This window comes from Stegostoma tigrinum, unplaced genomic scaffold (genome assembly GCF_030684315.1).
Source record: "Stegostoma tigrinum isolate sSteTig4 unplaced genomic scaffold, sSteTig4.hap1 scaffold_291, whole genome shotgun sequence".
Lineage (NCBI taxonomy): Eukaryota > Metazoa > Chordata > Chondrichthyes > Orectolobiformes > Stegostomatidae > Stegostoma > Stegostoma tigrinum.
This window is the reverse complement of record NW_026728219.1, coordinates 148,096-217,106: the sequence shown is the minus strand read 5'-3', so window position 1 is coordinate 217,106 and position 69,011 is coordinate 148,096. Positions and strand designations below refer to the sequence as shown.

General features: G+C 52.0%; 3 protein-coding genes across 8 annotated transcripts; all 3 read left to right on the top strand.

Annotated features, from left to right (window-relative positions):
* The first annotated feature begins 34,025 nt into the window (after positions 1-34,025).
* LOC125448051 (dual specificity protein phosphatase 1-B-like) lies at positions 34,026-38,138 on the top strand. Its single transcript, XM_048523000.2, has 5 exons — positions 34,026-34,030; positions 34,586-35,006; positions 36,101-36,219; positions 36,900-37,119; positions 37,268-38,138. The coding sequence occupies exons 2-5, from the start codon at positions 34,631-34,633 to the stop codon at positions 37,480-37,482; spliced, it is 930 nt and encodes a 309-aa protein (XP_048378957.1). The 5' UTR covers positions 34,026-34,030; positions 34,586-34,630; the 3' UTR covers positions 37,483-38,138.
* Positions 38,139-41,910: 3,772 nt separating this feature from the next.
* Positions 41,911-56,542, top strand: LOC125448132 (BTB/POZ domain-containing protein KCTD9). 3 transcript variants are annotated; one of them, XM_048523190.2, is made up of 12 exons: positions 41,911-42,031; positions 44,127-44,248; positions 44,868-44,911; positions 46,002-46,098; positions 47,007-47,065; positions 47,271-47,399; positions 48,073-48,140; positions 48,505-48,600; positions 49,745-49,894; positions 52,750-52,855; positions 53,521-53,654; positions 54,963-56,542. In XM_048523190.2, exons 1-12 carry the CDS (start codon positions 41,984-41,986, stop codon positions 55,077-55,079), a joined length of 1,170 nt encoding a protein of 389 aa, XP_048379147.1. In that variant the 5' UTR covers positions 41,911-41,983; the 3' UTR covers positions 55,080-56,542. The 3 variants fall into 3 exon arrangements, with proteins under 3 accessions (XP_048379147.1, XP_048379148.1, XP_048379149.1); XM_048523191.2 differs by lacking the exon at positions 44,868-44,911 and having other exon boundaries at positions 41,930-42,031; XM_048523192.2 differs by lacking the exons at positions 41,911-42,031; positions 44,868-44,911 and adding an exon at positions 43,605-44,026.
* A 2,028-nt stretch (positions 56,543-58,570) lies between these two features.
* On the top strand, positions 58,571-63,455 carry LOC125448141 (progonadoliberin-1-like). Of its 4 annotated transcripts, none has more exons than XM_059643844.1 (4): positions 58,571-58,852; positions 61,445-61,610; positions 62,294-62,359; positions 63,289-63,455. In XM_059643844.1, exons 1-4 carry the CDS (start codon positions 58,680-58,682, stop codon positions 63,319-63,321), a joined length of 438 nt encoding a protein of 145 aa, XP_059499827.1. In that variant the 5' UTR covers positions 58,571-58,679; the 3' UTR covers positions 63,322-63,455. The 4 variants fall into 4 exon arrangements, with proteins under 4 accessions (XP_059499827.1, XP_059499826.1, XP_059499828.1 ...); XM_059643843.1 differs by having other exon boundaries at positions 58,578-58,852; positions 61,433-61,610; XM_059643845.1 differs by lacking the exon at positions 58,571-58,852 and adding an exon at positions 60,779-60,899 and having other exon boundaries at positions 61,433-61,610.
* The last annotated feature ends 5,556 nt before the right edge of the window (positions 63,456-69,011 follow it).

Sequence of the window (69,011 nt, the reverse complement as noted above, 5' to 3'; positions counted from 1 at the left end):
AGGAGGGAGGGAGGAATGGGTGGGAGGGATACAGGAGGAGGAGGGCTCGGGAGACATAATGGGAGAGATCGGGTGAGAGGAAAGGGGGAGGTAGATTAGGGATGAGAGGAGAAGGGGTTGTGAGAGATAGAGGGGAGAGAGGAAGTGGGAAAATGCAGGGAGAGAGGGAGAGGAAGGGATGGGCAAGTTGAGGAGGGCACATGGGGGAGGAGGAAGGGAGAGTGCTGGGAGAGAGGGCAAGTTGAAGAAGGGAGAGGAGGGGTAAGTGTGGAGAGAGAGGGAGAGGGGACAGGAGGGGTGGGGAAAGGAGGATGTTCATTGTGGTGGTGTGAATGTTATTGCCACTCATCGGCCTGAGTCTGGATGTTGCCCGGATCATGTGGCATTTGGACATGGGATGCTTCAGTATCTGAGGAGTTGCGAATGGTGCTGAACATTGTGCAAACATCCCCCACTTCTGACCTTATGATGGAGGGAAGGTCATCGATGAAGCAGCTGAAGATGGTTGGGCCTAGGACACCACCCTGAGGAACTCCTGCAGAGATGTCCTGGAGCTGAAATAACTGAGCCCCAACAACCATGACCATCTTCCAGCATGTCCGGTATGACTCCAACCAGTGAAGAGTTTCCCCCTGATGCCCATTGATAACTCCTTGTGAGACTGACTGGATTACAGAGATAACAAGGTGTGAAGCTGGATGAATGCAGCAGGCCGGGCAGCATCAGAGGAGCGGGAAAGTTGACGTTTCGGGTCGAGACCCTATCTCAGATTCTCCAGCATCGGAAGTTACAGTCTGCTTTCTGGGCTCATTCCTGTGCTGTGTTTTGAAGTTTATAATTTCCCAGTCCTTTGGCACCACCTCTACATCAGAGGACGGGAAATGTCTGGCCAGTAGTTTTGCAGTTTCTAACTTGACTTCCTTTAGGATCTCACCCAGTCCTTCAATTATCGGCAGCCCATCTAATCCCTCCTTTCTATCAGACATTCTCCAGTCCAGCCTAATTCCTTTTTTGCTGCTGGCACGATTCCTGTTTCTCTCTCTCTTTCTCCGCCAGACCCCAGTTCTGCCAGAGGAGGGAACTCTTTGCTCGGAAAGTGGCGAATCTTTGGAATTTTCAATCTCAAGGGAGCCGCGCCATAACATTCCACAAAGAATGCTCGAGGCAGAGCTTGTCTAATGCTGGATTGGTGGGGAATGGAAAGCCTTGGGGAGCGGGGAGTGGGCAAAGGATTGAGGTTCCGATGATCTTATTAAGGAAATGCTCCCGTTTCTCCACCCTCCGATCTCCCTCACACTCAAACTGGGCTGTGCTTCTCCAGCCGTTCTCTTGGCTTTTCCTGTTCCTACCCACCGAGCTGGCCCCTTCTGATGGGAAACAGATCAGCCATGAATCCCAAGTAATCCTGTTCCATTTTTATTTGCAATTCCTGGGAGATGGATTATAAGGAGTCAATAGAATAGTGTCTCTCTCTCTCTCTCTCTCTCTCTCTCTCTCCCTCTCTCAAACGTGTCATATGCCTATAACTTAGAACTTCTGACCATATCTTTAGGCTCTTGTGATAAGACCATAAGATATCCAGGGAAAATTGAGGCTTCTTCTGGAGCACTGTGCCCAGTTCTGGTCACCCTGTCATCAGAAGGATATTATTAAACTGGAGAGGGCTCAGAAGATATTTACCAGGATATTGTCAGGAATGGAGGGCTTGAGGTAGAAGGAGAGTTGTAGAGTAATACAGCAAGGAAACAGGCCCTTCAATCCAGCCTGTCCAAGCTGACCGGATATCCTAAACTGATCCCGTCCCATTTACCAGCCTTTGGCCCATATCCCTCTAAACCCTTCCTATCCATGTCCCCATCCAGATGCCTTTTAAATGCTGTCTCTGTACCAGCCCCCACCCCTTCCTCTGGCAGCTCATTCCATACACGCACCACCCTCTGTGTGAAAATGTTGCCCCTCAGGTCTCTTTTCCCCCTCTCACCTTAAACCTATGCCCCTCTAGTTTTTGAGTACCCCACCCTGGGGAAAAGACCTTATCTATTTATGTCTATCCATGCCCCTCAATGATGTTAAAAACCTCTATAAGATCACCCCCTCAGCCTCTGACCCTTCAGGGAAAATAGCCCCAGCCTCTCCCTGTAACTCAAACCCTGGCAACGTCCTTATTAATCTTTTCTAAACCCTTTCCAGTTTCACAACATCCTTCCTGTAGCAGAGAGACCAGAATTGAACGCAGTATTCTGAAAGCAGTCTAATCAATGTCCCGTACAGCCACAACATGACCCTCCCAGCTCCCTATACTCGACTCACTGACCAATAAAGGCGAGTGTACCGAGCACCTTCTTCGCCGCCCTGTCTACCTGCGACTCCACTTTTAAGGAGCTATGACCCCTGCACCCAAGGTCTCTTTGTTGAGCAACACTCCCCACCTTACCATTCAGTGTATAAGTCCTGCCCGGCTTTCCCATTCTCAAAATGCTGCACCTCACGTTCATCTAAATCAAACCCCTCAGCCCATCTGATCGAGGTCCCATTGTACTCTGAGGTAACCTTCTTCGCTGTCCTCCACAACCTCCAATTTCAGCGACATTTGCAAACTCACTAACCGCACCTCCTCTGTTCACATCCACATCGCTCATATAAATGACGAAAGGCAGCAGGCCCAGCACCGATCCTTGTGGCACACCGCTGGTCACAGGCCTCCAGTCAGAAAAGCAACCCTCCACCATCACCCTCCATCTCCTACCTTTGAGCCAGTTCTGAATCCAACTAGTATGCTAACTAGTCTACCATGAGGAACCTTGTCGAACATCTTACTGAAGTCCATAGGGATCACGTCCACTGCTCTGGTCTCAACACTCTCCATTACTTCTTCAAAAAAATGCTGAGACACAACTTCCCATGCATGAAGTCATGTCGACTGTCCCTAATCAGCCCTTGGCTTCCCAAATACATGGATATCCTGCCCCTTGGGATTCCACCCAACAACTTACCCTTCACCGATGTTAGGCTAACCAGTCTATAGTTCCCTGGCTTTTCCTTACCACAGGCGCACTGGGAGGGCTGAGACCTCTTCCACTGGAGCACAGGAAGTTGAGGGGGTGACCTTATAGAGGTTTATAAAACCATGAGAGGTACAGATAAGGTGGATGGCAGGTGTGCTTTCCCTTGGGGGTGCTGGGGGAATTCAAGACAAGGGGGCATATTTTTAAAGTGAGGGGACAGAGATTTGAAGAAGATAATTATTATTTTTACACAGACAGCGGTCCGTGTGTGGAATGAGCTTCCAGAGAAGCGGTGGACGGGGGTACAGTTACAACATACAAAAGACATTTGGATAAATACATGAATAGGAAAGGTTTGCGGGGATATGGGCCGGGAGCTGGCAGGTGGGGGCTAGTTTAGTTTGGGATTATGGTTGGGCCGAAGGGCTAGTTTCTGTGCCATGTGACTCTCTGAGCAGGTTTGGTGAGATTTTGTTTGAACGGGGCTATGGAAGCTTGATCTAAAGAGGGATGTGGGTCTTTGAAAAGATCGCTCGAGTTCTTGATGGGCATCCAATGTGATTGAGAGGCCGCGCCTCTGACTCTGAGTGTCTGGCACTCTGCCAACGCCCTCATTGTGGTATGAGGCCGCAATATGAAATGGGAGCCCTGGAGGCGGATGGGGTTTCCGAAGCAGGGAAAATCCGACAGATTTCCCATTCATCTCCATGCTGCCACTCCGGCCGAGATCAGGGCACCACGCCGGTGTTAAATTTGGGCCCGGAATCTCAAACCGTCATGGGAAGAAGCCTGTACTCCTAGGCCTCTCCTCTGCATGCTACGCTACGATGCGGGTGGCTAAGGAGGGCCTGTACGGGGCAGGCACGGTGGCCCAGTGTTTAGCACAGGTGCCTCACAGTTCCAGGGGCCCGGGTTCAATCCCACCTTCGGGTGACTGTTCATGGAGAAATTGAATATTCTCCCTGTGTCTGTGTGGGTTTCCTCCTGCAGCCCAAAGATGTGCAGGTTAGGGTGGATTGGCCATGCTAAATTACCCATAGTGCCCAGGGATGTGTAGGTTAGGTGGATTGGCCATGCTAAATTACCCATAGTGCCCAGGGATGTGCAGGTTAGGGTGGATTGTCCGTGCTAAATTACCCATAGTGCCCAGGGATGTGTAGGTTATGGTGGATTGGCCATGCTAAATTACCCATAGTGCCCAGGGATGTGCAGGTTGGGGTGGATTGTCATGGGGAATGCAGGGTTACTGTGATAGGATAGAGTATGGTAGGGGGATTGAGATGCTCTTTGGAGGGTGGTTGTGAACTTGATGGGCTGAATGGCCCCCTTCCGCGCTGTAGCTCTGGAGAGAAGGGTTGAGAGCGCACGTGCCCTGGCACGATTGCTATGTGGTGCCACTGCCTGACCTTCCCCCGAGTGTGAGGCAACAGGAGTGCCCCCCACCCCCGCCACGGTCATGGTGGGTTCAGATCGCCAAGCCTGTGCCCATGCAGCTCTGTGGTATCGCCCTCATTTTGAGACAGTAGGAACTGCAGATGCTAGAGCCTGAGATAACAAAGTGTGAAGCTGGATGAACACAGCAGGCCAAGCAGCATCTCAGGAGCACAAAAGCTGACGTTTCAGGCCTGGACCCTTCATCAGAGAAAACATTTGGTTTTGCTGCTCTAATACTGAAGGGGGCCAGGGGGGGGAGCTCTTAGCCCATAGCATGCGTTGAGTTGAACGTCAAGTTGGTGTCAGGGTCAGACTGGGTCCTGGCTCACGCCCCACTCCTGGTCATTGGACAGAGCAGAGTGCACACAACGATTCCTGTTTCAAGGGACACAGGTTTTAAGGCAATTGGCGCCAGAAGCAGTGGTACCAATGAAAGGGGGAGCCTCTGTCCGAATGTTTCAGCAGAGGCTTCCAACAGGCCTTCCAAAGGAGGCCGCGTCTCCTTCCAGCCCGTGCTCGCACTCGCCACCCACCGCAAACAGATGTTCACCATCTCTCTTCCTCCTCTCGCCGAGCGCTCGGATGTGCGGGGGCGCAGGATGTTGAGGGGCAGACGCCAGAGGACGCTTCCTTTCCGTTACCTCGCGGAAGCTGGCCAGCAGTGGACCCCGCGTTCAGTCGGCCTCCCCCTCCCTCCCTCCCACACACACACACACACCCTGCGCTTCCAGTTTCTCAGAGCCTTTCTGCCTGTGTATCAAGCCGCCACCACAAAACCCACGGAGCCTGCATCCTCTTTACCATTCCCTCTGCTGACAGCACTGAGTCGCTTCAAAGGCGAAGCTGTGCATTTCCATAGCACCTGCTGTGGCCAGAAGCCCCACCCAACAGTGTCACAGTCATGCAGCGGGGCAAACAGGCCCTTCGGCCCGACTCATCCATTCCCAAGCTAAACTAAGCCCGTGTGCCTGAGTTTGGCTCGTTTCCCATCAAACCTCTCCTATTCATGTACCTCTAAAGTGTCTTTTAAAAATGTCGTAATTTTAACCCGCATTTACCACATCCTGTGGTAGCTTGCTCCATACACTCCCACCCTCTGTGTGAAAATATTGCCCTTCAGGCCCCTTTTAAATCTTTCTCCTTAAAAGTAAACTCAGTCGCTTTGAACATCCCCACCCTAGGGAGAAGACCTTATCTGTGCCCCTCATGATTTTATAAACCTCAACAAGATCACCCCTCACCCTCCTACATTCCAGCGAAAAGAGTCCCAGCTGACCCTTACAACTCACCCTCCAGCACTGGTAACGTCCTGGTATATCTTTTCTATACCCAACAATTTAATTATAACGGGACGACCAGAACTGGACACAGTGCTCCAGAAGAGGCCTCACCGATGTCCTGTACAGACTCAACAAGACGACCCAACTCCTGTACTCAAAGGCCTGAGCAATGAAGACAAGCGTGCTAAAGGCCTTCTTAAACCCCCCGTCTCCACGTGATGCAAACTTCAAAGAATTATGCACTTGAACCCCTGGGTCCCTCTGTTCTACAGCACTACCCAGGGCCCCAACATTAATTGTATAAATCCTGCCCGTGTTTGCTTTACTAAAATGCAATACCTCGCATTTATCCAAATTAAACTCTCTCTGCCATTTCTCAGCCTGTTGAACCAATGGATTTGGATCTCCTTGTAATCAAAGGTAACCTTCTTCATTATCGACGATATCACCAATGTTGGTGCCATCCACAAACTTACTAACCATCCCTCCTACATTCTCACCCAAACTGTTTATATAAATAACAAAGAAATGTGGACCCAGCGCTGATCCCTGTGGAACACTGCTGGTCACAGGTCTCCAGTCTGAGAAACAGCCCTCCACCGCCACCCTGTATCTCCTACTGACAAACCCAATCTCGCATCCAGTTAGCAAGCTCTCTCTGAATCTCATGTGATCTAACTTCATTAATCGGTCTACAGTGCAAATCTTGTCAAAGATCCATGGAGAGACAACATCTACCACCCTGCTCTCATCGATCTTTTTGGTCACGTCCTCAAGATACTCAGTCAAGGTTGTGAGACATGATACCCCAGCACAAAGCCATGCTGACCGTTCCTAATCAGCACTTGCCTTTCCAAATGCATATAAATCCTATCTCTCAGGATCCCCTCCAATAACAAAACCACTGATGCCGCACTTACAGGTCTACACTTGTCAGGCTTCTCCTTACAGCTTTTCTTAATGAAAGCACAACATTAGCCATCCTCCAGGACCTCACCCACAGCTGTGTTTGATACAACTATCTTTGCTCGGGGGCCTCACGATTCCTTCCCTAGCATCCCACACCGTCCCGGGCTACACCTGATCAGGTCCCTGAGCTTTATCCACCTTTGTATGTTTTAAGACCTCTAGCACCTTCAGTCATGTGGACTGTTTTTAAGACATCAATATTCATTTGTCTGAGTTCCCCAGCCTCTGTATCTTTCTCCATGGTAAATACTGATGCGAAATATTTGTTTGGTATCTCGCCCATCTCCTGGTTCAACACTTCGATGCCCTCGATCTTTCAAAGGACTCTGTTCTCTCCCTCGTTGCTCTTCTGCTCTTAATTTATTTGTTGAATCTCTTTGGATTATCCTTTACTTTATCTGCCACGCTATCTCAATTTTCCTTTTTGCTCCCCTGATTTCACTCTTAAGAATCCCTTGTACTCGTCAAGAGATTCACCTGATCCCAGTTCATAGCGAAGATGCGACTCCTTCTTATTCTTGACCAGAGCCTGAATACCTTCGTCCATCCACTGCCCTGGACTGTTACCCTTCACTCTCACAGGAACATAATGCCCCAGAACTCTCATTATCTCATGTTCGAAAGCCTCCCACTTGCCAGTGGTCCCCTTCCCCGTGAACAGTCTACCCCAAACAACTCTTGAAAGCTCCTGTCTCATGCCGTCAAAATTTGCCTTATTCCAAGTGAGATCTTCGATTTTTATACAGGGCCTACCCTTTCCCATAACAGATTTAAAGGTGGCAGAATTATGATCACTGATCCCAAAGTGCTCTCCCACCAGCCCTTCACTCCCTTGCCCTGCCTAATTTCCAACCAGAGGTCAAGTTTTGCTCCTTCCTTAGTAGCCACATCTACATATCGATAAAGAAAATTTTCTTGGACAAATTTAACAAATTCCTCAGCATCCCAGCCCTTGACAGACCTATTCCATGTTTGGAAAGTTAAAATTTCTGACTCTACAGTTAGAACATAGAACATTACAGCACAGTACAGGCCCTTCGGCCCTCGATGTTGTGCTGACCTGTCATACCAATCTCAAGCCCATCTAACCTACACTATTCCATGTACGTCCATATGCTTGTCCAATGACGACTTAAATGTACCTAAAGTTGGCGAATCTACTACCACTGCAGGCAAAGCATTCCATTCCCTTACTACTCTCTGAGTAAAGAAACTACCTCTGACATCTGTCCTATATCTTTCACCCCTCAATTTAAAGCTATGCCCCCTCGTGCTCGCCGTCACCATCCTAGGAAAAAGGCTCTCCCTATCCACCCTATCTAACCCTCTGATTCCATTATTCTTATTTATATCAGAGATCTCTCAACACAATTGCTCCTCAATTTCCCACTGACTATTGGGCGGTCTATAGTGCAATTCCATCAAAGTGTTAATGCCTTTCTAATTTTCTCAGTTCCACCCCACATAGATGACCTGCTGAGGCGGAGGTAAGGTATCGAAGCCACGTTACATGCAGTGGGTTCCCTGAAAGAGCGCGACAATAATACAAACAGCTTCACATCCTGCAGTGCCTCGAATGCAACGAAAGATCCCAAGCTGTTTCACACACGAGCTTGCCAAAACAAAATCAAAGCCAAGAGGAGCCCGGTACTTTGAATATTCTGAGCAGCCTGCAGACTTAGCGTAGTGCTGAGGGAATGGTAGCGTTCCTGTTCTGTGGGCAACTGAAAATGCCAGGACTCAATTGGCCCACTTGAGCTGACTGTACACACATATACCAGCAGGGGCAGTGTGCTCGCAAGAAATAAAGAAGGCTCACTGGCTGGACAGGTATTCGCCGTCCATCCCTAATTGCCCCCCTTGAGAAAGTGGGGGTGAGCTGCCTTCTTGAGCCGCTGCAGTCCGCGTGGTGGAGGAACGGCCGATATATTTCCCAAGTCGGGGACGGTGAGGGGCTCGGAGGGTGAGCTTGCGGGGGGGGTGGGGGGGGGTGTTCCCATGTACCTGCTGCCCCTTGTCCTTCTGGATGGAAGTGGGTGGTGGGTTTGGAAGGTGCTGCCTGAGGGGCCTCGGTGAGTCGCTGCAGGGCATCTTGTAGACGGTACACACTGCTGTGACTCTGTGTGCTGGGGGTGGGGGGAGTGGGATGTTTGTGGGTGTGGGGCCAATCGAGCGGGGGGAGGGGGCTGCTCTGCCTCTGGATGGTGTCGAGCTTCTCGAGTGTTGTTGGAGCTGCCCCCATCCGGGGCAAGTGGAGACAATTGCATCGCCCTCCTGACTTGTCGATGGTGGGACAGGCTTTGGCGGGAGGGGGGTGGAGTCAGGAGGGGAGTTACTCGCCGCAGGATTCCCAGCCCCTGACTCGCTCCTGTAGCCGCTGCAACCAGGGTGTTCCCAGCAAAGACATGCTCCGAAACAAGACAAGGATACTCACTTTCCAGACTCCCAGAGGTAGTTCTCTTCCTTCTGGTGGAGGATAACCTATGTAAAGGTGCTGCACATCTTATTTGCATTCGCTGCCCCTTCTCTCAAAACCGGGGCACGTACAGCCGCGTGGAATCCAACAGGGGCCACGCGTGGCCCTTTCTCTTGGCAACTTTGCGCCCGGGCTGCCAGTGGGAGCTTGCTGTGCGCCGCTGTCGGCTGCCATGATTCCTGTCCTTGCCCCCTTCAGGAAGCGCGTTGGGAGCCGAAAGGGAGTGGCAGCTAGTGGCTCAGACCACACATACACACCTTCCTCTTCCAGCTACTTTTATGTGGGCAGGGGGTGCCTTGAAGCCGGGCAGTGGTGTTGGCAGTGAGATTTGGCTACTTCTCACCACATGGCTTTCTCAGACTGGCTGTAGAGGGGAAACGGAGCTCCCCCCTCCCCCGGTACCTCCCAGATCCAGTCACATCTTAATTCACAGTGACTGCATTCATAAAGCCAAAGGTGGGAGACCAAGGTCAGACTGCGTCTGCATAAAGGAGCAAATGTGGTGGCCAGCCTAGTCATTCAGAAATATACCACAGTGATGACCAAATCGCATTAATAGATATTAAAACGGCCAGGGACTTTCCCGTCGGCCCTCCTCCTCCTCCTCCTGTCCAGAAACATACAAGGGGTGGGGGTTGCTAGAAAAGCTTCACAGGTCAGCCCCCACCTCACCAGGTGTCAGATATCCCATGCTTGGTGGAACATTGCAGTCAGAACCGTCCCCCCCTCCTTTCCTCCTCCTCCAGTGGACCAGGCATGAAATCCCCCTTCAACAGCGATACACCACACTTTCAGTCTCGGTGGCTGCTGGGTTCAATCATGGCCCTTCAGGGCTGGGGAATACTGCCAACATTACCCCCAGGCCCAGGCCTGCGAGTGACTCCAAACCTCCCCCCAACCCCAACGATGCCGTTGACTCTTGGCTACCCTCCGAAACGGTCTTTTTCATTTCCAGATGAGCCTCACCACCCTCCCCTTACTCTTTCGCCAGGCCCCGAGAGCGGGCAAGTCAATTTTAGACCCCCCCCCCGCCAACACATGCCAATGAACCGATCACTTGGCACAGGTCAGCTGTCTCAGGACAAGAGACCAGGGACCAAGCTTGCTGCATTTTTGGTCCATTCCAACTGTAAACCTGTTACGACCATTAGTGGCAGAGATTAATAGAGGAAACATTAGAATATCAGGTCTAACAATGGAGAAAGAGATAAAGATCGCAGCAACATCTTGCACGACACGAGTTAAGTTCTGATCACTTGCTGTTTTAATCATCTCATCTACTTTTCTTAAACCAATGTGAATATCACTGGAATTGTGTCATTTACTTGCTCTGGTGAAGGTTATAGTTGAATTGCTTTCTTCATTCCATAGCTATGCAATCAGAGCTTTTCTCACTGGAGTGCTCCGATACTATGGTGAGCTAGGGTGTTCTTTGAGGGCTCTCAATGGTCAACCACATTGTATGGGCCTGGAGCCCCAGATCCTTGATCCCCTCACTGTTTTGAAAACAAAACACCACACAGCACACCGTGACAGATGCAACCCCCAGGACATCCGCCAGGCACAGATTGGCAAATTAATGTGGGCCATGCCACACAGGAACCTAGGAGGGGCAGAGGGCTGCGATACTGTCATTAGTGGGAGAAACAGCGAGTGAGAGGGATCACATACATTGTCTCTGTCTGTTAGTGTCTGGTGATGGCCCAATGGTATTATCCCTGGGCTGTGAGCGCAGAAGTCCAGGTAACGTCTTGGGGGATCTGGGTTCAAACCCTGCCACAGCAGAGGGCGGAATTTAAGCGTCTCTTATCAAGTCTAGCTTGTCGATGCTGACCAGACATCCTAAATTAATCTAGCCTAATTTGGCCCCTATCCCTCTAAACCCTTCCTATCCATGTCCCCATCCAGATGCCTTTTAAATGTGTTCACTGTACCAGCCCCCACCCCTTCCTCTGGCAGCTCATTCCGTACACGCACCACTCTCTGTGTGAAAAAGTTACCCCTCAGGTCCCTTTTCAATCTTTCCCCCTCTCACCTTAAACCTATGCCCCTCTAGTTTTGGACTCCCCTACTCTGGGGAACAAAAACACCTCGGCTGTTCACCCCTATCCATGCCCCTCATGCTTTTATAAATCTCTGTAAGGTCACCCCCTCAGCCTCCGACACTCCGTGGAAAAATCTCCCAGTCCATTCAGCCTCTCTCTATACCTCCCTGACAACATCCTTGTAAATCTTTTCCACACCCTTTCAAGCTCAACAACATCCTTTCTCCAGCAGAATTTGAACACAAGATTCCAAAAGTGACTTGACGGATGTCCAGTTCAGCCACAGCATGACCCTCCCAACTTCCACACTCCTTCAGCTGTGAGAGAATTTAGAGAGACAGTGAGGCAAATTTCTGTGTTTATTGCGGGAAGTGAGTCACCCTCAGGAGATGCAGACTGAATCGAGCAGGCAGACCTCCTGCTACACTGTCAGGAGCAGATGGGTCTCTGATACAAAAAAATACACTCGACGTAAGATAGTGACGCATCTGCCAAACACAGCATTATGCTTCCTTCTGGTGGACTATCGTTTCCAAGCACAACAGGTGACTGTCTGTGCGCACACGTTCAAATCTACATGAAGTATAAATTCATTCAGTAAAGCAATCTCACACATGGGAATGAGGGAGCTGTGCGCTCTTGCTCCTTGCACAATTGCAGGCCGTGTGGGACTCAGGATCCCAGTTGCAGCATTCCTTGGTAATTCTTCACTGAGTTGTAGGTATCAGGGGCTGGGGCCCAGCATTTACTGCCTGTCCCTAATTGCCCCTTGGGAAGGCGGTAAGGAACCGCTGCAGTCAGAGATTTGTAGATGGCGTTGGAGTCTGTGGAGACGAGGAGATGGTGACTGGTCTTGACAGAGGATAGTGGCAGGGCCTGGATGGAGAGCCAGCTCTTACATTCAGGGAGATATGGGGAGAATTCTGGATGGACAGAGTTGTCTGTGTTACGCCTTCAGGCATCAATGGTTCCCCAGCTGTTGAACAGCATCGATGCAGCAAGACACGGACTGCAAGATGCTACAGCAACTCAAATTATTGTCACTCCATTCACAAAAATGCCACAACTTCCACTGGGCTGCTGTTTCATTGTGTTTTCATACAACCCCTACAGTGAGGTGACAGGCCCTTCCGCCCAACACGTCCATACCGACCCTTGGAGCATCCCACTCTATAACCCACCTAATCTACAGACCCCTGAACACTACGGGCAATTTAGCATGGCCGGTCCACCGTAACCTGCTCACCTCCGGGCTGCGGGAGGAAACCGGAGCACCCGGAGGAAACCCACGCAGACGCGAGGAGAATGTACAAACTCTGCACAGGCAGCCACCCCGAGGGTGGGATCGAACCTGGGTCATAACTTCCGCTGGGCTGCACTTTATTCGCATGTTTTGTTATGTTTTCTGGATCAATTTCCCTTGTTACGCTTCACAAAGCCACATGGTGAAAGATACAACTGGACACAATCTTTCGACTAATTATAAGCACATTACAAATATGCATTTCCTCTATTAATGTTCCCCAGCCCGCCCCCATCTCTGTTCCCTTCCCTCTCTCAATCTCTTTTGCTGTCTAACCCTCTCCCTTCATCTGTGCCCCCCCCATGTCTGCCTCCCCAGTCCTCTCTCTGACCCTTTCCTATCTCCGTTTCTGTCTCCATCCTTCCCCCAGACCCTTCCCTTTGCCTCTGTCCTCTCTCTCTCTTCCCCCTTTCTCTCTCTCTCTTTCTGTCTACCTCCTTTCTCTCTTCCCCTGCTCTCTCTGCACCGCTTCTTTCTCTCTCTGTACTGCCCCCAGATGCCTGTCTCTCACACACAATAAAAGCACATGGTGTAAGAGGTTACATATTGGCAGGCTGTGCCTGTTTCTCAGGAATGGGGGCCCAGCATTGCCCAGGCTTTTACCAGCTGAAATTTTCATCCTCCCGCGGTTACGCCCATTTTCTGTATAGGCACGGGTTTGTTCTGATCAAACTCTCCACCATTAACAGCTCCTCCTCACCTCAATCGCTCCTTTATGGCCATTAGCGCTCTCTTTGACTTTAAGCCTGAGCATCTTCACTGTCTACTCCTCCCCACTGCTCGGCCTTCAGCGCAAATGTGTAAAACTTGGAAATCTGTGTCTCTCCACAGATGTTACCCTAAGCACATGTTCTGTCTGCGAAGGTGATTTTCTGTATCTAACAGAAAAAGAAACAGTAAGATTTAAAGTCATAAAGTTTTACAGCATGGAAATAGACCCTTTGGTACCATAAATCCTAAATTATTTCGGTCCCATTTGCCAGCATTTGGCCCCTTTCCCTCCAAACCCTTCCTATTCATGTCCCCATCCAGATGCCTTTTAAATGTTGTCACTGTACCAGCCCCCACCCCTTCCTCTGGCAGCTCATTCCGTACACGCACCACTCTCTGTGTGAAAATGTTGGCCCTCAGGTCCTTTTTAAATCTTTCCCCTCTCTCCTTAAACCTATGCCAGGGTTAGTGCTCACTCAGAGCTGGTAAGAACTACCAATGCTGGAGTCAGTGAAAACAGTGTGGAGCTGGAGGAACACAGAAGGCCAGGCAGCATCAGAGGAGCAGGAAAGCTGACGTTTCGGGTCTGGACCCTTCTTCACAGACCTATTCTAAAGCGCCAGCTTCCCTGCTCTTCTGATGCTGCCTGGCCTGCTGTGTTCCTCCAGCTCCACACTGTGTTATCTTAAGCCTACTTCCCTCTAGTTTTGGATTCCCCCTCCCCGGGGAAAACACCTTGCCTAGTCATGCCCCTCACGGTTTTATAAATCACGATGAGGTCACCCCCTCAGGTTCGGACACTCCAGGGAAAATAGCCCCAGCCTCTCCCTGTAGCTCAAACCTTCCAACATCCCTGTAAATCTTTTCTGTGCCCATTCAAGTTTAATGACGGCTTTCCTACTGCAGAATTGCCCGCAGAATTCCAAAAGTGGTAAACCCCCAATGTCCTGTACAGCCACAATGAGGTCCCAATACACTGGCCAATGGAAGCAAGCATACCGAACACCTTCTTCATCGCCCTGTCTACCTGAGACTCAACTTGGGGAATGGCAATGTCATGGAATGCCACATAACACGGTGTAGAGCTGGATGAACACAGCAGGCCAAGCGGCATCGTAGGAGCAGGAAGGCTGGCATTCGGGGCCTAGAGCCTCCATCAGGAAGTTGTCCCAGCTCTTAGGATGTGCATTTGCCTGTCTCAAATCCTCTTTGTCAGTGCAATGAGCACTATCTCTGAATGAAACACACCCACAGAGGCCACTGCGAATGCGGCTCTCCAGCACACACTGGAGCCAGCCTGAGAGCGCAGCTCCTAACAGCTGTCCCAAAAAACCTGGCTCCTCCAAGAGCAAAACGCAGGAGCGCAGCTATGAGTCGAGGACTGGTTAAGATTCACAGCACATCCCCAGTAGCAACACCTCAGCGACGCAGGCAGGAAGCCGAAAAGAAGGAAGAAACAGAGCTCTGATGCAGAACGCAACTTGCTGGTCGCTTTCCTTTTGAAACACTGGCTGACTCCCAACTCTGGCTGGCTGCCCAGCAACCAGGAAATTTTAACCCGATACTGGCCCGGCAGCTGGTCTGTGGCTGGAGTTTCTCAGGGTTGCTTTTATTGCTGAACTGAGAGAAAGAAGACAGGGAGAGGTCATGGTGAAGGGGGTGCGGTACGGTCCCTGGCTTGGGGACCCGGGATTTGAACCCCACTATTGTAGATAGTCAAATTTTGTAAGAATTGGTTTTTGTGGGCGTCTGTTACTTGCTCACTGAAACAGAAGATTTGTGCATGAGATACCATGAAATCCATCCTTCCCTAAGTTACCTTCCAGTAATGTATTTTGCTACAACAAGGGGCAGGATTTCTACAATTAATGGTAGGGGCTTGGGGAAGTGCTGTAGAGCAGAGAGACCCAGGGGTTCAGGTACATAATTCTTTAAAGTTTGCAACAGGTGTAGACAGGGGGGTTAAGAAGGTGTTTAGCCTTCATCGCTCAGCCCTTTGAGTAGAGGAGTTGGGGACGTCATGTTGAGGTTGTACAGGGATGTTGGTGAGGCCTCTTCTGGAGCGCTGTGTCCAGTTCTTGTCGCCCAGTTACAGAATTGAATTGTAGAATCCCCTACGGTGTGGAAGCAAGCCATTCAGCCCATCGAGACCACATCCACTCCCTGAACAGCATGCCTACCCAGACACACACACCGACCCTATCCCTATAACCCTCCGTTTTCCACGGCTAATCCCACTCCCCCCCCAACCCGTGCATTTCTTTGGACTGTGGGAGGGAACCCATGCAGTCGTGGGGGAAGAATGTGCAAACTCCATACGGATGGTTGGCCAGGGGTGGAGTCAAGCCCTGGCACTGTGGGGCCACTGATTCACCGCGCTGCCCCAATTATAGGAAGGATATTATGAAGCTGGAGAGGACTCGGAAGAGATTTACCAGGATGTTGCCAGGTGTGGAGGTTTTGGGTTATAAACCAAGGCTGGGACTTTTTTCAGCAGGAATGTCGGAAGGTCAGGGGATGGTTTATAAAATCATGAGGCATAGACAGGGTAAATGGTAGTCATCTTTTATCTAGGATGGGGGATTTCAAGACTAGAGGGTGCATTTTTAAGGTGAGAGGGGAGACATTTAGAGAAGGCTTGAGGGGCAATTTATTTTTATAGAAAGCTAGTCAAGTATGGAATGAACTACCAGAGGAAGTGATGGATGTGGGTACAGTTACAACGTATAAAAGACATTGGGATAAGTACATGAATAGGAAAGGTTTGGAGGGATATGGGCCAGGAGCAGGCAGGTGGGGACTAGAGATAATAAGGTGTAGAGCAGGATGGACACAGCAGGCCAAGCAGCATCAAAGAAGCAGGAAAGCTGACGTTACGGGCCTAGCCCCTACATCAGAAATCAGCGTGTGGGACGAGTTTAGTTTGAGACTGTGTTCAGCATGTACTTGTTGGATCGAAGGGTCTGTTTACCCTATTTACAGCTGGCCAAACCGAGATTGGAGCTCTTCTCCTTGATCCTCAGGTTCCTGCTTTATTTCTAAACCTAACCTATTTTCCGGACGCAACCTGTTCAAAGGTGTCACCTTTGGAGACAGCGTGACAAGAACCCGGGCCTCCTGGTCCAGGGCTAGGGACACCACCGCTTTGGCCACAACAGGGCCCTTCTTCGTCTGTGTGTGTGTTTTTTTAAAGAAATTAGCTGATTTTTCGAATCAACCTGATGAGAGATGTCAGGTTCCCTGCTCACAAACAAAAACAGAAGCTGCTGAAAAAAGCTCAGCAGGTCTGGCAGCATCAGAGGAGCAGGAAGGCTGACGTTTTGGGCCTAGGCCCTTCAATGGGGGAGGGGAAGGGGTTTCTGAAATAAATAGGGTCCCCCTCCCTCCCTATTTATCTCAGAGTCCCCTTCCCCTCCCCCATTTCTGAAGAAGGGACTAGGCCCAACACCTCAGCCTCCCTGCTCCTCTGATGCCGCTTGGCCTGCTGTGTTCGTCCAGCCCTACACCTTGTTATCTCAGATTGTTTGCATATCTGCCTGGCCCACTCCAGTTCCCAGCATGCTTTTCAGTTGACTAGAACTCCCAGCATGCTGTTCAGTTGGCCAATGTTGCTTTCGGTGTCCTGAAAGATCAGTTATTTTGTTAGAAAAGGAGCTTCCACCACCTATAAAAAGGGGGGAATTAAAAAGCTAGACCCAATGACAACCCTTTGTTGCAAAAAAACGCATCTCACTCCCAAACATCCCTTAAGGGGACGGCACGGTTAGCGCTGCTGCTTCACGGCGCCAGGGACCCCGGTTCGATTCCAGCCTCGGGGTGACTGTCTGTGTGGAGTTTGCACATCCTCCCTGTGTCTGCGAGGGTTTCCACCCACAATCCAAAGATGTGCAGGCTAGGAAACAAAACCAGAAGTTGCTGGAAAAGCTCAGCAGGCCTGTGTCCATGGAGAGAAATCAGAGTTAACATTTCGGGTCCAGTGACCCTTCCTCAGAACATGATGTGCAGCTGAGGGTGGATTGTCCATGGTGTCCAGGCATGTCCAGACTACGTGGGTTAGCTGCGGGAAATGCGGGGTTACGGGGATAGGGTGGGTCCAGGTGGGATCCTCTTCGGAAAGGTGCTCTAGCCTCAATGGGTCGAATGGCATGCTTCCGCACCGTCGGAGTTCAACAAAATCTGCCATCCTTATCCATTCTGGCCTATAGTTGACATGAGACCCTCATATGACTCTCAACTGCCCTATGAAATGGTCGAGCAAGCCGATCGGTTGTATCGTTCGAGGCAGTGGCTCCCCAGCACCTCCTCAAGGGCCAATTAGGGTCACGTAAGAAATGCTGGTGGACGTGGGGGCAATGGGTAAAGTACAACAGGGCAGGGTGTGGCATGGGCTCGGATAGACTTAGGGCTCCCCCGGGGGCCGAGGAGGGCAGTGCACATGTTGCACCACCCTCTGTGTGAAAAAGTTGCCCCTCAGGTCCCTTTTACATCTTTCCCCCTCTCACCTTAAGCCTATGCCCCTCTAGTTTTGGACTCCCCCTACCCTGTGGGGAAAGAGCTTGTCTATTCACCCTGTCCATGCCCCTCATGGTTTTATAAACCCCGATAAAGTCACCCCCTCAGCCTCTGACGCTCCAGGGAAAATAGCCCCAGTCTATTCGGCCTCACACTGTCGCTCAAACCCTCCCACCCCGTTAACATGGTTGTAAATCTTTTCTGAACCCTTTCAAGTTGCTCAACACCTTTCGTATGACAGAGAGACCAAAGGGTCATACTTAGGGCTAAAGGGATCAAATGGTGTGGGGAGAAAGTGGGAACAAGGGACTGAGTTGGCTGATCAGCCAACGATTTAAATAGTTGGCTAGTGCCGCTACGTCACGGCGCCAGGGACCCGGGTTTGATTCCAGCCTCGGGGCAAACGTTTGTGTATGGAGTTTGCACATTCTCTCCACTTCTGTGTGGGTTTCATCCGGGTGCTCCAGTTTCTTCCCACAGTCCAAAGATGTGCAGATTAGGGTGGATTGGCCATGCTAAATTACCCATAGTGCCCAGGGATGTACGGGTTAGGGTGGATTGGCCGTGCTAAATTACCATAGTGCCCAGGGATGTGCAGGTTAGGGTGGATTGGCCGTGCTAAATTACCATAGTGCCCAGGGATGTGCGGGTTAGGGTGGATTGGCCATGCTAAATTACCCATAGTGCCCCAGGGATGTGCGGGTTAGGGTGGGTTGGCTGTGCTAAATTACCCATAGTGCCCAGGGATGTGCGGGTTAGGGTGGGTTGGCTGTGCTAAATTACCCATAGTGCCCAGGGATATGCAGGTTAGGGTGGATTGGCTGTGCTAAATTACCCATAGTGCCCAGGGATGTGCAGGTTAGGGTGGGTTGGCTGTGCTAAATTACCCATAGTGCCCCAGGGATGTGCGGGTTAGGGTGGGTTGGCTGTGCTAAATTACCCATAGTGCCCAGGGATGTGCGGGTTAGGGTGGGTTGGCTGTGCTAAATTACCCATAGTGCCCAGGGATGTGCAGGTTAGGGTGGGTTGGCTGTGCTAAATTACCCATAGTGCCCCAGGGATGTGCAGGTTAGGGTGGGTTGGCTGTGCTAAATTACCCATAGTGCCCCAGGGATGTGCGGGTTAGGGTGGGTTGGCTGTGCTAAATTACCCATAGTGCCCAGGGATGTGCGGGTTAGGGTGGGTTGGCTGTGCTAAATTACCCATAGTGCCCAGGGATATGCAGGTTAGGGTGGATTGGCTGTGCTAAATTACCCATAGTGCCCAGGGATGTGCAGGTTAGGGTGGGTTGGCCGTGCTAAATTACCCATAGTGCCCAGGGATGTGCGGGTTAGGGTGGGTTCGCTCTTGGGGAATGCAGGGTTACAGGGACAGGGTTGGGTTTGTTGGGATGGTCTTCAGAGGGCCTGTGTGGACTCGACGGGCTGAACGGCCTGCTTGCGGACCTATAGGGATCCTAACGAAAGACAGCATGGGCCGAATGGCTTACTCCTCTCCTATTTTGCCCGTAACCTGTGACTGCCTGGTGTGTAACCCTAAATGTGCATTCCCCGCCATCTCTCCCCGCTCGAGTTGGCCGATCATAACCGGGCGTAGGGAGACAGTGGGTGCTTGTGCCCTGCAATGAGATGGACGGGAGTTCTGTTCAGGCCCTGGGGTCTGGGGAGGAAGTTGGGTGGTGGTGGCGGGGGGGGGGGACGCCTGCCTTCATGTAGCGCCCGCTTTCGCCACGTTCCGCACCTCCTGAATGCTCCGTCAGCTGGTGCAGTGGACCGGGCGCCGTGGCGGGCCTGGGTTTTGTTTGACGCCAGGCGCCACGGGCGGGCAGGCTCAAGGGAGCGCGGCGGCCCACCCAGGCCCGCTCTGATCCTGCGTTGGTGGAACAGAAAGAAACCGATCGCACTCGATTTACTTCAATTAGCTGGTTGTAAGGCAGTTTTGTCAAACAGAGAGACCTCAGGGGGGCAGGTACATAGTTCCTTGAAAGTGGAGTCAACAGACAATAGACAATAGGTGCTGGAGTAGGCTATTCGGCCCTTCGAGCCAGCACCACCATTCATTATGATCATGGCTGATCATTCACAATCAGTATCCTGTTCCTGCCTTATCCCCATAACCCTTGATTCCACTATCTTTAAGAATTCTGTCTATCTCTTTCTTGAAACTATCCAGAGAGTTGGCCTCCACTGCCTTCTGGGGCAGAGCATTCCATTTACCCACCACTCTCTGGGTGAAGAAGTTGTTCCTCAACTCTGTTCTAAATGGCCTACCCCTTATTTTTAAACTGCGTCCTCTGGTTCTGGGCTCACCCATCAGTGGAAACATGTTTCCTGCCTCCACAGTGCCCAATCCCTTAATAATCTTATACGTCTCAATCAGATCCCCTCTCATCCTTCTAAACTCAAGTGTATACAAGCCCAGTCGCTCCAATCTTTCAACATATGATAGTGCCGCCATTCCGGGAATTGACCTCGTGAACCTACGCTGCACTCCCTCAATAGCAAGAATGTCCTTCCTCAAATTGGGAGGCCAAAACTGCACACAATACTCCAGGTGCGGTCTCACCAGGGCCCTGTACAGCTGCAGAAGGACCTCTTTGCTCCTATACTCAATTCCTCGTTATGAAGGCCAGCATGCAATTAGCTTTCTTCAGTGCCTGCTGTACCTGCATGCTTGCTTTCATTGACTGATGTACAAGAACACCCAGATCTCGTTGTGCTTCCCCTTTACCGAACTTGACTCCATTTGGATAGTCGCAGGTAGACAGGGCGGAAGGTGTTTGGTACGCTCGCCTTTATTGGTCAGTGCGTTGAGTACAGGGAGTTGAGAGGGTCATGTTGCAGCTGTACAGGACATTGGTTAGGGCCACTTTTGGGATACTGCGTTGAATTCTGGTCCCCCTGTGATGAGGAAAGGTGCTACTAAACCAGGAAGGGTGCGGGAAAAATTTACTAGAGGGTTTGAGTTTACGGGAGAGTCTGGGACTTTTTTAAAACTAAAGGTTTAAGGTGAGAGGGGAACGATTTAAAAGGGACCTGAGAGGCAACTTTTTACCACACAGAGGGTGGCGCGTGTATGGAGCGAAATGCCAGGGGAAGTGGTAGATGTGGGCGCTGTTACAACACTCGGGCAGGTGCCTGAGTAGGAAGGGTTCAGTGGGATATGGGCCATTGCAGGCAACTTGAGTTTGGGAAACCCGGTCAGCACGGACAAGTTGGACCGAAGGGCCTGTTTCTGGGTGTAAGACTCAATGGGGACCAAAGGCCTCGACTCTTCTCCTCCCTGCATAAGGGACACCTTCAATTTCTCACCAGACCGAAAGAGGTTCTTGAGACTACATCTCATCGGGTCCTTCTTCAAGCCCAAGCGCAGGAAGGTAACTGTGTTTCGAAGGCTAGTGTCCAGTAACTCCTGCCTGCAAAACCTCTGAAATATCCAGTTGGTGGGGGGGGGGTTCGGTGAGGGCTGTACGCATGACCGACTGTCAGCAAAGAAACTGAACCGGGCCACTTTGAGAAAGGACAGCAGGTACTGGAGACCTGAACCTGTTGTCTAGTTCCTTCTTAAAATAACGCAGACGGAATGTTATGGCCAAATGTGCCCAGGCGTCTCCCAATGCCGAAGCGGTCAGATCACTAAGAGCATGAGCCAATTCCAATGGAAAACAGTCCCAACTTTGCCTTGAGTACCCAAACCTACTCTCTCTCTAATCCTGTTCGGTTCCCTTAAGCTTCCTCTGCTTCCTGAGACTCTGGTAGATTTACACAGTCACTCTCTCTCTCTACGAAGGGTTTCCCCTCTTCCTCCCTCTCTCTGAATGGTCACTGGGTCTCTGCCTTTGGCCATGCTTGTCTAAACAGAAGGTCCAAGAGAGACTGGCTTGCAGGGGGGCCCTGTTTTTGTCTCCTTTTTTAGATGATTTTCTCTTGTTCTCGCCAGTCAGGGAATCACACTTAATCATTTTTGAAACAATTGTCAGCCATTTGGGTGGCCTGCTGTTGTTAGCTTCTTTGTGTGAATGGGACCTCGTGCCTTTCTGTTTGGGCTCTCCTTTGTTTGGTGGATACGTTGCTGGGGAGATGACTGTCCAGGATGACCACTGCCTTTTCATGTTTCACGCACTAATGTCATTAGCGCCCAGGCGTAGTGTCGGCAACGCCTCTAGTCTGCGGGTTTCGTTGCTTCAGAGTTTTGCTTGACCGAGGTACCCAGCATCCCTTGCTGTTGGGCCAAGCTGTAGAAGCCACGAGGTGGCTACAAAACAGACGAAGGGAAAAATAAATGGAATTTGCCGGAGAAACGCGCGTTGTGCAGAGAAGGCACGGTTGACATATCGAGAGCAGTGACCTTCCTTCTGGTTAACTCTGTTTCTGTTTTCCTCTGCGTGGGACATTTTGAGCTTGTGGCTCTCTGATACGTCACCGACCTCATGACAATGTGTAACAAACCACAGGTTACACGTTAGTACAGTCACAGCACACCCCTGTTAACTGTGCATTACATGTGGGTGGATTATGCGTGACAGAATATCAGTCCGCTTGGCAGTTCTGATCAGTTGGAAAGGACACAGGACACAAGAAGCAACTGGATCAGATGAAAGGATCTGTGAGGATCACGTAGGCCCCGAAGAAGTTTGAGTAAAGTGTTGAGTCGTTGCCATTAATGCAAATTAGTCTTGGCAGGAGAGAGCAAAGACATAACCAGCACTCAGAGATGGGGCAAGAGAAGACAGATAGAGTAATAAAGTCATCCAGCATGGAAACAGACCCTTCGGCCCAAGCAGTCCGTGCCGACCATAATCCCAAACTCAACTAGTCCCCACCTGCCAGCTCCTGGCCCACATCCCCCCAATCCTTTCCTATCCATGTACTTATCCAAATGTCTTTTATATGTTGTAACTGTACCCCCGTCCACCGCTTCCTCTGGAAGCTCATTCCACACACAGACTGCTCTCTGTGTGAAAAAAAATTGCCCCCCATGTCTTTCTCAAACCTTTCCCCTCTCACGGTAAAAATGTGCCCCCTAGTCTTGAAATCCCCCACTCTCAGGAATAGACACCTGCCATTAACCCTATCTATACCCCTCATGATTTTATAAACCTCTATAAGGTCACCCCCTCAGCCTCCTACGCTCCGGGGAAAACAGCCCCAGCCAGTTTAATAACATCCTTTCTGTAACAGGGCAACCAGAACTGGACACAGAGCTCCAGAAGGGACCTCACCAATGCCCCTGTACAACTTCAACATGACGTCCCCAACTCCTCTACTCAAAGGTCTGAGCGATGAAGGCAAGTGAGCTAAGTGCCTACTTTGGATAATAAATAATGAATAACCTTAAAAAGGGCTAGCACCTCGAGACCAGTGCGATCAGAAACCCGCGATCGAGCCAAGTGAGATGTGTCAGAATTCATCTCCAAGAAATTTGCTGTGCTTCACTTCACTGTGAGGTGTGTTGTAATGTCACTATTGTCGGTTTGCACCTCTCTCTCTCTCTCTCTCTCGCACAAAACTTAAGCCTTGCTGAAGATTCCTCCTTGCACAAATCAGGACACAGGCAAGAAAGCCAAATTTCAAATCATGCATACCGCAGGAGGGAAAAAGAAATCACCTTAACATCCTGAGCATTTCTGACCATGTGTGCCCCAAAACTGTCATTTGTCTGATCTCCTTGAGGATTAATAATACCGTTGGCCGTTCACTGAAGTCTCCCCACCTTGTGCTGGGTTTGCGAAACTGTGCAAAGGATATGCTGGAGAGGTTGTGGGAGAGTCTAGGAGCAGAGGGTGTAATCTCAGAACAAAGGGGTCACCCCATTGAAGACGGGGACGAGGAGGAATTTCTCCTCCCTCCTGAGGGGAGTGAAAATGTGGAATTCTTTACCGCAGAGGGCTGGGTCTTGTGGTCAATTGTAAAACTTACCAATTCGCGACACCCACCCTCCCCACACCCCATGCTGAAGAATGGCTGACCTCTTGTGCATCCTGGGATGAATAGAGCTCAGGTCAGGCCGAAAGAGCTAACAGCCTCTGTTTGTGTGAGGCCATTGAGACCGGATAGTGTCCCGTGAGAATTTGGGAGCAGGTGGAGGACATTCAGCCACCATTTAGCTAATCAATAAGACCCTGACTGACCTTGTTCCTTGACCAACGGCGCCCAAAGCTTAAAGTGTGTTTCGTTGCGATATATTCCATTGCCAAATACCTTGGGAGGGGGCTCATTCAGAGTCAAGCTCATTGACCATATCCCATCAGACTGAGCTAATGTTGTGTACAGTCAGACTACACCGGATTACACCTTTCCATTAGCCCATGTTCAGCCCTGGGAATTTTGGGGAACTAAGTTTCTGATAGTACAGAAGGCACTGATGCGTTAATCACAGAGACATCTGACTAAAGCATGTGTGAACGGATCCAATTTTTTTTTTGTTTGCCTAGGTGTCGAAAGGTTGACAGGGGTGAATCTGGTGTTGTCAGACTTTTACTGCAATAGAAACCAGCTGATCGCTGTGGAAAAATACATGATCTTTGTAAGCAACTTACGCTGGGAGAGCTTGCTTCTGTGAGGGGGAGGGGGCTCGGAATGAATGGAATTCTTTACTGCAGAAGCTGTGAAGTGTATTCAAGGCCGGGACAGAGACTTTATTTTCGAATTATGAAGGAGGAATCATGGGTTATGGGGAAAAGGCAGGACAGTGGGAGTTGTGGATGAGTGGACCAGCCGTTGAGTGGCCAAGCAGAGATCCTAAGCTCGGAAATCTGTTTTTCTCTTTCTCAAGCTGGGAGATCATAGAACAAAGAACATAGAAAAGTACAGCACAGTACAGGCCCTTCGGCCCACGATGTTGTGCCGTGGAATAATCCGAATCCAAAAATAAAATAACCTAACCTACATTCCCCTCAATTCACTGCTGTCCATGTCCATGTCCAGCAGTCGCTTAAATGTCACTAATGACTCCGCTTCCACGACTACCACTGGAAAACTATTCCATCCGCTCACAACTCTCTGAGTGAAGAACCTCCCTCTGACGTCTCCTCTAAACCTTCCTCCTAACACCTTAAAACTATGACCCCTCGTGGCAATCAATCCTGCCCTGGGGAAAAGTCTCTGGCTATCGACTCTATCCATGCCTCTCATTACCTTGTACACCTCGATCAGGTCACCTCTCTTCCTCCTTCTCTCCAGAGAGAAAAGTCCGAGCTCAGTCAACCTCTCCTCGTAAGACAAGCCCTCCAGTCCAGGCAGCATTCTGGTAAACCTCCTTTGTACCCTCTCCAAAGCCTCCACATCTTTCCTATAATAGGGCGACCAGAACTGGCCACAATATTCCAAGTCTGGTCTCACCAGGGTTTTGTAGAGAACTGGGATGTTTTTGTTTCGCATTTCCCCTCCCGGAGTTTTCCTCCAGCACAAGCTGGGAGCATTTTCCAGCCCTGTGTTCACTTGTCATGAATTTGGTGTTTCCCAGTGCTGGCTCCTATCTTGCATTAACATCACAAACCGCAACACCTTGTTGCCTCCAGCCGCCCCCTCTTCTCTGGGTCCTGGCGGAATACCCTCTTCTGAGAGTTTTCAGGGGTATTTCAGCCCCTCCCCCTCCCAAAGCCCAGCTCAATGACATTGTGAATCACATGGGCCATGTATAGAGGTAGAGGTACCTGATGATTTAGCCTCATTACAGCGGCCCTCCTGTGCCCTGGAAGTAAATGGGCAGTGCCACCCAAACAGCTTTGTTGCCACACAGTTGCCAAAACATGATGCCAACTCAACTGCTTTGGAATAGAGATAACAAGGCACAGGAAGGCTGACATTTTGGGTCTGGACCCGTCTTCAGAAACGTCAGCCTTTCCTGCTGCTCTGATGCTGCTTGGCCTGCTGTGTTCATCCAGCTCCACACCTTGTTATCTCAGAGTCTCCAGCATCGGCAGTTCCTGCTATCCCTGCCTTAGAATAGACCCTGGTTACCACTTGATTGAATATGTTGGCAAATCTTTTGGTCGTTGAAGAGAGATTTGAGAGCCATCATGCATAAGTCACAAAACGCTAGCATTTACCAGCCCCGCCAGCAATAGGGAAGCCAAGTGGGATGTCGGCTTTTGTTTCAGGAGGAGTTGAGTTCGAAAGTTGGGAAGGTTTTGCTAGAACTGTACAAGGCCCTAGTCAGCCTACAGCTGGAATGCTGTGAGGCGTTTTGGGGCCCCATATCCAAGCAGAGATAGACCGGCCATCGGAAACAGCCCAGAGTAGGTTCCCTCGGCCGATCCCGGGTATGGAAGGACTGTCTTATGAGGAGAGATCGAGTAAGTCAGGGCCTGTACTCATTTAGAGGAATGAGAGGTGACCTTGTTGAAGCACAGTGAGAAATTTTGGGAGAGTCCAGGACCAGACAGCATACTCTCAGAATAAACCCATTGAAGACAGAGATGAAGAGGAATTTCGTCTCTCTCTCCGATGGGAATGAATCTCTGGGATCCTTTACAGCAGGGGCTAGGACTTTTAAGCATATTCAACGCAGAGGATGGGGATCCAAACATCCACGATCTCGTTGTGTAGCATTGCAGACTCAATGGGCCGAATGGCAGTCTGGGGTGGGGGAGGAATGCGAGCCAAAACTATTTTGGCCGAAACGAGAGGGTCTACAGATGCTGGAGAATCTGCCCGTCGAAACTGAGCCCTTGTGCCATAAGGACGCCGCTCTGGAAAGAGCTCTAGCCAAGGGTGGAAATAAGCGGAGGGGCGATTTCGGCACGCCTCGTGGGCCATAACCTCAGGGCTGACGGGGAGGTGACTGCTTCAGCTGGTTGTAGCAGAGCTCCTCGTGACGAACGTGTTTCCCGTTGGCGCAAGGTCGCCCTTGGGGCAACCGCGCCGTCGTTGTGGCTCAGCAGCGAGCTGGTTCCCTCAGGCTTCCGAGAAAGGGGAAGACGGCAGTTTCATCACTGCGAACTGTGTTGATGCTCCTAACGGCCGCCGAGTCGCTCAACAGCCGGCACATCCTCTTTCGGAAACCACCAAACCCAAATCATTTTGAATGCAACGATTTTTGGCATCTGAGCGTGCAGAGCGTGAGAGATAACCTTGCTGCATGGCCAACTCACAGACCAGAGAGGGTGAACATTTCAAACGCTCTGGGGACAGTGGGGAAGAGGGACCCCCTGCTCCTAACGGGATGTCCCTCAGGCACAGAGATAAGAAGGAATTTCTTCTCTCAGAGGATATTGAGCCCTTGGGATGTCTTGCCAAAGAGTTGCATGGGGGTGGGGGAGTACGTGTGTATCGACTCAAGGCTGAGATCAGTCGGCCGGGGAATCGAGGGTACAGGAAAGCGAGTGTGAGGGAAGCCAGATGGGCCACGATCCTATCGAACTGGGCATTGTCGGGAAGAAAAACCCCCTTGTTTTCAACAAGTTTGTTGCGTTTCGCGAAGCTCAAGGCCCTGAGCTCCCTGAATCTAACGTTCCATGATGCAGACCAGTCGCTCTGTTATTCTCTGCGTGGTTTCGGAACGGTTGCCTGTGGTTTCCGAAGGCGCAGAGATGGTGTAAAGCCGAGGTGGGGGTTGTCGGTTCTGACGAGGGAGGGTTGAGCCTCGCGAACAGGATGTTGACATTTTGAGGCCTGTGGCTTTTTGGGCCCTGATGGCATCATCGCCTGCCCTCCACCCCACGCTTGCTGCCTTCCCACGCCCCACCTCGCCGCCCCGGGGGAGTGACGTTCAAGGGGAGGGACTGTCTCGACACCAAGCCGCGCCTGACCTGGGGCACAGCAAGATCCCACGAGGTGGAATCTAATGACCGGTCCGCTGCGGGGAGCGGATTGGGTTTGAGGGTGGAGGCTGGGGTGCGGTGAGGCTGGTGGTCTTCCAAGGTTAGATTACCCCGCGCCCAGTGGCACCCCCCCCCCAACCCCGCTTGGGGGTGCTATCACTCGATGATTGTTGGCGCAGCCCTCAGGACTGAAATCTTCCGACGGGAGCCTGTCTGGGATGTTCGGTTCGGTTTGGGGAGGGGGGAATGGGTGGGGGAGTTGTGCCCTCTCATTGCGCCTGAGCCACACTCATCAGGAAACGAGGTGGCTCCCTGCTCCCCGTGGAGTGATGACATTGAGCAAGGTCGGCCGATCCCAAGCATGGCCCCGACACCCACCCACCTTTCCTCAGAGGCAGCCCTGCTCCACCCGCCTCCCTGAAAGGGTGACACCTCCTCGAAGGTGGCATCAAACTCTGCGGGTTAGGCCCACCACCCCACATGGCCCCTGACCAAATTGCAGAGCTGAGTTTGCAGACGCACTGACACTGGGCTGTGTTGGGCAGGGCAGCTCTTTAGACCCTTGGTCGGGGGGTGGTGGGGTGGGGTGGTGGAGGCCCCAATAACACTGAGGCCATTCATCCCATCTAGCCCAAGCTTTCCAGAACCAACCAGCCAGTCCTGCATCCCCTCATACACCCTCCCTGTGCTCTCTCTCTCTCTCTCTCTTTTTCTCTCTCTCTCTCCCTCCCCCACCGAGGCCGTCACCTTCATCTTTCGTCACTTCCAGATGTGAGAGGAGTGGGAATGTTCTGTCGGCTCTGTTTGCTCTGTTGCCCCATCCAGCTGTCCATCGGGAGTTCACCTCTCGGTCACGTGTCACAGTTTCCGAAATGCAAGCACGTTCAGCCTCTCGAGACTCTTTGAGCAATCTTCGGGCCCCGGTGACGCACGGAACAGCTTGGCCCACGTCCCCGAGAGACAGAAAAAAATAACATTGCGGTGGCATCTCGGGGATTATCACATGGAAACAACTGCTTCCGTAACCTCAGAGACAGAGTGAGATAGAGCTCAGATAAGCTGCAAGGTTCCTGTAGCAGACTTTTCTCTAGGTGCCAACTTGAGAAAGATTATATGAAGGGAAGCTTTCTTTTCTCATCAGCCCCAGTGTCCTTGTCCCCCACCGCTCAAGAAGCAGTCTGTTCAGCCCATCGAGTCCATGCTAGTCCTCTGAACAGCACCCCAGCCAGACCATGTCCCCGTAATCCTACATTTCACGTGGCCAGACTGCATATCCCTGGGCACTTGGGTAATTTAGCACAGCCAATCCACCCTAACCCACACATCCCTGGGCACTATGGGTAATATAGCATGACCAATCCACCCTAACCACACATCCCTGGGCACTATGGGTAATATAGCATGACCAATCCACCCTCACCCACACATCCCTGGGCACTATGGGTAATATAGCATGACCAATCCACCCTAACCACACATCCCTGGGCACTATGGGTAATTTAGCACGGCCAATCCACCCTCACCTGCACATCCCTGGGCACTATGGGTAGTTTAGCACAGCCAATCCACCCTAACCGGCACATCCCTGGGCACTATGGGTAATTTAGCAATGCCAATCCACCCTAACCTGCACATCCCTGGGCACTATGGGTAATTTAGCACGGCCAACCCACCCTAACCCACACATCCCTGGGCACTATGGGTAATTTAGCATGGCCAACCCATCCTAACCCGCAAATCCCTGGGCACTATGGGTAATTTAGCATGGCCAACCCACCCTAACCTGCACATCCCTGGGCACTATGGGTAATTTAGCACGGCCAACCCACCCTAACCTGCACATCCCTGGGCACTATGGGTAATTTAGCACGGCCAACCCACCCTAACCCACACATCCCTGGGCACTATGGGTAATTTAGCACGGCCAATCCACCCTCACCTGCACATCCCTGGGCACTATGGGTAGTTTAGCACAGCCAATCCACCCTAACCCGCACATCCCTGGTCACTATTGGTAATTTAGCACAGCCAACCCACCCTAACCCACACACCCCTGGGCACTATGGGTAATTTAGCACGGCCAATCCACCCTCACCTGCACATCTAGCACTATGGGTAGTTTAGCACGGCCAATCCACCCTAACCCGCACATCCCTGGGCACTATGAGTAATTTAGCATGGCCAACCCATCCTAACCCGCACATCCCTGGGCACTATGGGTAATTTAGCACGGCCAACCCACCCTAACCTGCACATCACAGGGCACTATGGGTAATTTAGCACGGCCAACCCACCCTAACCCACACACCCCTGGGCACTGTGGGTAATTTAGCACGGCCAATCCACCCTCACCTGCACATCTAGCACTATGGGTAGTTCAGCACGGCCAACCCACCCTAACCTGCTCATCTCTGGGCACTATGGGTAATTTAGCACGGCCAATCCATCCTAACCCGCACATCCCTGGGCACTATGGGTAATTTAGCACAGACAACCCACCCTAATCCCTGGGCACTATGGGTAATTTAGCACAGCCAATCCACCCTACCCTGCACATCCCTGGGCACTATGGGTAATTTAGCACGGCCAATCCACCTTGACCTGCACAAATCCATTCCTGTGGGAGTGAATTCCACGTTATGCCCCTCTCTCTCTCTCTCTCTCTCTCTGGGAATGATGGGATTTGTCGGGGACTGTCTGATATTTTCTGCCTCTGGTTCTGTTCTTCCCCCAACAAGGACAAAACATTCCCTCCTTATCCATTCCATCGAAAGCGGACCGGAATCACCTCTATTAGGTCACCCTTGGCCTTCAGTTTTCAAGATGTCGCGGCTCCAGTCTGCCAATCCTTTCCTGATATCCATACTCTCACACATTTCCGATATTATCCTTCCAAATCTCCACACCCTCTTCAGTGCCTCCATATGCCTTTTATAACCTGTAACATAGTATCCGTCGACATTGGCTTAACTTGATTTATCTCCTCCAAATAGGAGTGAAGGGTACATGAAGTGCACTGGTTCAATGGAGTCCAGAGGTGTGTATTCAAACCACACCAGGATGATCGCAAACGAAATGCCGCACGAAAAGATTTGTCCTGTGGGATATAGCCGGACATGGCTAGAATTTCCCAGAGAGAGCTTGTGCTGAGAAGGACACCACCTTGAGAGTTACTTCATGTATGCCGGCCAGGCTGTGCCAACGCACGCCGCCCTCAAAGCGGCTATGGGGAGTGTGGTAGAGTCCGTCACGCATCTCCTTCAGGAATGTGCCTTTGCAAAGGAATTCTGGAGAGAGAGAGAGAGTGGTTCGTCCTGAGCAGCTCTGCAAAGGGCCAAGGAGGGGGTCCGTGCTTCCAAAACCTGTGCCCGCGCTCCACCCACACACCTCCTGCACGCACCTAGGCCGACATCGACTGCGCCAGGAGAACCATCAATCGCTGCGAAGGGCGCTCTTTGGTCCGCCCAAAAACTTGTTGGTGCCCCAGAGCGAGGGCTTGACCCCCGACCGAGTGCTGCAGACTGGGCACATTGCAAGGTTCAGGACTCTTGGGGCCAAGGTGCACCCTCCCAGTGCCTCAATGCATGCAAACATAGTCTTGTGTGTGTGAGAGGTGCCTTGCATTGTTAGATCGAGTCAAACTCCAACATCTTGGATATGCTATGGTGCAGAACTGAACTGCTCTTGTGGCTGTGCATGTACAAGAAGATATTATTTGCAAATAAAGTATACATTTTTGAAATAAAGGAAAGGGAATGGCAAATTTTCAAACCATCACAACAACAAACACTGTAAGGGGAAAACATGTAGACACACACATGGGTGGCTATTTGTAGGTCCTGATGAACTTGGCCGCCGTTAGCTTGAGGAGACTTGAATGAGGCTAGGGAACAGAGGAGACACCTCGCAGTTCATCAGTTGCACCCATAGAACCTGAAAGGGTCCACGGTTAGATGTGGTACTGTAATCAGACATCATGGCCAAACAATCCAGAGTGCGCCAATGGCTACCAATTTAAGATAATCGGTCAAACTCACACTGTAGCTCATCTCAGCCAACTAAGAAGTGACATGCATTCGTACAAAGGGGCCTTTCTCTGCAAAAGAAGGAAATAAGCTTTGTTTGAGTTACTCAGGAGCTTGCAATTCCAAATGGTTTGACTGTGGCAACCGTGTGGCCAATCAGAACTGAAGTGCCAACCAATCAGCAACCCTTTTCTCCTGTCATATATGTTGACGTCTTTGTTTGAAATTTAGCATTCTTGTGTGTGTCCTGACAAATGTGTCTGTGTGTGTGTGTCTGTGGGTATGTGTTTCTGAGAGAGGGAGATAGAGAGAGAGAGAGTATGTGTGTTTGTGAGAAGGAGAGAGAGAGAGTGTGTGTGAGTGAGTGTGCCTATGTGTGTGAGAGTCTGTGTGTTAGTATGTGTGCATATGTGTGTGTGAGAGATGGGGTGTGTCATTGAGAGGGAAGTGTGTGTCTGTATGTGTGTGCATGCATGAGAGCGTCTGCGTGTCTGTGAGTGTGTGTGAGACACGGCGTGCGTGAGTGTTTAATTGTGTGTGGGTGAGAGAGTGTGTGTCTATGTGTGTGTGTGCAAGTGTGAAAGAGTGTGTGCATGCGTGTGTATGAGTGAGTGCGTGTGTGTGTGTCTATGTGTGTGTGTGCAAGTGTGAAAGAGTGTGTGCAAATGTGTGTGTGCATGCGTGTGTATGAGTGAGTGCGTGTGTGTGTGTGTGTGTGTGTGTATGAGTGTGTGTGTGTGTGTGTGTGTGCGTGTGTGCGTGTGTGCGTGTGTGCGTGTGTGTGTGTGTGTGAGTGTGTGTGCATCACAGAGGTCACAGTCTGGTGCTGCCCCTAACTGAAAATGCTCATTTACAAGAATGGGATTGTGGTGCACTGTGCCACTTGGATAGAGTCCAGGAATTGTGAGAGCCCTGAACCTCAAGTATACTGTAAAAGGGGGTCAGAAAACAAGTAGGAAGTATTAGTGACTCAATTGTAGCTGGACTCCTGTGACCGAAAGAGACACACAAGCATTCTCCAGTATCAGTTAGCATTTGACTAATTGGAGCCATGGGGAAATCCAAGATGCTGGAGTATGTTGAGTCATCTGGGGAACTGAACCAGAAATAAAAAAACAGAATTGGAGTTGGACTGGCCTGTATTTGTTCTGTACTTTCTGCTGCTGAGAAAGGGAATACCCTGCTATTCATTTGAAAAGTGAAGTGATAACTGGGGTTAATTTTGCTTCTGAGGTCATCGCGTTCAGCAGCCAAGAGGTTTCTATGATCCTGGGGGACTTTCGATGACCAGGAATTGATCTAATTTCGCCAGGCCTGTTCCGCACAGCCTTCCATTCAAGCAGGTATTGAATTCTCGTGACAGTTTCAGCGTCACTGTCTATTTCCACAAGGGGTGGCAAGGATTGCCCATCGCCCGCCACTAGGCCCAAGGGCTGAGCAATCCTCCAGGATACTCGGGTTTTGCTGGTGCCAAGCCAATCGTGGGGCCCATTCCCTCTTCCCAGCTCAAGACAGAGTGAAATGGCACAAGCCCGATATATAATGTCAAGTACATATTTGAGACTGAATCAGCTAACTCCAGCTCACGGCGAAGTTAGCTCTGAGGTGAAATGTGCAAATTAATTAGACCCATTTATCTCATTCATGGTGTGGCATCAGGAGACAAAATAGGCGCCACGACACTATATTCCCCACTCCCTGATAGGGCATATAAAACACATGGGTGAGGGAGAGGGGGTTTTGAGTGAGACCCTGTGATGCGGAAGTTGTGGAGCAGTGGGATTTGGGGAATCCTAACGAAAAGCCGAGTTCACCGAGGAATCGGGATAGCCAGTGAAACATCGGCCTTTATTTCGAAGGGAGTGAAGGTTAAGGGTGGGGAGGTTTCGCTAAAACTGCACAAGGCACGAGTCGGACCACAGCTGGAGATACTGTGACCGGTTTTGGGGGCCCCGTATCTAAGCAGAGATAGACTGGCCATTGGAGGCAGCCCAGAGCGTGGGTTCACACGGCTTGATCACGCTGCGTCCAATGCAGGAAGCGACGAAATTGCAGGCTGGCACTGCTCGAGGCAAGGTGCAACACGAATGCAGCATGCTGTGTTGAGTACAGGTGGCATTACAAATGCAGCATACTATGCCCAATGTGGGTGGCAATGCAAACGCAGGCTGGCAATGGACCAAGGCAGGCGGCAATACGAATGCAGTAGCCTCTAGCGCACTCAGAGACACAGAGAGTGAGAGAGAGAGGGAGAGAGGGAGAGAGTGAGGTTGGTTAGGGGAGAACACGCCTTCCCACGTCAATGTCCCGGGAGGGGGCGGGGCGTTTCCTGGGCCCGCGCGTGGTGACGTCTCCCCACCTAATATGGACAGGGCGGGCGGGGAGGTGGAGGGAGTCCCCGTGACGACAGTGCCCTAATAAGGACAGGCTCCCAGCGGGAGTTCCGGGGCTGGGTGCTCATAAAGAGCGAGAGGCCGGTTCCGCGGATCACTGAGCCCTCAATCCCCGTAAGTATGTCGCTGCGTTTGGAATCAGTCTGTGCTTGCTGCCGGAAAAGTTTTATTTCTTTTCCTCCACATTTCTTTCCCAACCCCCCCCCCCCCCCCGCTTTTAATCGCTCCGTTAAAACCAGCCGCAGGATCCGCGGACGTTCGGCCCGTCACTCACGCTGCTCTGCTGCATTTCTTGGGGGTGGCGGGCTCTCAGGAAACCCTGAGGTGTTTTTGTGGGGTGGGGGGCTCATCAGCATTTCTAACGTCAAATCCAAGCTGGACTGTGGAATGTTTTGTTGAGGGGGGGTAGAAATAAAGGAAGAAGTGTCTGTGCATTGCGAACCCCCCTTTTTCTTTAAAAAGAAAACAAAAGATTTCCTTTTGCCAATCCTCAAACTTTCAAGATTAGATGAAATTTAATGTGAGTGTAACCTTTGGAAAGAGAGACTGGGGTTTTACGTCAGGGGAGCTGTAAAAATGGTGAGGTTTTTTGCTGTTGTTCAGAAATGACTTTAACACTTTGGAAACTGGCTCAACTATTAATGGAATTTATTTTTCCTATTTCCACAGATATTCGCGAGAGAAAAGGTTCACTTCTCCAGCTCATCTAAAAACATGGTCACCACCGAGTTGCTGGAGATCGACAGCTGCCAGCTAATGGAGTTGTTGGTGGAGACTCAGTTGTGTTCCCTGGTCCTGGACTGCCGTTCCTTTCTGAGTTTCAACGCCTCCCACATTCGGGGCTCCCACAATGTCTACTGCAACTCCATCGTCAAGCGCCGCTCGAAGGCATCCATTGCTCTGGACTGCATCCTGACCGACGAGAGCGTCCGCGCCGGCCTGAGCCGTGGACACTACACCACAGTCGTGGTGCTGGACGGCAACAGCTCGGATTTGTCCTCCCTGGCGGGCAGCGACACGGCCAAGCTGGTCCTCGGCACCCTCTCATCGCATTTGGATGCCAGCCGGGTCCAGACTTGCTTCCTGAAAGGTGAGTGTGCAAAGCAGCACAGCGAGGTCACAGTCTGACTTGGGGTGTGGGGTGGGTGGGTGTCAGGTATGGCTAGCATTCTCTTGCCTGGACCCAGAGATATTGTCTTGGAGCAAGTGGGATTTGAAGTGCCTACTTCACCCTCCCAAATCATCTCCCTTTAGGGAGATCTCTTCTAACCGACCTGTTCTGGGGCATTTGACATTGAGCCTGCACCCCCCCCCCACCTTGTTCTCCTGGGTGAGAGGTAGGGACATGGTTCACTGTAGCGCTAGATATCTCTGGGTTGGGCAGGGTAGGTGGTATTACATTTCTAGAGTCATGCCTGGGCGCCTCAACCTCTTGGGTGAACTGTGTACCCGCCCCACCCAAAAAAAAATCTACCCCCTGCAAACTCGCACAGTGCCCCTTTCTGCCCACCATTCCAAATGACTGTGTTTTCTCAAGGAGTTTGGGAATGCAAGGCTGTTTCACCTCTCCCTCCACCCCCCCCCTCCCAAATAGCTGGGGTGAAGATGGCACCTCTCCCTGCTGAGAGGGTAACGGTGTGGTGGAGTTTATAGAAGCAGGTGTAGATATTCAGCAAGGGTGGTCACTACTGTGGAGGGGGGTGTAGGAGGTTGGGGGGACAGAGGGAGAGACAAAAGCCAGAGTTTTTAATCTCTACACAAGCTCAGGAAAAATCCCACCTCAATGGATGACTGCTAAACTAAGTTTGGGTTTTGCTAACCTGAGCCCCCCCCCCCCCCCAAAACTTTGAGGGGAAAGGCCTTGCCTATCTGAGCCCCTCATGATTTTATAACCCTCCATGAGGTCACCCCCCCCCCCCCCCACCCTCAACATCTTGTGCTCCAGGGCAAAAATTGCAGCCTTATCCAACCTCTCATAATATCTCCAGCCCACCCAGCCTCAGTAACATCTCTTTTGTTTGTACTCTTTTCAGTTAATACTCCCCATAAGCAGGGTGCCCCCAGTATTCAAAATGTGGCCTGTTACAGCCGTAACAGTGCACTGCCCAATGGAATTCTATTCAGGGATTGGTCTCTGTCACCTACCCGTTCTATGTTCTAAACCACCCCTCCTTCCCTTTGCAGGAGGTTACGAAAACTTTCAGTCGCTGTTCCCTGGCATGTGTATGCAGAATGCTGAGCCTTGCCCACAGGGCAACTCTGGAGAACCTCTAGTGTTGAGAACCACACCGCTATATGATCAGGTGAGTTAATGGAATGGGAGTTGGGGGGGGGGGGTGTTGGGGTGGTGGTGCAGAGGGATTGTTCCGGGAGGGGAAAGAGGGTTTGTGGAGTGGGATAGGCAAGGCTTTGGAGCTTTCCTTGGAGAGCATGGGTGGAGGCTGCTCAGCCCATAGTGGTCAATGTGCCAGCTCTGTGTGCTTGCTGAACAGAGCAGGGGAAAGTGGAGGAAGGAGATGAACTCATTGGCATTTCGATGAATGAGAGGACTTGACAAAGGGAGATGTGGTCTCCCCTTGTGGGAGAGTCTAGGACCAGTGGGTGTAATCTCAGAATAAGGGGTTGCCCCACTGAAGACAGGGATGAGGAAGAATGTCTTCTCTTTCTCGAGAGGAGTGAATCTGGGGAATTCTTTACTGCAGAGACTGGGCAGTGAGCCCTACCTGACCTGTGTATTCAAGTGTGTTCAAGAGGTTGTAATCAGGAAGGGCTATGGAGGGGTGAGAGACAAAACTGGGTCTATGGGCTGAATGGCCTGCTTGTGTTCTTCTGGGGGGCCCTTCAGTACATATACAGATGAGGAGCAGTGTTGTGTGAGTGCAAGGTAGTGCCAGGTTAGTCAGTGGGCATGGGATCATTCCCCTTGCCCGTTTTGGACATCACAGGCACCCTCTAACCTTTCAGGACCCTCTTCTCTCTGCAGGGCGGCCCAGTGGAGATTCTGCCCTTCCTGTACCTGGGGAGTGCCTACCACTCCTCTCAGAAGGAGACCCTTCAGTCTCTCGGCATCACGGCCCTCCTCAATGTCTCGTCCACCTGCCCCAACTACTTTGAGGGCACCTTCCAGTACAAATGCATCCCAGTCGAAGATACCCATGTGGCTGACATCAGCGCCTGGTTCCGGGAGGCCATTGACTTTATCGGTGAGTGAATGGGCGCGTTGGTATTCTTTCCCCCTGCCCCCCCGCCATGGGTATTAGCGTATTGGGACTCGGTGACTGGGGCCTCATGGGCTCCTCCAACCAGATCGAGCAGCCTGTAAACGGCACTTGTTTTTTCTTTCTTCCCCAGATTCGGTCAAGAGCCGGGGTGGCCAGGTTTTGGTGCACTGCCAGGCGGGCATCTCTCGGTCTGCCACCGTCTGCCTGGCGTACCTCATCCGCACTCAGCGGCTCCCCCTGGAGGAGGCCTTCGACTTTGTCAAGCAGCGGCGCGGTGTCATCTCGCCCAACTTCGGGTTCATGGGCCAGCTGCTGCAGCTCGAAACCGAGGTGCTATGTCGCTGAGAGCTCGCCAGGAGAGAGCCGGGGTCCCATGTCGGGCTGCCGCTGGCCGCAAATGCTCGGTAACGTGATATGCCGAAGTCTAGCCCTCGTCGCTGTTTGGCGTTGGCCCAGAGACCGTCAGTTACTCCTCCAGTGGGACCTGAGGCTGGGGAGAGTGGGGCTTTGTTTAAAAATTATTGTTGGAGATCAATCAGCCCAAATGTTAGCCCTTCTGCACCCCCCCCCCACCCACACCATTCCGGCAACAGTGCCAACGTTGCCTGCCCAGGGATCTGATGATCTCTGATGCAACGCTGCCACCATGTCTCTGAGAAAGGAGCTGGGAGCAGATCGATAATCCCCACAGACCCCTTTTTTCCAGGGCCCTCAGGGTGTGTGTTGGGGGCCAGAGGTGCAGGGTCTGTGGGCTGTAGCCGATGTGCACCCCAGCCCTGGCTTAACGGAAACTCTGATTCACTTTGGACCCCGTCGCTATGCACTCAGCAACAGAAAATGTGACTTTACTCCCCGTTTTAAGGGGAAACTCCTACCTGCTAACTTCCTGACAAAGGAAAGTACTTTATAGACAGATGCATTTTTGCTTTCTTTCCGGATTCCTTGTTTTTTTTACACTTGTCAGAAGGTGCAATAAATACACATGATTGAGATCGATTATTTATTACGTGTTGACAAAATTAAAGTTTGCATTATTTATAATTCTTGTTAATTGCGTTATTTCAGCCCCTCCTGCGGTCTCCCAGCATGGTCAATCCATGAGCTGGCATGGGGTGGCAATCTTTGAGCGTTGGGCAATAGACAGTGTTACAGTTGCTTACAGATAATGAGCAGGAAACTTGCTATGTGTATGTTGAAGGGTCTGAGAATACAATAACACTTTATTGTCACCTATACTCAAGTACAGGAGCACAATTAACAGTTTATAATAGCGCCATCTGGGGTACCAAGTACCTAGTTACAAATATTAGCGACAAAAATAGAGCAATAAGGAGACTAAAAGCTCTACATTACAGTAAATCACTGTATAAATGTAGGAAATAAAGAGAAACATTGCAGACCTATAGCTTGAATTATTGCATATAGAAATTATTTTGGGATCCAAGATACAGCTTGAATATAGGGGCTTTCAGGAGGCAAGTTAGGGCTTTGCGACATCAAAGGGCAGAGTGTGTCTGGAACTCTGTTTTGGGGAAATTTGGAGGTTTTTTAAAGGACTTGATAATAAGCGAGTGCATGGACTTCGGTCACAGGTCAGCCAGGGTCGAACTGAATGACAGAACCGGCTAGAGGGGCCGAATGTCTTCCACCTGTTTCTAAATTATCTGCACTGCACCACATTGTTGGATCACTCTTCCCAACCCCCAACCCGCCATTTCTCCTCTTGTCTGCATATTGTCTACACAAATCCCTAATATCTTGCAACTGCTCCGTTGGTGAATTGCTGAAAATATGGGGGTTGCATTTTGCTGCCCCCTGCAGGAGGGGTGTTTACACTTGTTAACACTGCTTCCTACTGGAGGTGAGGGTTCACTGTCGCCCCTTCTGGAGGGGAGGTTACACTGCTGGAGGGGTGGATTCATTGCCCCCTGTCAGTGAGGAGGATTTACAGTCCTCCTGCTGGAGGGGAGCATTTGCTGCCCACTACTGGAAGTGAAGATTAACACTGAAGGGCTTTACAGAGGAGATTTACCTGGATCTTCCTGGGCCTGGAGCATTTCAGTCATTAAGAGAATTTGAATAGAACGGTTTCATTTTCCTTTGAGGAAAGGGCATAGATATGGTAGACAGGAAGGAACTTCTCCCCTTAATGGAAGGATCACTGATCAGGAGGCACCGATGTAAGAGGCGGGAAGTCTACCGAAGATGTGAGGAAAAAAATGTTGTCACCCAGAAAGTGGTTGGAATCTGGACCACACTCCCTGCAAGGCTGGTAGGGGCAGACCAAAAACTCCAGTGATGGGAGGAATAGTCAGATTTGCATTTGTTTTGCCAAGGCAGGCAAGGCTAAGGGTCTAGGCCCGAAACGTCAGCTTTTGTGCTCCTGAGATGCTGCTTGGCCTCCTGTGTTCAACCAGCCTAACATTTTATTATATTAGTATGGAATGAGCCATCCACTCCAGCAGGGGGCAGTGAATACACCTCCAGGTGTATGGAATAAGCCATCCACTCCAGCAGGGGGCAGTGAATACACCTCCAGGAGTATGGAATGAGCCATCCACTCCAGCAGGGGGCAGTGAATACACCTCCAGGAGTATGGAATGAGCCATCCACTCCAGCAGGGGGCAGTAAATACGCCTCCAGGAGTATGGAATGAGCCATCCACTCCAGCAGGGGGCAGTGAATACGCCTCCAGGAGTATGGAATGAGCCATCCACTCCAGCAGGGGGCAGTGAATACGCCTCCAGGAGTATGGAATGAGCCATCCACTCCAGCAGGGGGCAGTGAATACACCTCCAGGAGTATGGAATGAGCCATCCACTCCAGCAGGGGGCAGTGAATACGCCTCCAGGAGTATGGAATGAGCCATCCACTCCAGCAGGGGGCAGTGAATACGCCTCCAGGAGTATGGAATGAGCCATCCACTCCAGCAGGGGGCAGTGAATACACCTCTCGAACTAAAACAGAGTAGAGCTGAGCAGACCTACCAGCATCGGTGAAGCAAAAAGTCAGGGGGTTAACGTTCTGGGGCTGGCGACCTCCTCCTCAGGCCAGGTAGTAAATACCTCTCCAGCTGTATCTACTGAAGCCACCTCTCCAGCAGGGGGCAGCAATTATCTCCCCGGCAGTATGTAATGAACTCTCCCCTGCAGCCGGAGCAGTAAATACTCTTCTGGGACTAACTAATGAACACTCCACTCCAGCGAGGGGCAGTAAATACCCCTCCACCAGTATGTAATAACCCCTCACTCCGGCAGAGGCAGTAAATCCAACAATATATATTGAGACCCCCAGGAGGGGGAATAAACACGATGCCAGCAGTGTGTAATAAACCATCTCCTCCAGCAGGGGGCACTAAATATCCCTCCCACAGCATGCAATGAACCGTCCTCTCCAGCAGGGGACAATATATACCTTTCCAGGATGACAATAGAACACAACAGGCTTTATTGTTGCAGAGACCCAAAGGATGGTGAGAAGTTTGTATGTTGCCAAGTGGGGCACCAATGTAGATACAACAGCGCCGGGCACGGCTTCTTCAGTTACAAGATCTCAGACCGTAGAGAAATGAAATGCCCGGCATTACAGAAATAAAAGCTCGGAACAACAGACCACACTGGCCGCTAGCTTCCAGTCCTCACCGAGTCCTGGCTCCGGACCTCACCAGTGACATGCCACGCTGGGAAACCGCAGCTGGAGACCGGGATGCCAGGAGGCCCCGTCGAGAGGCTGCCCCCTATATGCCAGGCTGGGAGACTGCTTGTCCAGATTGGGAGGCTGGGAATCGTCGCCGGAGACTGGGAACTGTTCACCGGAGACTGGAAATTATCACCGGAGGACAGGAATTGTTGCTGGAGACTGGGAATCGGTGTTGGAGATTGGGGATTGTCGCAGGAGGACGCACAGGAGTCTTCACCAGAGACTGCGAAATGTCATTCGCTGAAAGCTGGGAATCATTGCTAGAGGCCAGGCATCGAAGAGGAAAAGAAATGGAGAAGGATAAAAGAAAAGCACAAACAAGAAGATACCGAGAAGAGCTGCCATCTTGCTACAATGGACTAACTATGAACTGACCCCTCCAACAAAGCAGGACGGGAACTGTTCAGCAGAATGCAATGAAATACTCCCTACAGCAGGGGGCAGTAAATAATGTCTCCAGCTGCATGAAATGAACCTTCCCTAACGGAAGGTGGCAGTAAATACCCATTGTGCAGTCCGGAATGAAGCGTCCACATCAACGGGCAGTAAACACCACTCTTGCAGTCTGTTGGTGGGCAGTAAATATATCTGCAGCAGCCTGTAATGAACCCTCCGCACCAACAGAGAGCAGTAAATGCACACGCGGCAGTTCGCAATGAGCACTCCCCTGCAGCAGGGGGCGGTAGATATGCGCGACTGCGATGGCTGTGAATTCATCCTTAATGCCAAATGGTCAATTCCGCTGTCAATCTGGGAACGCCGCGCCTTCATTGGTGCTTTTATCTCGACAACATACACAATCTCGCCTTCGATTGGTGGGTGAACCAGTGACATTCAGCTCAAAAGGTGCAATCCTCGTCACTCAGACAGAGTCCCGCCTCTGCGCTCCTTGAGTGGTCAATAACTGCAGGATAACGCACCGGATTGGGTAGGTGCCAGGTCAATCAAGAGAGCAGACCCCGCCGTATTCGAAGCTGGAGGTGGTCCCAAACCAACGCCGAAGAGACTCGGTTACAATTGGTTGGGGGAACTGTCACTCCAAGCGGGGATCCGGCCACCAATGGACAGGCGCCCAGTCAATCAACGTGTGGGCGGGAGACCGACCGTTTCCGGTACCGGTGGCGACGGCCTGGCGGCGTCGGCAGGAATGAGGCGGGTGACGCTGTTTGTCAACGGGAGCCACCGGGACGGCAAGGTCAGGGCCTGGGGCCTGGGGAGAGGGCCGGGGGGTAACCGTCTGTGCCCCGACCCCCCTCACTGTGCCCACTCCTCCCGGTGCAACCAGCCCCGACCCCCCTCACTGTGCCCACTCCTCCCGGTGTCACTGCCCCGACCCCCCTCACTGTGCCCACTCCTCCCGGTGTCACTGCCCCGACCCCCCTCACTGTGCCCACTCCTCCCGGTGTCACTGCCCCGACCCCCCTCACTGTGCCCACTCCTCCCGGTGTCACTGCCCCGACCCCCCTCACTGTGCCCACTCCTCCTGGTGCAACCAGCCCCGACCCCCCTCACTGTGCCCACTCCTCCCGGTGCAACCAGCCCCGACCCCCCTCACTGTGCCCACTCCTCCCGGTGCGACCAGCCCCGACCCCCCTCACTGTGCCCACTCCTCCCGGTGACTCTGCCCCGACCCCCCTCACTGTGCCCACTCCTCCCGGTGACTCTGCCCCGACCCCCCTCACTGTGCCCACTCCTCCCGGTGTCACTGCCCCGACCCCCCTCACTGTGCCCACTCCTCCTGGTGCGACCAGCCCCGACCCCCCTCACTGTGCCCACTCCTCCCGGTGACTCTGCCCCGACCCCCCTCACTGTGCCCACTCCTCCCGGTGACTCTGCCCCGACCCCCCTCACTGTGCCCACTCCTCCCGGTGTCACTGCCCCGACCCCCCTCACTGTGCCCACTCCTCCTGGTGCAACCAGCCCCGACCCCCCTCACTGTGCCCACTCCTCCCGGTGCAACCAGCCCCGACCCCCCTCACTGTGCCCACTCCTCCCGGTGACTCTGCCCCGACCCCCCTCACTGTGCCCACTCCTCCCGGTGACTCTGCCCCGACCCCCCTCACTGTGCCCACTCCTCCCGGTGCGACCAGCCCCGACCCCCCTCACTGTGCCCACTCCTCCCGGTGACTCTGCCCCGACCCCCCTCACTGTGCCCACTCCTCCCGGTGCAACCAGCCCCGACCCCCCTCACTGTGCACACTCCTCCTGGTGTCACTGCCCCGACCCCCCTCACTGTGCCCACTCCTCCCGGTGTCACTGCCCGACCCCCCTCACTGTGCCCACTCCTCCCGGTGTCACTGCCCGACCCCCCTCACTGTGCCCACTCCTCCTGGTGTCACTGCCCCGACCCCCCTCACTGTGCCCACTCCTCCCAGTGCGACCAGCCCCGACCCCCCTCACTGTGCCCACTCCTCCTGGTGTCACTGCCCCGACCCCCCTCACTGTGCCCACTCCTCCCGGTGACTCTGCCCCGACCCCCCTCACTGTGCCCACTCCTCCTGGTGTCACTGCCCCGACCCCCCTCACTGTGCCCACTCCTCCCGGTGCAACCAGCCCTGACCCCCCTCACTGTGCCCACTCCTCCCGGTGCAACCAGCCCTGACCCCCCTCACTGTGCCCACTCCTCCTGGTGTCACTGCCCCGACCCCCCTCACTGTGCCCACTCCTCCCGGTGTCACTGCCCGACCCCCCTCACTGTGCCCACTCCTCCCGGTGTCACTGCCCGACCCCCCTCACTGTGCCCACTCCTCCTGGTGTCACTGCCCCGACCCCCCTCACTGTGCCCACTCCTCCCAGTGCGACCAGCCCCGACCCCCCTCACTGTGCCCACTCCTCCTGGTGTCACTGCCCCGACCCCCCTCACTGTGCCCACTCCTCCCGGTGACTCTGCCCCGACCCCCCTCACTGTGCCCACTCCTCCTGGTGTCACTGCCCCGACCCCCCTCACTGTGCCCACTCCTCCCGGTGCAACCAGCCCTGACCCCCCTCACTGTGCCCACTCCTCCCGGTGCAACCAGCCCTGACCCCCCTCACTGTGCCCACTCTTCCGAACATTGCTGCCTGCCCTTAGCCAGTCTTTGTTCTTGCCGCCGTGAGATGGAGGCCCTTTCCGTGTCTGGGGGATCTTGCCATCCAGTGGCTCCTAAACGTTTCGTCGTTCGCGAAGTGGAATGGCGTCGTGACCAGTAAAGTGTGTTTCTCGCCCTCATGCGTCACACGTTCCCTCTTCTTTGATTGTCGTGGTGTTTGGGCCAGCTCTGTCTCATTCACACGCCTGTTTCTCTTGGCAGGTGGTTGCTGTGTATGGAACACTGTCGGACCTGCTGTCTGTCGCCAGTAATAAGCTGAGCATTAAAGCAGCTCACCTCTACAATGGGAAGGGTGGTCTCATCGACGACATTGCTCTCATCCGGTGCGTCCCTTTCTCTTCACTTTCTCTCCTGGGAAAGAGGTTAATTTCCAGGCCCTTCCGCACCCTCCTCCCTCCACCTGCCCTGCCGTTTCCAACTCTGTGCTCCGGGGCACGTTAACACTTCTCCTGAAATTCCCTGTTTGAGCCCAGCTCCTGTTACATCCTTTCCCTCGACTCCCTCCTGCCCTCCAACGTTGTCTTCGCTCCCAGAAACTGCGGCACTCACTCAGCTAGCCTTCGTTCCAGTTCAGAACACCTCCGCAAGAAACCAGACAAGTGGCTGAGGGAGCGGTGGGGGGGTGGGGGGGGTAGGGGCTTAGAGAGGGATGCTGGAGGGAAGTCAATGGGCAGAGTGCACTGACCCCTGCATTCTTAACTCAATCCATCCCCTCCTGCGGTGCTCACCCTGCGGCTGGGTGGGGACAGGATTCCGTCTAAATGCAACAAAGAATTCCCTCCCTTGGTGTAACTGACCCCAGATGTCAGAGGTGATAGTTCAGATGCTGTTGGTTTTTGCGGAGGGAGGGGGGAATCTGTGATTGTTGGATCAATTAGCAAACATCTGAAAGAGGCCAGTTATCACCTTGATCATTTCCATATTTCTTTTCTCTCTGAGCAGGGATGATGACGTGTTGTATGTTTCTGAAGGCGAACCATTTATAGGTGGGTGTGTGAAACAAAATATTTGTGGAAAGCTCGGTGTTTTCAGTTACCTACGTTAGTAAATTCTTGCCTTCAAGGACAGATCTGTAATTGGTTTTGAAGTTTTCTGGCAGTGTGTTAATTGTGGTGTGAACTCTGTTGGAATAAACAGTTGAGCTAAGTGTGTTGAGTGCTTTTAAGAGAGGCCACCAATCCTAGGACGTGTAGGTAGGAAGTGGGAATGGGAGCCAACCCGTCCCACCAACGGATCCGATTGGAGAGTCACATTCCTGCCTAACACACCCCGATGACCTTTCACCCCTTGCTTGCCCAGAATCCCTCCATCTGTGCCATAAAACAGTCAGAATGCCCTGAGCTGGAAGGGTTGGGGGGCAAACATGTGTGGCTGCATTTCTCTTAAGTGGGAGGCGTGTTTATGGGATGTTATCGAGGCAGGGGAACTGTCAAGAAACCTCACGCACTGATAGAGCCAGACTGTCAGCACCTGAGGCGGGTTTGAACAGGACACAGCAGCCCTGGCGGGCTCCCAGAATCACTTGGTGGGGGGGGGGGTGCGACGGACAAACTCACCACACGATTACGCGTCGGTAGAATTCACAATCTGAGCTGCGACCGTGGCACCAGTTTGTTACGCCAGTCGCAGGGCAGCTGGGGAAACACGAAATTGGGCACTGATGCTTATCCCTGATGATCGCACATGTCAGGGCGCCCTTTCTTTCTCTCCGGCCATCCTGGCCGCCTCCCTTTAGAGGTGCTGCAGGTACTTGAATTAACGGATGATCTTCCTGCGTTCTTGGCTCGAGCCTGGTCTCACTCTGTGCCGCTGACTACGCATTGTCTGACAGCTGTTCCTTGCACAGGCAGAGAGCAGCACTGGAGAGAAGTTTCCTGAATGTGTCTGGCTGTAAGCGCCTGGGGTGGGGTGGAGGCGGCTGGGGTTTGGAAACAGGGCGGTTACCGTAGCGTCGAAGGTGCTGTGGAAATGCAAGGTGTCGGGGCAACTCATTGCCAGCTGAATGAGACGTCGGTTCTCAGGTTAATTTCTTCCCCTTCTCTCCCCCACCAACCCCCCCAACCCACCTACTGCCAGACCCTGAGGGGCAGCAGAAGAACTCTGAGGCCAAATCGAGCACTTGCACTGACTGGATAACACTAAACGTTGGAGGACAGTATTTCACCACTACACGGTAAAACCGCACAGCGGAGTGGGGGGGGCGCAGCTGGCCTGGGGGCCTCCCATCTCTCCGTGTGCCGAGGGTCTCGCCGTTCCGCACTGGGAGATGTGAAAACGTAAAATGGAAATACCTGCCATTTAGTTTTAAAAGCTGTTCGCTCCTCCTTCGAAGTCAGTGGCCTCGCTGTCTGCCGACCTCGAGCCCAGTTCAGAACGTAATTCGCGTCACAGGGAGCATTACTCTGTGTCTAACCCCGTGCTGTCCCTGTCCTGGGAGTGTCTGATGGGGGGGTAACAGGGTAGAGGGAGCTTTACTCTGTGTCTAACCCCGTGCTGTCCCTGTCCTGGGAGTGTCTGATGGGGGGTAACAGGGTAGAGAGAGCTTTACTCTGTATCTAACCCCGTGCTATCCCTGTCCCTGGGAGTGTCTGATGGGGGGACGGTGTAGAGGGAGCTTTACTGTGTGTCTAACCCCGTGCTGTCCCTGTCCTGGGAGTGTTTGATGGGGGACGGTGTAGAGGGAACTTTACTCTGTATCTAACCCTGTGCTGTCCCTGTCCTGGGGAGTGTTTGATGGGGGACCGTGTAGAGGGAGCTGTACTCTGTATCTAACCCTGTGCTACCCCTGTCCTGGGAGTGTTTGATGGGGGACAGTGTAGAGGGAGCTTTACTCTGTATCTCACTTCATGCTGTCCCTGACCCCAGGAGCGTTTGATGGGGGACGGTATGGAGGGAGCGTTACTCTGTATCTAACTCCATGCTGCCCCTGACCCTGGGAGTGTTTGACGGGGGAAGCTTTACTCTATCTCAGTATTTTGCAGAAGGGGTGGCGTGTTTGAAAAGTGAATGTGCTCAAGGGCAGCTGCATTGCTTTGGCCTCCCAGCCCACTAACGTTGCGATTCACTGCTCGTCACCCGCAGGAGCACTTTAGTGAATAAGGAGCCGGAGAGTATGCTTGCTCACATGTTCTGTGATAAAGGTGAGTCTTCCTGTGCCCTCGGGGCACGCGAGCTGATGTTTGTTTAAAACCCTCTGTTTGATGGAAGCCAACCATCTCATTGCCAGTGTGTCTGGGTAGTCTGCACCTGCCTAATGCTGTGACTGTTCTTGTCTCCTGCTGACTCCCTCGACCGTCCCTCCCTCGCCATTTTGGTCGCCCCCCCGGCTGGCTGTTCGGCGGCAAGACGCGTGGGGCAACAAGACCGACCACCAGGGGGGCTTCCTCATCGACCGGAGCCCCGAGTACTTCATGCCGATCCTGAACTACCTGCGGCACGGCCAACTCATCGTTAACAAGGGCCTGAACCTGCTCGGTAAGCTCACCCCCGCATTTGGGGCCTGGCAAACCTTCAGAAGCCCCGCGAGAGATGCGGCTGCGTCCTCGGGGAGGGGTTCCCAGGGGCCTGGGAGGAGCTGAGTAAACCGTGCAGGCAGCAAACATTGCCTTCAGGGCAGGGTAGGGCGTGCTGTACATTAGGAAGTGCTTTAAGGGTTGGGAATGCGGCGATCGTGGGCGACTTCGATCTGCACGCAGACTGGGTAAGCCCGTTACCGCGGAGGAAGAATTCCTGGCACGTGCATGTGGTGTACCATGCCAGGAAATGACTTGAGGGCACCGGCAGCGTCTACAATCATAGAAGAAAAGCTCCTTATGGGGGCAGCTCGATGGTCAGCCCTGCTGCCTCACAGCGCCAGGGACCCGGGTTCGATTTCCCCAACCTCGGGCAACAGTTGGAGTTTGCACATTCGATGGGCTGAATGGCTTGCTTCCACCCTGTAGGGATTCCACACGTAGCTCCATTCTAAAGTAGTTTTTTGGGGAACAGGGGTCGTAATGTTTTCCATGCAGGTTGAGAAGCAAATGCCGGTGGTGGGAATTTATGGGCCTGCGAACTACTGCCGAGCTCCTGCAGATACCTCCGTTTGGAGCTTGCAGGCCCTGGATACCATTGAGGAGTTCTCATGGCCTCTCCTCATCTCTTGCAGGCGTCCTCGAGGAAGCCAAGTTCTTTGGCATAGACTCGCTAATTGAACAGTTGGAGTTGTTGATTAAGGTAAAGGGGCTGAATGGCCTTTGCTGTGCTTGGAAACTATTCTGTGTGCGTGCATGCACGCATCAATGTGTGTGTGTGTGTGTACGTCACGTGGCTAGCATCACACCCATCTGTATAGTGACTACCGTGATTGCAAATGAGCAGCGTGCTCCTGATGGGCCAAATCGCCTTCTCCTGTTCCTTAAACCTGTGGGGGCTTGAGAGAGCCTTCGCAGCTGCTGCTGGTGCAGGAAGCCTGTCGAGCTGCTTACCAGGGAAGCAGAGGCTAGCGGTGTCACTGCCCTTGGCCACCCAGTGTCACGATGGCAAGATCACGTGCCACGGAACTCCAGCTAACCCAATTTTGTTTCGCTTCCTTCCGCAGAACTCCCTGCCTGCCGAAGACCACTCTCCCATCTCCCGGAAAGAGTTTGTCCGCTTTCTCCTGGCCACGCCCACCAAGTCGGAGCTCCGTTGCCAGGTGACCGGTGGGGATGGGGGGTGCGATGGTGGGTTGAGTCGTGCAGAGGTTACTCGTGTAGCGCCCCCCCCACTTTCTGCCGCTGACAGCACCCAGCACTGGGACTCCTTTATCCTGTGCTGCAGATCGTGCCTCACAGTGCCGTTGATCCTCGTTTTCCATTTCCAACGACAGTTTACGGAAGCAAAGGAGGAGATTGCAAGAGTCCTGATGTTCATTTTCAAATCCTCTGCCAGGGCTGAACAAGTTTTGTTTTTTGAGGAGGTGACTCGGTGTGTCGATGAGGATAATGCAGCGGATGTAATTTACATGGACTTCAGCAGAAGTGTTTTTGCATAAGAAACAGGAGCGGGAGGAGACCATTTGGCCCCTCGTGTCTGCTCTACCATTCGATAAGATCATGGCTGATCTTTTCATGGGACTCAGCTCTGCCCTCTCACCATAACCCTTAATCCTTTTGCTGTTCAAAAGTCTAACTTCGCCTTAAAAACATACAGCAGGTAGTCTCCCCTGCTTCACTGGGCAGGGAATTCCACAGATTCACAACCCTTCCTCAGCTCCATCTTAAATCTGCTCCCCCCCACCTTATTTTGAGGCCGTGCCCCCTCATTCTAGTTTCAACCTCCCCTGCTTCTGCCTTATTGATTCCCTTCATCCTTTTGAGATTCTATAAAATTCTCCCACATTCTTCTAAATTCTAATGAGTGTAGTCCCAGACGACTCAATCTGTCCCCATAAACCAGCCCTTCCAGGACTGCAGACGAGCTAGCAACCCTGCTCTGCACCCCCTCCAGTCCCAGTACGTCCTTTCTCAAGGAACGAGACCAAAGCTGGTCACAGTCCTCCAGGCGTGGCCCCATCAGCACCTTATATAGCTGCAGCGTCACCCGGCTCTCTTTAAGCTCCACCCCTCTATATTCCATTTGCGTTCTGATCTACCTGCTGGACCCGCAAGCCAACATTTTGTGATCTGAACACAAGGGACACCATGCACAGCAGGCTTCACATCTTCTGACATGGCGTCATGTGGGAGCCTGGGCGAATTCCAGCAGGCCTGGAGCGATTGTTGAAATGATCAGTGCCCCCCTCCCCCTGTCACCTTGAGTGAAATAACTTGTCTCGACCCTGCCTCCTCTCCACCCAGGGCCTGAACTTCCGCGGGACCGATCTGTCGCGACTGGACCTCCGCTACATCAACTTTAAGATGGCGAATCTCAGCAATTGTAATCTCAGCCATGCCAACCTCTGCAGTTCGAATCTGGAGAGGGCGGACCTGTCTGGTGCTATACTCGATGTGAGTGGCTGCTTTAACACTGATCACACTTCATGGGGGTGGGGTGGGGTCATTTGGGGTCGGGGAGGTGGGGGCTGCTGCTTTGTCCCTGGATGATATCGAGCTTTTCTAGTGTTGTTAGAGCTGCCCCCATCCGGGGCAAGTGATGGCAACTCCATCACACCCCTGACTTGTGCCTTGTCGATGGTGGGATAGGCTTTGGGGGGGAGTCAGGAAGGGAGCTACTCGCTGCAGGATTCCCAGCCCCTGACCCGTTCCTGTAGCCGCTGTGTTTACGTGGGGCTGGTCCTGTTCAGTTTGTGGTCAGTGGTAACCCCCAGGATGTGGATGTTGTGGAATTGAGGGCATTCAGTGCTGGTTATGCTATTGAATGTCAAAGGAGACTGGTCAGATTCTTCAAAGGCTGGATCAACTCATCTTCCCTAGAAAGTGGAAGCATGGGAGAGGGTGTCTCGTGGGAACATGGGGAATCCTGTTGGGACTGAGCAGGCTAGAGCCGGGAAAAACGTTCCTAAAATTGGTGAGGTCCAGAATTGGGGTCGCAATCTCAGAATAAGGGGTAAATGAATGAAATGGAGAAGAGCTTCTTCAGTCAGAGAGTTGTGGAATTCTCTCCCACAGGAAGCTGTTGGGGCTAGTTCATTAGATATATTGAGGAGGGAGCTGGCGGTGGTCCTCGTGTTAAATGGGTACAGGGAGTGAATGGGAGACTGAAACTGTACAATCAGCCATGATTGTATAGAACAGTTCTCTAGACTCGGCGGGGTGGGGGGGGGAGGGGGGTGGTGTTGCCAAATGGCTCACACCTGTACCCACTTTCTATGTTTCAGTCTTGCTGGTGATAGTTGCTCTCTGTGGTACAAATACTTTCAGTCCATCCGGGGAATTAAATGCATTAAAAGCTACCAAATAGAACTAGGGGGTAGGATATTCGGCCCCTTCAGGCCTCCTGCCCCATTCAGAACGATCGCGCCTAATCACTGATCTCAACTTCACTCTCTTGCCCCACTCCCCGAGAGATCCTCTACTGCCAAAACAGAAATTGTGTCAGGTCTACTTAGCATCTGTAGAGAGAGAGGGAGAGAAAGCAGAGCTAACGTTTCCAGTCCAGGAACTGCTATCCACCTCACTCTCATATCTATTCACCATTGGATCATTTCCACCCTCTCTGTGGAGCACACTGAGGGACATTCCACCCCCTCTCAGGCCCAAACGATTGGCACCTTTATCCTGAGGGTATTCCACCTTCTTCCTGAGTTCTGGATACCCCAGCTGAATGGGGTTAACGGTATCTCAGTGCGACTCTGTTGAGCCCTTGAGAATGCTGTACGTTTCAATGAGATCACCTCCCGTTCTTCGAAACTCCAGAGGATTTCAAGTCAACGTACCCAGCTTCTCATTCTCAGGAGAGCCCTGTTATCCCAGGGATCGATCTGGTCAATCTTTGCTGGACAGGGTCCCAGCTCAAATATGGAGAGTTAGCCTGGTGCGTAGTATGTCATTGCACCGAAACCTGTATATTTGCAGCGGGACTTCCTTATCCTTTATTTTGCACTTGAATTTTGTGAATCAACCAGGAATATAATGTCCTTTCAGGAAGGAAACTGCCGTCCTTACCTGGTCTGGGCCTACATGTGACTCCAGACCCACAGCAATGTGGTTGACTCTTAACTGCCCTCTGGGTAATTAGCAATGGGCAATAAATGCTGCCTGGCCAGCGACATTCCTCATCCTGTGAATGAACAAAGAAGGTATTCTTCAGACTGGAGGCCTGTGACCAGCGTGAGCTGCAAGGATCGGTGCTGGGTCCACTGCCTTTTTGTCATTTATATAAACGATTTGGATGTGAACAAAGGAGGTCTGGTTACTAAGTTTGCAGATGACACCAAAATTGGAGGTTGTGGTGGGCAGCGAAGGTTACCTCAGAGAGTACAACGGGATCTTGATCCCATGGCCCAAGGGGTGGCAGATGGAGTTCGATTAAATAAAAGTGAGGGGCTGCACTTTGGGAAGGGCGCATCAGGGCAGGACTTACACACTTAATGGTAAGGTCCTGGGGAGTGTTGCTGAACAGAGAGACCTTGGGGGACAGGTACATGGCTCCCTGAAAGTGGAGTTGCAGGTGGACAGGGCGGTGAGGAAGGTGTTCGGTACGCTCGCCTTTATTGGTCAGTGCGTTGAGTAGAGGGTCATGTTGTGGCTCTGCAGGACATTGGTTAGGGCCACTTTTGGAATACTGCGTTCAATCCTGGTCTCCCTGCTACAGGAAGGATGTTGTGAAACCTGAAGGGGTGGCGAAAGATTTTACAGGATGCTGCCGGGATTGGAGGGTTTGAGCTATAGGGAAAGGCTGAATAGACTGGGGCTATTTTTCCTGGAGTGTCCGCAGCTGAGGGGTGACGTTACAGAGGTTTGTAAAATAATGAGGGATTTGGATAGGGGTGTATAGACAAGGCCTTTTCCCCAGGGTGGGGGAGTCCAAAACTTAGTGGGGGTAGGTTTAAGGTGAGAGGGGGAAAGGGACCTGAGGGGCAACATTTTCACACAGAGGGTGGTGCGTGTGTGGAACGAGCTGCCAGAGGAAGGGGTGGGGGCTGGTACAGAGACAGCATTTACAAGGCTTCGGGATGGGGACATGAAATAGGAAGGGTTTAGAGGGATAGGGGCCAAATGCTGACAGACAGGACTGGATTAATTTAGTATGTCTGTGTCGTAATGAATGGGTTGGATGGAAGGCTCTGTTTCTGTACCGTATGACTCTTTTATATTGACGATTTGAGAATCAGTAGCTCCTCATGCGCAATGGGGATTAATGCCTGGGTTTTTCTTTCCCTCCCCACCTTCTGCTTTGCCAGGGTGCTAACCTCCAGGGGGTGAAAATGCTGTGCTCTAACGCCGAGGGGGCATCGCTGAAAGGCTGCAACTTTGAAGACCCCTCCGGCCTCAAAGCCAACTTGGAGGGTAAGTTGACTCACCCTCTGTGTTCGTGTGGCCCCTCTCGCCTCAGAGACCCAGAGCGGCTCTGGGAGGGAGGAGAGAAATGCCGCTTTAACGTAGCGCCCACACTTGACACCCAGCAGCAACCATTGTGGGACCGCACACCTAATATTACAAAAACCCCAAATAATTGTTGAACAGTGGATAAATGTAGCTCAGGGAACTTGAGAGAACTTCCCAGCTTCCCTCACTGAAGACCTCTGGTTTAATGAGTGACTGGAACGTTGGAGATTATGTACAACGCGTGCTCGCTTCGAAGTTGTGACCGCATGTCTGAAAGCCCCAGTATTCAGTGTTTATTGATGCACAGGTAACCAGCGGAATCAGTATTAAAATCAGAGTTAGGATACATGACATATTCTTTCTCTACGACCAAAGCAATTGAAATACTAGAGCCTAGACATACAACACTCTGCATTTCTAGCTGATGTAACTTGGAAAGATGGAAGGCATTGTACAAGATTATTGAGTGAAAAGGAGGGGAGGGAGGCACTGCCAGACCTGGGGGGGAGGGGGGCGCAGGTGGAAAGAGAGGAGGTGCGTAAGGCAGCGAGGTTCACTGTGGGGCAGCCGGAGGAGCTGCGCGTGCCTGGGCGGGGGTCAGTAAACCCACTGTTGGATTTCTCCAGGGGCAAACCTGAAGGGAGTGGACATGGAGGGGAGCCAGATGACCGGCATTAACCTGCGGGTGGCCACCCTGAAGAACGCCAAGCTGAAAAACTGTAACCTCCGAGGGGCCACGCTGGCTGGGACGGACCTGGAGGTGAGCGCGCCGGGAAATCCCTGCACGCGCACGCGTGTCCCGCCATGCCGGAAACGGGAGCGTGGGCTCCCGGAAGTGGATCAGTTAGCCTCTTGCAGCTGCCCGGAAAGCAGTCAGACCCTTCGTCTCCCCTGATCCTTCCTCCTTAGCCTTGTCTTTACCAAGCAGGTACCTTCAAATGGTTCAGTCGTGCAGTGCAGAAGAGGCCATTCAGCCTGTCGACTCTGCACCCACCTGTCGCACTGATCCCACAGTCTTCACTGTTACAACATTTCAAGTGCTTTTCCAAAGTAAGTTTTGGGGCTTTCCACCCTCGACTGCCTTCCCAGGCAGTGTGTCCCACATTCCTCCCTTTGAACCTCTGTCTTTTACTTTAAAATGATGCCCCCCACCTTGTTGCTAACCCTTCGTGTAAGGGGAGCAGCTGCTTTTTATCTCCTCACACCCCAGTCCATTCCCCTCATAATCTTACCCACCTCTGTCAGGTGCCCTCCTCAGCCTTCTCTGCCCCAAAGAAAACATCCTGAGTTTATCCAGCCTCTATCCGGCTCCATCTCGGACAACGCCCTGGTGAATCTCCCTCTGCACCCCCCACCTCCAGTACAATCCCATCCTTCCTATAGTGTGAGGACCAGACCTGCACGCAGTACTCCAGCTGTGACCGAACCTAAGTGCTGTCCATCTCTGACATGAGCCACCCCGCTGTTATAACCTGTGCCATGACTGATAAAAGCAAGTGGCCCAACTTAACAAACCCATCAACCCGTCCTGCGCCTTCGAGGATCTGTAGGCAAGATCCCTCCGAGCTACCACGGGTCCTGCCCATGCATTGAGTACTCCCCTTATCTTGTTACCCGTTCCGAAGGCACCTCTGCCACTGATCGGACCACCTGATCTATATCCTGCTGTAATCCACACGTCTTCCCTGATTGTGAACCACCCAGCTAATCGTTGTATCATCTGTAAACAGACTTACCCTCTCCCCACACCCAAAATTGTCATTTCTTTTGTTCAAATGTGAAATGTATACTTTTGTCAGTAACGGTGACTCTGGTGTGCAGTGTCATCTGTATTTTGCATGTTACAAGCTTACCAATAAAGCAAACAGTACAAAAAATACAAACAGTACTCCCCTAAACAGTGAGTGTTCTCTCCTGTTAAAGGAGACAAATAGGAGTATTTGTGTTGCAGGGATATTGGAAATATTTACTTCTGGGTCTGCACCTTATTGTCCTTCTAATGATGAGCACTGTGGTCAACTTTCCCATCGAATCCAGACTAATCCGTCCCCATCTCATTATCTTCCAGAATTGTGACCTGTCTGGCTGTGACCTGCAGGAGGCGAACTTGCGAGGGTCCAACGTGAAAGGTGCCATCTTTGAAGAGATGCTCACCCCTTTGCACATGTCTCAGAGCGTCAGATAGATGGGAGAGGAGGAGAGGGAGGTGGTGAGGGATGGAGAAACAAAACCCTCACCTCCCTCTCCCTCCCTCCCACCGGCTCCCCCTTCCTTTGGGGACGGACCCCCACTCCTGCCCACAGACTCACTTCGATCCACCTGGAACCCGCAGCGCTCAGCAGCCATTGAGCTTCAAGGAATGGCTTTATCACCCAGCTGCCACCTCCCTAACACCACTTCCTCCCCACAAACACACTCACTCGTGCTCCCTCTGTCTCTCTCCCTCTGTCTCTCTCCCTCTGTCTCTCTCCCTCTGTCTCTCTCCCTCTGTCTCTCTCCCTCTGTCTCTCTCCCTCTGTCTCTCTCCCTCTGTCGCGCTCTGTCTCTCTCACGCGCGCCCCCACTCGCCCTCTCTCGGGCACGCGCGCACCCCCACTCTGGCACAATCCTGTCCCCTCCAGCCTTGGCTTGGATACACCACGTATATGTTTGACCCAGCCTCCCTCCCACTTGCTCTGCATCGTCTTAAATATATAAATGCACATATATCTATACCCACACACAGAAGAAGTTAGGTCTGGGTTCACCAGTGCGGGAACAAAGCCCAAACAACGGTGACAGACTCGAGATGCCCCACAGCCCCCCGGCATGAGACTGGCACTTGCCATGTGCAAAGGCGATGCAAACAGTTCACACGCACACAGGGCACAGCTGTAGGTTCCCACTTTGGGAAGAGCGCTCGCCCCGCTTGCCTACCTCATGGAGTTAGTTGGCTCTGGGGCGTGCAGCGAGACGGTGTCCTGTACGCTGTGAGATTTGAGGGGGGTGTTGGGCATGGGGTGGTGGGGAAGTGAAGCTACTGCCCGTGTCAGTGCTCGAGAGGTGGGCTTGTGCCACACAGCGGTTCGGTGCCTCACCCGTGTTCCGTGGACTGCGGCGAATTTCCCTGAGTGCTCTCTGTTGGGTCAGCCTCAAGCTTCGTAGGGCACAGTTAGCGTTGATGCCCACGGATTGGGAGGACAGATGCCTGGCACTGCATCTCTCTCACCGTAACATTGGAGACTCTTTCTCCCCCCCCCCCCCCCCCCCAGAACCTGACCCACCAGCTCCATCATTGAGTGCCGCACAGTGAATCCTGACCCTTGCCTTGCCAGCGCCTTCCTGGAGTGGGCAAAACGACAAGCCCTGAAGACATACCGCACAGCGTTGGCCCGTGGAGCCCAGACTCGATTGCTAGATGAGGACAGTACGGCAGGGGGCTGGAAGGGAATTCGAGAGGCATTTTATCCACCACGCTGCACTGGGGCACGGAGTGCAATTTGGCTGTTGTAAAGTAAAGAAGAAATCTCACGCTCTGTGTCTCTTTACAGGGATTCTTCCCGAGCACATACCCACTTGGGTTTCAACACTGTAATGCTGCGTCATTGCAATGTCATGTTGACTGTACATTTCCCGTCTTGTTAAATTAAAGAATATTTACAGGACAGCTGTAGCTACTGCTGATGCGTGTTTGTGTGTCACTTCTCTGCAAATTCAGCTTCTGTTTCCTTCCAAACCCACCACCCACTTCCATCCAGAAGGACAAGGGGCAGCAGGTACATGGGAACACCACCCCCCCCCCCCCGCGAGCTCACCCTCCGAGCCCCTCACCGTCCCCGACTTGGGAAATATATGGGCCGTTCCTTCAGCATCGCTGGGTCAGAATCCTGAGACTCCCTGAGGGCACCATGTGGGAGTCACCCCCACCTTCTCAAGGGAGCATTTGAGGGGGGAGCAGGGCAAATAGACCAGCCATCCAGGGAAGAGAATTCCACGGGTTTACAGCCTGGAGCGAAGCCATTCCTCCTCAGCTCACTTCTAAACGATTGGCCCATTCATCTTGAGATTGCGCCTTAACCCCCAACCCCCCAGCCTAGATTCCCTGGCCAGGGGGTGGAAGAGCTATGTGTCAAAGCCCTTCACAATCGAAAACATTTCAGTGCTTAGGTAGAGTCCGAATGAGTGCAGAAAATGTTCTTTCTCGAACAGCGAGGAGTTGGCTAATATAATAGCGGATGTTTTAATTCATGCCTCATAAAGCTGAAGCCTCATTCATGGTTCAGGGAGATTTATAGCCCCAAAATAAGGCTTTTTAAAAATTAATTCATGGGATGAGGGCATAACTAGCAAAGCCAGTGTTTAATGCCCATCTCTAATGGCCTGGAGGGCAGTTAAGTGTCATTGCTTTGGGCCTGGAGTCACGTGTAGGCCCAGACTGGGTAAGGATGGCAGTTTCCTTCTCTAAAGGACATTTGTGAATCGGATGGGTTTTATTTTCCTGACAATGGGATTCATGATTGTCATCAGATTCTTAATACCAGATATTTTATTGAATTCAAATCCCACCATCTGCTGTGGCGGGGTTCGAACCTGGGTCTCTCGAATAACAGTCCAGCGGTAATACCACTAGGCCCCTGTATATTTCATGCTGACCGACAATAAAAAATCTGACTCCGCTCATCCCAGAGACCCGTACCCTGAGGCTGTAGTCATGTGAATGGATTTCTACAGGCTGTTCACTTGTCTGGCTTCACCGTTCTGCCCTGGCAGTGAGTTCCAGGATGCCACCACTAACTCAAGCTCTCCTGAACTCTTTCCCCTTAGCCTGCTGCCTCCCACCTGCATGGGTGGGTCACCATGACTTCTCTAGGGGCAACTAGGCATGGGCAATAAATGCTGGGCCCAGCCCCTGATGAATGGGGGTGTTCGTTTTAATGAACGCGAGACCTGTACTGCCTGTCCTGCAGTTGAATTTCATTATTAAACCCAATGTTGCTAAGCCCACTGGACGAAGATGCTCTCATTTGTTCCCTGAGATTGTCTGGAGCCCTTCCCATTGCCCCCATTAAAATCGGCCAACAGCATCTGCGTTCTCAGTTCAGCAGGACATCACACACGAAGCAGGTGAGCTGGTGGAGAGATGAACTTGCGTGTGCCCTCTTTCTGTCACAGCGGCCATCTGCGCTGGCACCGTGTCCACGAACAATAGCAGTGGGTACTGTTTACGAATTGCGCTGTGGTGACTCACCGAAGGTTCCAGGCACCTTCCAAACCCCATGGCCACTTCCATACAGAAGGATGACGGCAGCAGATACATGGGAACATTGCGCCGCCCCCCGCCTCCCCGACCACCGTGCAAGTTCACCCTCCGAGCCCCTCAATGTCCCAAAGACACGGGTTGCACAAGAAGATTTGGGCGATCCAGAGTCTAGGCTTGAGAAGGAAGTTTAGAGGGTTTCATATCCTTGCAACATACTCCGGTATTGAGACATGTGATGGAGTTTTAAATCACAGCAAAGTGTGCACAGTTGTGGGCAGGGAATTGACAATTAAGTAGTAAATCTTAAAATCTCAGTGAGGGGACTCAGGCTCAAACACAGTGGGCTGTGCATTTCTATTGTAGAGATGCTGCAGCCTCTGTTATAAATAGATGAACGCTGCTAAAGACCCCCCAGCTAAAGATGAAAGCATTTCGAACCAGCGTGTTCACAATTAAAACCTCCTGAGTCAACCTAAAGCTGCCGTTCCAAGCTGGGCACTTTGGGGAAGTGAGTCACCCGCACTGAGAATGGATTAGTGATCAGAAATGTTGTCCGTTTTTCCAACAATTGCTGACCAATTTGCAGAGGGGATTATGGATTTCAGTGTAATCCTTTGGAGGGTCCCTACTGCGTTCTTAATGGCTGTGTTCTATATAAGCAGCCCCATCGGTTCTGAAGTCAGGACTAGGTTTCTGTCTCCTCGTTTCGCATCTGCAAGGTAAGGGATTTCTGGAAGGGAACAAATTGTCAGGAAGCCGCTAGGTTAAGGGAGCATACGGAAACTTGGCAAATAGCAGGAGGGCAACGCGGAGCTGTCTACTCCAGAGGGAAGAATTGGACAGCAAATTATCATTTGAATGGAAAAGAACTGTGGAATGCCGAGCTACAGAAGCATCTGGGATCTTGACACACAAATAGCTCAAGCACAGGCAGGTGGGGGCCAGTTTAGTTTGGGATTGGACTGGTTGGAGCGAAGGGTGTGTTTCCATGCTGTATGCCTCTAGGTAAGATGTTATTAAACTTGAAAGGGTTCAGAAAAGATTTACTAGGAAATCGCCAAGGGTTTGACGGGATCTGAGCTTTAGGCAGAGACCGAATAGGCTGGGGGGCAGTTTTCCCCGGAGTGCCAGAGGCTGAGGGGTGACCTTATAAAATGAGGGGCGCGGGGTGGGGGTGAAGAGATAAGGTCTTTTCACCAGGGTATAGTAAGGTAGTGGAGCCACCCCAAATTAATACGAGAGGAGGTGATAATAAGGTATCCTAGTGATATGTTTGTATGTAATGTCTGTCGAAATACATGTGCCACAATGGGAGAGTATCAAGCCCCTAATAAGAAGAGACACAGCATTCAGGTCATTAGGATTATGTGTGATAAATGCGGTAAATCAGGAGAATATCATTCTGTTGCTCGCCACTACCCAAAGTGTAAAGGAGAGATTAGGGAGGGTAGCGAAGCACCCTTTAAATGCTCATTCCAAATCTAGAGTGGCACAGGTTTAAGGTGAGAGGGGAAAGGGACTCGAGGGGCAACTTCTTCATGCAGAGGGTGGTGCGTGTGTGGATTGAGCTGCCAGAGGAAGTGGTGGAGGCTGGTACAATTACAACATTTAAAAGACATCTGGATGGGCACATGGATAGGAAGGGCTTAGAGGGATAGGGGCCAAATGCTGGCAGATGGGACTGGATATCTAGTCAGCACTGGACCGAAGGGTCTGTTTCTGTGCTGCCTGACTCTAAGTAACAAAAAGGGGACAGACTCTAGAAAACTTGGCTTTTATCACAAAGACAACGGAGGGTGAAGCTAGGGAAGTCTTGTTCTAAGTTTGAAGGGCTTTGGTGAGGCTACTGTACAGTTCTAGTCTCCTTACTAGCATTAGCCCACTAGATATAGGAGCAGTGTTCAGATACTTGGTCCATCGCTACTCAACCATGGCCGATCCGTTTCCCAACGCCATTCTCCTGCTTTCTCCCTGTATCTCCATCTTAAAGCCTCTCATTCTCACGTAGCCGACTCCTGGAGCGAGTGTTGTCCGTCTTCTGAGGGAAGGCTGGGTCCGTTGGAGTTTGGAAGAAGGAGAGAGGATCATACACGAGGCAGATCAGATCCCAAGGTTGGGTGGTGGGGGGTGGGGGGTGGGGGGGGAGGGGTGCGGGACATGGCAAGGGGCATGCTGGGAGGATATATCGAAGGATCATAGAGCACCGTCAGGAATTCCCAGTCCAAGATAGGCGTGAGGAGGAATTTCTTCCCTCGGAGCAGTTGCTTGGAATTCTTGACGCCACGTGGGGGAGGCTGGTTTGAGATCAGCCTATTTAAGGCAACCCCCCAAGTGATCTTAGGGTGGTCTAACTCCTCCTTGTTGCCTGTAAGAGAGCCCAGGAAACACTATGGGGAACGGGCAGAGAGCTGGGGACATCCTGTAGATGTTTGATCACCTAATGATCATATGTTAACTGTGGTCGGAAGTGAATTTGGGGTGGATCTTCCAAATGGGAATGGATGAAAACAGGTGTTTTTGTTTCGGAGTTAGGAGACACAAGCTTGTAATATGCCTCTCTGTAAATAAATGCTCTATAAAAACACCGAATCCAGTTCCATCTCTTTCTGGATGGTGTTTACGGGATGCAGACGTCACTCAGGAAGGGTGGAACTCTTCCTGCATAGCTGAAAACTTGAAAGGATTACAAAATCAGCAACGAGTACATTGTCCTAATATCTCAGCTGTGTTGTAGATCAATGGACAGTATGGAAGCTTACAGCTGAGGTATCATTTGCCACTCTCACATGTTGGAATAAGCCGATATATTTCCCAAGTCGGGGACGGTGAGGGGCTTGGAGGGTGAGCTTGCGGGGGGGGTGTTCCCATGCACCTGCTGCCCCTTGTCCTTCTGGATGGAAGTGGGTGGTGGGTTTGGAAGGTGCTGCCTGAGGAGCCTCGGTGAGTTGCTGCAGGGCATCTTGTAGACGGTACACACTGCTGCGACTGAGCGTCGGTGGTGGGGGGGGTGTGGGATGGTTGTGGATGTGGGGCCAATCGAGCGGGGGGGGGGTGCTGCTCTGTCCCTGGATGGTGTCGAGCTTGTTGGAGCTGCAAGTGAGGAGGTGGGGTATCCCATCCCACTCCTGCCTCGTGTCCCTTGGAATTCTGAACGCTTAAATGCGTGCTTTCTTCTGGGGTTTGCGACCTATTATTTCAATGAGATTTCGCTCGGTTCAGGGCAGTAACAGAGTCTCGCAATCTTCTCATTTTTGCTTTCGGATTCGCGACCGGAACTGTTTTTTCCCGTCTTTTGAAAGTTTCTTTGGCAGGTCCACTTGCTTCCTCACAATGCCATCTGCAATGAAGCCTCTCATTTACCTCCTGCTGGCCTCTGCCATTTTGGTGAATCTATCGTTGGCACAACACTGGTCCTTTGATCTGCGTCCCGGTGGGAAGCGAGCGGCCGGTGACACTGTCGTTGGTGCCTTCCAGGATGTAGGTATCTCGATTTCCCCTTCCCGTAAGGTAGTTGGAGGCCATTCAGCTCTTTCTAGTCCTATTCCTGCCCTTCAGTGGACAGCCTGACCATCCCCCAACTTCACCACCCACCCACCCCCCCCCCCCCCCCCACCCCCGCCCCCACTCCTGGCCTTTCCCAGCCCTCCATTCCCTTTCTTGATTACAATCCAGCTCGGCCTTGCGTAGGCTTCCACTGACATCCTCCGCGCCCCCCACTCCCCCCTCCCCCCCACCCACCTCAGAGGCAGGAATTTCCTCCTCATCTCTCTGTCTTCTTTATTTTGAGATCACATCCCAGACTCTCCCATGAGAGAGAGGGCCAAGCTATGGAAACAGGAGCAGGAGTGGGCCATATGACCCATCGAGCCTGATCCACCTGTACCCTAATCCTGCTCTCCCCCATATCCCATCGATCCCTCTATCCACAGGAGCTATACCCGCTGCCTCCCTGGTAACGATAAATCCAGACTTCTCCGATCTCCCCCCTTCCCCCACCACCACCTAACATCCTCCCCATCCAGGAGACGTGGCCTGGAAAATCCCCCAGCGTTTTCTCGCGTCGCAGTTCTGCGCGAGGCCTTCCCCACTCCCAACCTCTCAGAGGGTCGGGTGGATCGTCACACAGCGGTCTCCTAATGCTGGCGTTGGTGTTGTTTCAGGCTCCCCGCGATGCTACCAACAAAATGACTGAAGTTTTCTCCCTGGACTGCCCTGGCTGTCTCCCGGTAAATCCGATTCCTGACAAAACGCCGCTTGGGATCGTCCCAGTACATTCGGGAGTGTTTTCTAGCCAACTTTCTGCATTCCACCCCCCCCCAAGCTAGCATTTCTATAGCCTTCCCAATTGACACCGTCTCTTCAGTCCTCTGGGTTGATAAGTGATGATCGAGGGCTTGGGCCTTTCCAATCGTTGATTTGTTGCGAATGTACCTTCCCGTAGCACCCTTTAAAAGCTCAGCCTAGTGACCCACAAGCATAGTTTCAGCTGGTGACGCAGTAGCAGTGTTGTGGGCCTACTAGCTCCTGAGAGACGCTTGTTGCAAATTCAAATCATGCTCCTGTTGACGTGACTGGCCTAAAATTTTCGGAATTAAAGATTAGGCTAGTCAAAATAGACCTGATTACCCCACGTCCTTCAGGGAAGGAAACGCACCAGCCTGGCACAGCAGGGAAGGGTTTTAATCTCCTTTAGATTAGCCTGAGTTTTGGCCACCACCTCATGCCCGCGAATCCCTCTCTGATCCCGATTTCCTGCCTCCGCTGTTTGGATTGTTGCTCGGTCCCTGGGGGAAGCGCCTGCTTTCTGTAAAGGTGGAGCCAAAGGAGCAGGGAGAAGGCCCTCCTAGCCTGCTCCACCATTCGATGGGCCGAACAGTTCACCCCCCCCCTCAGCATTTCCCTCTTCCTTCCTGAGAAGGACATCAAACCCCTCCTTGAAAACTTTTTCGAGATCTAGCCCTTGTCCAGAATTCCCTCAGGCTCCCCAATGCCCTGGGCGAAGACCTTTCCCTCTCATCTCCGTCCTAGCCCATACCTGTAGACCGTGACCTCCTGGTTCTGGGGATGGGCGGTGTTGCGGTTGTGGGTTGGGGGTGTGTTCGGATGGGGCTTTTCTGTGTGCTGACCCCTGTGACGCCCTCGTTTGTCCCTGCAGGCAAAACGTAAACTGAGGAAGAACAAACTGTGATGTGGAACCACACGAAGGCTTTAGCCCTTCGACGGGGCAGAGCCTGGGCTTTCAGCTCTTGTTGAGAAAACCAGCATTTCCTATGGTGTTACTGATCAAAGGAAATAAAGGATTTTAACTCGTGACGATTTTAACTCTGTGTCCTTTCCCACTTGCTAATTCACACAAATGCTCCCCCAGCCCTCACAGGAATGTAGAAACCAGGGCAAACATAGGCCATTCACCCCATCGACCACTGCTGATCCTCAATCTCCCGCGCTTTCTTTCCCCACACCCCTCAATGCTTGTACCCTGCAGAAATCAACCTCTTTCCTGAATATTTTCAGCAATTTGGCCTTCACAGCCATGCAGCTCTGAAATTGACCCTGACCTTCCTTGGACGACATGGGACTGCACAGTCACATGGTTGTCTCGTGGCTGCCGCCCTCTGGCCAATTAGGGATGGACAATAAATGCTGTGCTACCCAGCGATGTCCTCATCCCACGAATGAATAAAGGAAAATGGTTACCCCCCCCCCCACCCTCAGACTCCGACGCTCCGGGGAAAATAGCCCCAGCCTCTCCCTGTAGCTCAAACCCTCCAACATCCCTGTAAATCTTTTCTGAACCCTTTCAAGTTTAACAACATCCTTCCTGTAGCAGAGAGACCGGGATTGAATGCAGTATTCCAAAAGTGGTGCTAACCAAGCCACACATGATCCTCCCAACTCCTACACTCAATGCACTGACCAATAAAAGCAAACGTACCGAATGCATTCATCATGGGGTGGCACAGCTCAGTGGTTAGCACTGCAGCCTCACAGTGCCAGGGACCCGGGTTCGATTCCAGCCTTGGGCAACTGTCTGTGTGGAGTTTGCACATTCTCCCCGTGTCTGCGTGGGTTTCCTCCAGGTGCTCCAGTTGCCTCCCACAGTCCAAAGATGTGCAGGCTGGGTGGATTGGCCGTGCAAAATTGCCCGTAGTGTTCAGGGGTGTGTGGGTTATAGGGGGATGGGTCTGGGTGGGATGCTGCAAGGGGCGGTGTGGACTTGGTGGGCTGAAGGGCCTGTTTCCACACTAGGGAATCTAATCTAAACACTGCCCTGTCTACCTGTGACTTTCAAACAGCACCCTGTTGGGCACAGGCAGGAAGGTAGAATTTATGGCTAAACATGATCGTGGGAGAAAGAGTGCCGTGGTCCCTTTAGGTACTTTGTCTGTGCCTGGAAGTTTATAAATACAGGTGCACACAGACAGTGCCCGAATGGAAACATTTTGTGTAGAACAGCGAAGCAGCAATTTTTTCCAAGACAACAAGTTTGAATTTAGCCAATTAATTTAAACCAAGCACCTAGAAACTGAAAGCCAATTGAGTTTAAATCTGATGGCGTTAACAGCCTGAAACCAACCACATTGTAAGAATTTGATTATGTCATTACGGGTAGATAAGTCGAGGGTATTCGGAAAATGGGCGAGAGCCATCGACCACCTGCCCCAGCCAGCACCATTCAGCTCTCAGAGAAAGCCCATCTAATCCGTTAAAGGTCCCATCATATTTTAGCTCAAACTCCTCATTAAAGAAATTACAGAGATAAAAAAAATCCTTGACAGCAGAACTAATGGAAGAAAGGTGTTTGTGAAGAGACTGGAGGTGTCAAAATATTCCCGAAGACAGTCAGCTGCGAACTTGGAGAGATTAAGTTATAATTTATTGCTTCTTATTAATTGGGTTTATATGAGTGGGAGCTGTCTTTATTTAAACAGTATTCCAGTAGAATTTAGACCAATTATGGAGTAGTTAGTAGTCTAAGGGGGGAATTGTCAGTTTCTTAGTAATTTTGTTAATTTGTTCATCACTGGTTAAATAAATAAATAGTTTCTTGTTCCTTGTAAAGTGGAGGCTATGGATTTTTTCCTTTTAAACACACTTCTGATAGATCACAAGGGGGAAGGCGAGAAGCTCTGGGTGATTAGGGGATAATTATTAGAGTGGAACCCCATCCCTGTCGTAACAGATTGGGGTTTGAGTTTCAGTCTAATTATCAGAGGGGCTCAGCTATTTCCCCCTCAGTTAAATTATTCAAGGTCTCTTTGTTCAGTAACACTCCCCAGGACCTTACCATTAAGTGTATAAGTCCTGCCCTGATTTACCTTTCCAAAAACGCAGCCCCTCACATTTATCTCAATCAAACTCCATCCTCCGCCCCTCGGCCCATGGGCCCATCGGATTGAGGTCCCGTTGTACTCTGAGGTAACCTTCTTCACTACCCACTACAGCCTCCAATTTCAGCGTCATCTGCAAACCTACTAACCACACCTCCTATGTTCACATCCAAATTATTCAGATAAACCACGAAAAGCAGTGGGCCCAGAGCCAATCCCTGTGTCTAGTCCGAAAGACAGCCCTCCACCAACATCCTTTGCCTAGCACCTTCAGGCCCATTTTGGGAGCCTTCCACAGGGTGACTATACCCTCTTGAGTCAAGAAATGTTTCATCATCTCAGTCCCACCTCACATCTGGTGCATCTCCCCCCGCCCCCCGACTCCGGCTGTTCTAGACTTCCCTCAACCAGGGGAAATAAATCTATCAAGCCCCTATTGGTATTCTTCATGTTCCAATCAGATTCCCCCTCTTGTTCTTCTAAATTTCAGTGAATAGGTCTACCCAATCTCACCTCATGGAACAGCCCTGCCATCGTCGTGAACCTCTGCTGTACTCCCGTTATATCTTCTCTCACAGTCGGCCAGGAGCATGGACTCTTGGTGATAACGGTGACCAAAGTGAGGGCTCCTGGCGGCATTAGGCCTGGAGCCTGGACTCTTGGCAGCATTAGGCCCGGAGCCGGACTCCTGGCGGCATTAGGCCCGGAGCCTGGACTCTTGGTGGCATTAGGCCCGGAGCCTGAACTCTTGGTGGCATTAGGCCCGGAGCCAGACTCTTGGTGGCATTAGGCCTGGAGCCTGGACTCCTGGCAGCATTAGGCCCGGAGCCTGGACTCCTGGCAGCATTAGGCCCGGAGCCTGGACTCCTGGCGGCATTAGGCCCCGAGCCTAATCCGAAGCCTGGACTTTTAGCAGTGTTGGATATCAGCAGGGCCAGCACCCCCTGGGGCACTGACACTGGTGTTGTTGTTCCTGGAGTCGTGGTCCTTGAGGCCCAGAACACCTTTGGGCCCTTGAAGAAGCCCTGAAGCTATGCCGAGACCCCAATTTGAAGGGAAGATTTCCCTAAGTTTTAGTTTATCCTCATTGTAACTCAAAATGGCGCCAGGTTGCGGTAAGAAAGCACTTTTCACTGTGTCTCCAAGATACATGTGACAATAAATAAATCATTCGTTCAATACTCCAGGCGTGGCCCCACTGCTCATCTACATTCGTCAACTTGCTTCTGAATTTTTCCATCACAGACGTGAATTTCAATTTGACGCAAGCCATCGCAACTCAGTTACAGAATCCTATAACATGTCCCCTCGGCCCAATGAGTCTGTCCTATCAAAAAACACACCGAGTTGTGCGATCGTCCCATTTCCTAGGCCTGAAGCCTGACACTGCAAGCTGTGGTGCCTTCGCCAGACAGAGCCGAGCGGTTTGGCTGAAGGGGTGATGGGAATCGGGGGTGTAGAGACGTCAGGGAGTTTTCGGGACTGCTGGAGAAAGCGCGAGGCTGTGGAGGGACATGGTGCCATGTTAATGTTAGAAGTGAGGCCTCGCCAGGCTGCAGGCCAGTGTAGGCCTTCGCTTCTGTGTCTGTGTAAATTCTCATTAAGTAAAACCTACGCATTTCCAACCTCAGACAGCAACCCTCTTTTGTCATCTGAGCATTTAATTAAACTTCCCCTGCCTTTGGAAAGAAACAATTAAACCATTTATTGTAAACACATCTGCCTTTTTTTCTGAGCTAACTAAGGTCACAAATTAAGCTTTGGAAGTTCAAAGGATGTTTCTCAATCTCAAAGCTGATCAAATTTCCTCACGAAGTCGGCTTTGAATGGGCTTCTTAACGCCTTTTTCTTTAATTCTCTAGGCCTCAAAAGCCTGGGCCTCGAGTAGCGCTCGCTCCCCAGGACTCCCATCTGTCAGGGGGGCTGAAACGGTGCGGCCTGTTCTTCCGGGTCTCGCGGATTTACCTCGCGATCCGTGCGTTTTTGAGCGGGAGTTCGGAAGAAGAGCGGAGGTTTTTCTCAGTCACAGTGGGTTGGCATCGAAAACGCCGCCCGGCCCGGCAGGAGATGCTGCCCAGGATTAAACCCTCAGCCCCCACGCTTCCGCAACTCTCTGTAACTGAGCCAATCGTGGATTAGGGAATTGCGCCAGGGCTTTAGGTAAATATTCTGCAGCATCTGATGGCGCCGAACGAGACCATTTAGCTCGTTGTTGGAGGGACGGGTCTCGCTCAAATCCATTTGTCTGTGGCGCCCCGTTTTCACAATTGATCGACTCACATTTGCCTGACTTTGGTCCATATCCCTCCTTACCCAAATCATCCATGTACCCGTCCAAACGTTCATCAAATGACAAAATTATAGTCACCGCTACATCTGACAACCCATTCCAGGCACTCACCACCCTCTGTGTGAGCCCTCTGGACCCTGTTGTATCTCTCCCCTCTCACTTATCCCCCTCTGGCTTTGCACTCCCCTACCCTGGGGAAAAGCCGTTGGGTATCCACCTTATCTGTGCCTCTCACGATTTTATAGACCTCTATAAGGTCACCCCTCAGTTCCAGGGAAAAATGTCCCAGCCTCTCCTGAGAACTCTCCTTATAACTCAAACCTCCCGGTCCCAGTGGCATCCTAGTAAATCTTTGCTGCTCTCTTTCTAGTTTAATATTTTCCTTTTTTTCTAGTAGGCTGACCGGAAATGAACGCAGAGCTCCGAAAGCGGCCCGAACAACACCTTCTCGCGCTGCAGCACGATGCCCCAACACCAATGTGCTGACCGATGAAGGCTAGCGATCCGAACGCGTTCTTCATCGCACTGTCCACCTGCGACTCCACTTTCCAGCAGCTGCACAGCTAGATCCCTCGATCTCTTTGTTCTATAACACCCCTCAGGGCCCGACATTGACTGCGTCGGTCCTGCCCTGGCTTGATCCAGCTAAATGCAACACCTCGCATTGCTCTAAATTAAACCTGCCATCCCTCAATCCCACTGGATCAAGATCTCGCTGTGTTCTCGGACAATCTTCTTCACTGTCCACTCTACAACCGAACTCGGTGCCACACACTACCGTGAGCAGACCAGCATGCTTGCTTTTAGTGTGCTTAATGGAATATAAAAGCCAACATGTTCATCATCAGAGTGTTTTCCAAATGGAGACTGACTGCGGAATCTGGGAGCGAAGGCCACCAAATGCAGATACAGCAAACGCCGCAGCTTGAGTAAGCCATTCAGCCCTTCTCCCCTGCTCTGCTATTCCAGATGATCGTGGGCTGATCATCCAACTCGGTCTCCGCTATTCCCTGCTTTCTCCCTAAGAACTACATCCAACTCCTTCTCAAAAAAACATTCAGTGTTTTGGCTCCCAGCCATCTTTTGCAGCAGAGAATTTCACAGACTATTCCCCCACCGCCCCGCCCCCGCCAACGCTCTCTGGGTGAAGACAACTCCCATCTCCATCCTACCCCTTATCCTTAGACTATGACCCCCTCTGGTTCTGGGATCCCTCCCCAGGTCATGGGGAACACCCTCTACCCTGCCTCGTCCCTG

Bases quoted from the DNA above. Each gene is read 5' to 3' on its own strand.
- LOC125448141 (XM_059643843.1), top strand. From the start codon at position 58,680: ATGTTGTCCGTTTTTCCAACAATTGCTGACCAATTTGCAGAGGGGATT. The intron at 58,853-61,432 runs GTAAGGGATTTC...GTCTTTTGAAAG, and splicing joins CCTCGTTTCGCATCTGCAAG to TTTCTTTGGCAGGTCCACTT. The intron at 62,360-63,288 runs GTAAATCCGATT...TTGTCCCTGCAG, and splicing joins ACTGCCCTGGCTGTCTCCCG to GCAAAACGTAAACTGAGGAA.
- LOC125448051 (XM_048523000.2), top strand. From the start codon at position 34,631: ATGGTCACCACCGAGTTGCTGGAGATCGACAGCTGCCAGCTAATGGAG. The intron at 36,220-36,899 runs GTGAGTTAATGG...TTCTCTCTGCAG, and splicing joins CCACACCGCTATATGATCAG to GGCGGCCCAGTGGAGATTCT. The intron at 37,120-37,267 runs GTGAGTGAATGG...TTTCTTCCCCAG, and splicing joins GGAGGCCATTGACTTTATCG to ATTCGGTCAAGAGCCGGGGT.
- LOC125448132 (XM_048523190.2), top strand. From the start codon at position 41,984: ATGAGGCGGGTGACGCTGTTTGTCAACGGGAGCCACCGGGACGGCAAG. The intron at 44,249-44,867 runs GTGCGTCCCTTT...CTCTCTGAGCAG, and splicing joins GACGACATTGCTCTCATCCG to GGATGATGACGTGTTGTATG. The intron at 48,601-49,744 runs GTGACCGGTGGG...CTCTCCACCCAG, and splicing joins AGTCGGAGCTCCGTTGCCAG to GGCCTGAACTTCCGCGGGAC.